Below are 60,431 nucleotides of genomic sequence, written 5' to 3'. Positions count from 1 at the left end.
AGCGTGTCACTCTACCCGGTTCCATTGGTGTAGATCCTATCCTGCTGAAGACACCCGCAACCCGTTAACGACCGGAGAAGCCCAAACGAGCAATATATCGTTTGTCTCACTTACTTGCCAGGTTTACTAATCTTAACAAGGATAGAATTAACCTAACCATATTTCGAAATAGAAACAAATCGCTATCCTACGAGTGTGCATAACAGATACTTGGATAATAGAGTAATTACTACATATATGTAATTAAAAAATAATATTTTACATCCGCCTATGTGAATCACGAGTAAGCCTGGCTCGTTTTTAACTCGTTGACATTCCCTGTTTGTAATTATGATGGCTATAAGCGTCGATATTCTGATGTTTTTTCCATTCTCAATCAAATTTAGGTGCTTAAAGGTTGCTTAGTAAACTTTATTTTGATTATTATCTTTTAATATGCTATTGCGAGTAGTACGGAGGAAGCTAGTTCGAGTCATGCAACAGGACTTATGGGCGTTAACCTTACGAGCTTGCTATTAACGGCATAAGCCTTACGTCTCTTTTCACGGGTACGGTAGCGAAAGCATACAACTTCAGTGGCCGAAAAAAGATAAGAAGCTTAAAACTCCTCATTATTCGTCCTACCCCCCCCCCCCCCCCCGCGCGCAACGATAATTTTGTGCAAACTCCATCATAGCTGCTCCCGTAAAGCACCGCTGCGACGTTTTAAGTAGCTACCCCACGAGACGCGAACCAGTTCAGTTAGCTACGAAGCGTCGTCCTTTTTTAACTTTTGTATGTCTCGATCTCTCACAGCTGCTCTTTGCAGCCGACTTCATCGCAAGGATCGTTTAGCTTCGATCGAAGACCTTAAGCAGTGAAGCAGATTGCCCAATCTATATAGATTCCGCGGCCGAAGTAATCTTCACAGTTCGCCTTCTGTCTAGTCTACGAGCGAACAAGGCTGTTCGTTACACGCTGTGCTGAGTTTGGGGCAATGGTATGTTTTACAGAAATTATGGGTTGATTTAGCTCGCCGCAGCTAAACCCTACAAAAGACGATTTTTCGCGATCTGCTGAGATCGCCTTTGTTCTATGCTGCTTTGGCATGCAGCGGCTAATATGAAGACATTGTGTTTCTATCCAGATGAAAATCTATAAGCAAAAATGGTCTAGTCATATGATAATCTTGGTTTGATCTGAGCCACTTTGCTACCCAAGACTACCACCATCCGCTGACCTAATGTCATTGGACATAAATTTGTACACATATTTGGCCAGAAGCTAAAAAGGATAGATAGTTAGATTTCAGTACTGGACTACTACTCCAAATAGGTATTAGGCCGGTGCTAAGGACAGGCCTCACGGAACAGCTTTGTGGTAGCAGGTCCTTCATTGAGCAGTGGGAGTGCAACATTTTCATACAGATATCCTATCCATCATTCACGTATTCAACGTGCATGAACTGCATTTAGCTGGTACAAAAACAGAAGATTCTCCGGAAGGAACTTTGATTTAAAGCGGGCTTCAAAAAAGTTGTGCTGGATACGAAGGTACACTTACGGTTCCGGCGTCAATTCAAGGATAACTGGTTAAGCATTATTTTTAACAATAGGCTAATCCTGACTGGATGTATGCACATGCCTACTTTCTCTTGGGACAGTTATACTGCTCTCAATCAATTTTAAATAAAACGATTCGTGTTGGAACCAACTTATTTCAATTGTGGTCGGACTGGATTGGATCTGCGGTACAAGCCGGGCCTAACGGCTTACGTTTGCCTATTTGTTTAGCTATGGCTATCGAGTGAAAAGAGTTATTAGAAGCGGTTATTTCTAAGAAGACAAGCGAGAACAAACTTGCCTCCCACTGCGATGCGAGATTTACTGCTTATAACAGTACAGCGATCTCGATAAGAAACCAGCGACACCCGACCGAGCGAGAGCTTCACATGCCCGTACTACAACAGCGAGAAAACATTCTAGATCTGATGAGATCCGCCTATTTGAACATTTAGAGGAGTCAGCTATAAGTTTGCCTTATATTTCACGATCTGTGCGCGCTTTGCATACACATGTTAATCCATATAAAAGGTATGCAAGCGTTATCCGAGTATAATCAGCACTTATGTGGTTACATGAGGTATTTTATTAGGTCACAAGATGCTGGTGCACATACTATTGTATTTTACTTTGATCTCAGTACCATTGGCGTACCGTTCCCAGTGTGAGATACTGATGAAAAACTTCTAGAGGTATTGACGGGTATGAATAAGTTGTTAATTTTTACTAGATTGTAGAATTGTTATTGTGTTAATTATCTACTAGTTTGCAATAATAAAAAAACGATTCATGAACGATTAGTTTTCGGTGACGCAATTCACGCAAAATTCACACTCACTTCAATGTTGAACTTGAATCGCGTAAAGCCGTGCTAAAATCAAGCTATTTCTCTATCACTATTCCTTACACAAAAACACCCATGTACACAGTAGTGACCGCAGCTACTATCATTACCAGAAAGCACGAGCCAGATATAGTCAAGGTCTGCGGCACGAAGAGGCTACGATCTGTACCTATCATAACTGTTATGCTGCGACAACGTCCATACTTTGATCTTCCCATGAGGCTCCGATGGAAGTTGTGCAGGACGCACATGTGTACCAATGTTCTTTTAACCATGTGCGACGCGTATTCGATACAAACGTACGCACATACACATGTCACCATGCAAACATGTGTACAGGTTTACTCACACAGAGCTACACAGGAATGTATATATATATATTGATGGCGATGGTCGCATCATGTTGACAACGTTCGGCAATGCCGGCTTTAGCGGATTGTTTCTTGCATGTAAACAACAGCATGAACAGCAGCAGACACTCTCCGTCTTCCCCTCATTGACACAGACACACGTCGAGGCTCGGTTGCTATCCATGTGTGCATCACACCATCGTTTCAATGTATCGTATCCACCATCGTATACAATGGATGAACTATGCACATGGACAAGCTGTCCGTACGGGGTCAGTCGTACGCTCGCATTCATCACGCCATATAGATAGCTATTCTCTTCGATCGTCTACGGTGTGGAGTCCGTCGTAATTCCGACCCAACGAAGGTGCCTAGATTAGCAACTGCTGTCAATTTTCGTCCAGTGGCTTTGTACCGAGAGGGGCGCAACGATTGGGCCATACTGCTTTACAGAGGCTGTGACAACGATCACCCTCAAACAGAAGCAGCTGCTGTTGCCGCCCCCGCCGCTGCTGGGGGCGGGCTATGTTGTTACTGTATGCCACTGCTAGTTTTTACTACAAGTGGTTAGTCAGTTGGGCCATTGAGGCGACGAATGAAGGGAAATATGTTGCTTGTTTTTGTGTCGACTGCCGTTGCCGCAGCACGAACACTCGCGCGGTGGCGACGCTCAGTTGTGCCGTCGATATGGATACTGTTACTGCCATCTCCGCTATTGTCGGCCGCTTCTCGTAACATACGAGCTGGTAGTTGCCGCCGAAAATATCGGTAGTAGGCGTCGTTTTCGGGGTGTGATCAAAGACGCTTCCTTTTTTTCCTTGTTCTTTTCGTCCTTTCTCCCCACTCCATCCGTGGCCTGATCGGTTGTCATGCGCTTAGTGCTGGAAGTGGCGCTGCTGCCGATGTTACTGCCGTCGCTGTGTGTTTGTCTGACGGAGACAATGACGAAGTAGCGATCCGTCCACTGCCGAGATGGACTCGGTCTACACGTTCCCGACACTCAGACGAGTTAACTGCGGCAAATGGGCTTTCGCGCGGCTCGCTGCTTGTGTATTATTATATCGGCGGATGAACTCAGCTGGCTTCTGTTGGGCCACGTAGTCGGCACATGTAAAACGGCAGAAGCTCCTCATGGAAAGAGAAATAGTCCTCCGTCTGGCTCCACTCACAGCTCGGTCCTTCTCTACTTCCCTTTTTACTGAAGGGATTGATACCGATAACAGCGTGCGGGCTGTTCAAATTAAGCGCCGACAAACCTCCGACATTCGATAGTGAAGTACTCTCACTATTTGATCATTTCGCCCCTTTTCTTTCCATTTTCCTCCTTATACTTTCTTGTTACATTGACACTCATAGAGAAATTAGCGCCATGTTATGTTCCTGATGTTAGCCTGAGCCTAACTGTGTTGCTCCGGTTCATGTTGATATATGCGGATACAGACTGACGAGGTCGATGTTGTGGATTTATTTTGTTTGCTTGTTTCTGCGCATCGCTGGATATGTCTACGCAACTTTAAGCGAAAGCTCTGTGAGTGCATATATGCCGGCTATGAGTGTTGTTTGTCAGATGTGGGAAAATCATATATAGTGGTGGGCGTATAGCTAGGGTTCGACTTGTCGTTGAGCATGGCTCGCTTCTTCAGTAGACACTTAACTTATCGGAACCCGTTCAAAGCATGTTGTCAACGTGACAACGGTAGCTATACAGTTAGAACAATCGCCTGCAGTCGAAGGTAGAGTAACAAAGTTGAGAGGTGAAAGGATTATGGCGAAACTTGTGATGATAAGCAGCGCAAGAGGTTGTTTACGCTTGATTTTGATAACGATAACTTACGTAGCTAAACGATGCAATAGTATGAGGGTCAGTTAGAACTTATCTGGTAGCCATGAAACCTGCTCAGCGTCGTTATAGCTACGGTACGCTCCGACCATTGACAGGAATGGATGACCTCTTTAAACGTTCACATTAGTAGCTGGTTTGTTTTACGAAGTACCCAACCATAAAGTAACATATAGTGTGACATTTTATAACAGTTACGTGCGAAGCTGCTGATATTGCTAATGAGTAGCGTGCGTACCTAATCGAATTTTGTTAGCGTTCTATTCAAGCTAGTCAGGCGACTGTGACATCTACATACAATGCACTATTTATAAATATTTGCATATATTCCTTCTTGGCTGTCGTATTTCTACTTTGATATTGAAGCTGTCATTTGGCAGCTGCTACTTGGAGCTCTTAGTGTTTTAAGTGCCGCAAAGGGTTTATTCAGATGTGCGGCATTTTACCCTGGATAGTTTCGAACGATTTATGTACACGCAGAGACTATCTAGACGAACTAATACCTTACTTAGAAACGCTACGTCCACATCCACATCGTAATTCGAAACTGTTCCTGCTAAGTAACGTTCTGCTGCGTTAATATATTGTGAGGTTATGAAGCACATTGGACCATCTTGACGCTGAACCCGCCCGCTCCACATAATCCACCCGACAGGCCTGTAGTGAACACGTCACATAGCCGCCAAAGATCGTTGGGGCGGTAACAGACCGGTTTCACTGATACGATAGACGATTGGTTATTTTCCCAGTTCACCCAGTTGACTCTGTAGCCGATACCTGTTTCGTACGTGAGAAACGGATTTTTCATTATTCTACATGCGATTAACGGACAAGTGCCAGCCTTTTGGGCCACCAAAGATGACAGCCCGCTCCCACCATACTTGGCAACGTTCGAGAAGGCGGTAGCATCTTCAAGCATCATCCAGAAGTGTGCGTAGATCTCGATCGTGAACGGCGGCCGCCAGCGAACGTTTCACAGTTGCACTGGTCGACGCTCATACACCCTCCTTGTATCTCATTCCGAGCACATCCACCCGTAAGGAAATTAGCTCGACAACAACTAATGCCGGAGTTATCGTTTCTCTACAGCACGTCGTGCCGTGACAGCGCTCCGTGTGTGACGCTCGTCTAACATGGTAGGTGCTGCCGGCGCCGCTATCCAATCAGGACATGCGAAGGTCGCGACCGAAATTGTCCACCTACTCGGCCGTTTTCAATACAGACAAAAGCAAAAGAGCAAAAAGTCGATCAGAGTCGAACTGGAAAACCAGGGTTCGTCCTGATAGAGAGTACGGGATCACACCGGCATTTCTCTCTTCATCCATAACAAGTGATTGTGTGCGCGTTCAAGGCCTCGGAAGACTCGAGCGCGACTATGAGATATTCTGTTGTATGGCGCTGGTATAATGGCGCTCAGTTGACTCTAGATGCTGCGGGGGCGGGCCCATTTCATATTATGACGGCTGAATAGTTGCGCCTCAATCGATGTATGTATGTATATATATACTGGAAGTGTTTGATGATTTTCCGACACTGTTAGCCAGCTGCCGTCCTTTCACTTGGGTGGTCCTTAAATCGATGTGGCGTCTGTACAGGCCAGTAAGCGTTGTTGTCGCTCTCACTGTTGGCAAGCTGCTTGAAGGCCTACTATACCAGTAACGAATGTACTCTGAAAGGAGAATTGTTTTCACTTTGTACATGGGAAACTATGCGTGACATGCGATGTACACAGAAGTTGGCTGATGCGTAAAGTTCAATAAGTTATATTGGAGGTAATTTCAACTATTATATTACATAGTATTGCATTGTTAGAAAAGAAAAAACATACTACTTGTCTCGTGTGTATGCTTAACGGAGCGTCGGCATCCTTAGGATTTGTAATTAATAGCCTCGACTTATTCGTTTGCTTTCATCACACGATACGGAGACTTTTTAAATATGATATACATATTGTTTTTTGCTAGATCAATCGTTCGATGTCAAGTCGGAGATTGTTTACCGCGCTGGAAAAAAAACACCAACTGAAAAGGCTACTGAGCATTTTCAGTGGGTAGTCGTGGCAAAATAATCCATAAAACTTTAGCATCATGACAATTCTCATCTGAACACCAGGTCCGCGCCCAACGACTGAAAAACGTTCAAGGCGTTTCTCAGGCTATACCAAACAGCCAAATAGCCTGCCCACAAACGTAAAAAGACATCTAATTACAAAAAAAAAAAGCTCAACAACTTCGAACGAATAACAGAAACGAAGGGATCTGAATACGTTCGAAGGCGAGTAAAGTGTTTACAATATTATAGTTCTGAAATACGAAATCACAGCAATAGTTTGGCGTTTAAAATTAATCACACAGTATTTTTTTCATTCGCATACTTCGAAGCCCCTCTGTATAAAGTTATTTCAGCTATTGGACTCATAGTATTCTACTTGCTTAGTCATTGATAGTTGATATACACACACTTCTTCTTGCTTGTCTTCGGCTAATTCTGGCTTATACCAAAGATCAATTAGATCGTCAAAATACTTTTCTCGCCCTCAGCGATAGAAGACATTCATCTTCAAGAAGAAGAGTGTACAACAGTACTTTGAACTGTTATCGTTTCTGGTCCTGCCGTTTGGGTCTGCGCCAGCCGTCGTTGCCCCGCGTTCGCGTATCCGGTATCCTGGTCGCTGGGGCGTGTGCGTCGAGCTGTCAGGGCCATTCATTTTTCGATAGAGGGCGTCCGTCCGTTAAACGTTCTTCATCCTTCGTTAATGTGCTGTATCCTTCTCGTCTCCCCAGAAGCAAGCCACACTGTCCCATGTTTTTTTCTTTTGGTTTGAAAGGATTTTTAGCCATAAAGCAATACTGCTCAGACCATGCCCTCAAGTCAAGCACTAAATCTATACTTTCTGCTCGAGATTATATTAAATACGCCAGTGAATGCGTCCATGTTAGAGGTGACCCTGTCGTGCGGTTTGAAATGCTTTCTGGAGTGAACATTTGAAAATATGTCGACCCATTGGAGCGAAAACTGTATTCCTATTTGGTTACGTTTCAGCTAGCTGCGAATCTCCCTTCCTTTAGTATCTAGTTGGCTGGCTTGAAAGAAAGCCGATCTTTCTTTTGTCGTCTTTCTTCTTCCGTGAAGGTGCCCATTGGATGCAACGTGTGCTACGGCATATTGACAATTGTAGAGAGGTCGGACCAACGCGTTGTTATTTCGGAAGAGGAACAAGAAACAGGACAAAAGCAGGAATGATTTCTGGAAAGCGCACAGGACGCATGAGCTCGCAGAGTTCGCAGACTGGCACAGACGCTGAGCTGAACGGCAGACCCCGTAGAACGTATGTATATAAATATGAGCAAACAACGTCAAGAACACGGAGCGGAACAAAACTCGACAATATGTCGTACTGCCAGCGGCTGCTGCGCATAAGGGTGGTACAAGGTCGGAAAACGCAGACGAGTGGAAAAAGAGCTGAGGTGGAATGCTACCTAGCAAACAGTTGATTGCCGCCAGGCCGCTCAGTAATCTGTCGGTAAAAAGGCCCCGTCATAGAGTAGTCATAGTATGCTTTGAAAAGTGACAAGATGAGCCCGTTTGTACTACTGTAGAACGAGAAACTGGAATGTAATGTGCCCTCGGAATACATAAATGTTTCAGATCAATAGCATCCGTTTAGTAAAAGGTTAGTGTTCTATTTTTAGTGAAAATCTCTAGGACCTTTCCCGCATCAAAGGTCAAGCATGGCGGTCTTCCATTCAGTGAAATAACAGTAGTAGATGATAATAATAGCCAATGTAATTATGCTCGGTGTGGTAGTTTATAATAGTACAAAATAGAAGTGGACGCTGTCATGATGTCGCTATATATGAAGCATATTATACGATGGACTAATAAATAGATCGCGTAACTTTCAATTGAAACACAGAGCATATATTGGCCGTATTTTCGACAAAACTGAAACTACCATAGAAGCAAACTCTGAAGCATTTTATTAGTAGAACTACGATGGTCTACGAATAGCCTAAAAGAATATTAAATCGAAAATATTCATCGCCTTATAGATTTTGAATTGTGATTTCTGAAAATTACCAGCAGAAGTCAGCTGATCGCTTTTTGGAAGGACCAGAAGGCAAATTAGTCAGCCGGAGCGATATTAGATGTTTTAACAAATAAACATCGTAGTATTTATTAAAAAAAAGTTACATATATATAACTACTGATTAGGTACGCCCCGCGATGACGGTTTAACGTTTACGGGGGGTGGGGGCAGGGGGGTCTGCGTCGTTGTTGGCGATTCTCAAATTTAATGAGCCAATGATTATTCTAGACTCAGTGCCAAGCCTTTCAGATGTAATAATAGATTTGTACGGTCCATTTAGTTGTCACAACCGTACAAGATAGTTAGGTAACTGGTTATCTATTCGTCGAACAACACATCCGCCACAGATGGCTGGCGGCACACCATTAACATGGCTAACTCCCGAATACTATGACAGCGGTGTGCTTTAACAAATACTTCGATGACCAATTGTTTTCCGGCCACGACGTTAGTAAATAACGATTCACTCTGAAGGTTCAGAAGCGTTCTCCGGGAGATTGGCCATAATCACAGGTCTCTAGAGCCTCTAGGCGAGTCGAATCGGTTGCCTTATAAAGCGAAAGGCTTTAGAGCCTTTTGATCATTTGCTTCGTTATAACATTGTCGTTTGCGAAGGCCCTAACTAATAACACTTGTAGTAAAAGGCACAATGAAATATGGTGCTTTCCGGACCATTAGGGCTATCAAACTTCAACAAATGATATGTGAGGACAAGTCCTTGACAAATGTCCCGAACAGTATTAGTTTCGTAAATTTAAAATACAATAACTTTTAAACGATAGCAAAAATATGATTCAGCAAACTCCAGCGCGGTTCCATCGTTAGATTCAGACGTTAAAGCTTTGCCATCAGAGAACGAACACTTCTTCTATTACTGCCTTAATGTTCTGTCATCGTTTCAACAGACGATGCTCAGCTAGAAAAAAAAGAACAAAACAAGTTCATTACTAGAAGTATAATTTCTTCAAAATGATGAGATGATCAACGAAATAAATCACATCTCACTTGTGCTTCGTTCAAATAGACGATACGTACGTATGAAAGGCATCGATGTATATTCTATATGAATTCCACCCACGTTTTGAATACTCGACCGATGTAGCAAGGTTAATGCTGAAAAGCAACTCTCCTATGGCGATAATATTATTATTATTATATAATTACTTAAATGTATAAAGTTAGCGAACGAGGTGTCTTAATTATTCCCTCGTACCCACGGACTGATTTCTTAGTGATTCTATATTGTTCGCCTCCTTGTGGCAACCTTTTTTCTATTTTGCCCTCAACAGGCGCCTACTCTAAGGAATGGCGACTCAAGGCGAACAGTAAAAAATGCTCCTGAACTATTTCTAACGAGTATGTCCATTTACCGGACCTATTCACTTAACGGACGATCTCTCGTTCTACGACCGTGTCACTGTCGACGTCATAATTGAACAATGCATACAGTGGCATACATAATCATCACTGCCGCTCAATGAATCGGTATTCATTTAATCTCGAAGAATGAATCAACTACACCCTTCTGTGTTTGCTTGCTATAATCGTGTCCTATTATTCCTGTGCTTTTATTCCACCATTCAATTCGATATAGTAAGAAGCCCTTAGATTTTACACGCTCGTAAAACTTCCTGCTACTGCTATTTGGGCTAGGCCGTGTCACAGACGTTCATCATCTCAAGCTCAGTAGCGCTTTGTTCCTCTGAATAGGTGCCCTTTTTTATATTGCGTTCGTTCACTGATAAAGGTAACAAGGGATACGATCTCCTTACTGGGCATCTGTTTAAGCCTGGATTTGGCAATACTCCCGATGCCCCTTATCGTTAGGACGATAGGTGTCAGTTCTTATCGCAGGACGTCAATTTAGGCTATCTTCTCTTGAGATCGCTTTCTGAGAGTCTCTTTGAGTCCCTTGAGATCACTCGTAGCAATTGCGTTGAACAACTTGATCTCTTGAGGAGGTCTCTTGTTCTGTCTTCCGACGCTAGCGCCCCGCTGCTACCGATTGCGTCTGAACATTATTGAAAGATGTCGCCTGCTAGTCCTTGGCACTGCAATGGACTCCCCTCAAGATGACAAGTCGGCGGAGAATTAAGCCACATGGACTGAAGCACTACTGAGTAACTGCAGTGCTCCATGGGGAAACTTACTGTCTTCGTAGCATAATAGTTCCTGCAAGCTATCTGATGGCGCTTGCGCCGTTTCGAACATTCGTTCTAATAGAACTTAAATCCAAAAACATAATTGGCGGTTGATCTTTTGTCGCAAATGTCTCACAACGTTTGTCCCTCTGGTCCTAAGAAGTGCGTAAGGTCCACACGCTCGGTTTGTCGGACGGAACCTGTATACGTGCGCGCTCGATTTTATTTCATTTTCTACTTATTGTTTGGATCGGTGCTTTTTTTAAAAAAGTATTCCCACATTTATCATGGCTGTTCAGATTTAAACCTGCGAATTATGCAAGCTATCAGTTACGCTTCCATGTTGGCCATCAACGGAACGGCGCAGCTTGCACTGGAAGAGACGCAAAACCACGACGCGATTGACTATATGAACCATATATTCAATGTTTTTTGTCTGTGTTTTATGTTTGACGAAGTCTTATGGGGTCGTTACGGAAATGTATGCATCACTGAGGTAATATGGCGACACCTCCCTTTAACATCGTCTTCTTTATATATCCAAATAAGTAATTTTCCATTCCGTAAACTCTTTCTTAGACATCGTTCTGGCATAGATGAAACTGGTCAATACCAACTTTTTTTTTCTTTTCTAAAGTTTAGCATATGTTCGATAGAATCAAAAATTATACTTAGTTAAATTAAATAGGCATTTGAAAAACTCCGGACCGCTATTCTTGGACCATGTGCGCTCAATAAACTGCTAATAGTTTAATAACTTAGAGAATAAACGTTTCGTTATTGTGAAAAAGAAGTGGCTTGCTTATATAGTCTATTATAATTATTATATTAGTATCTGCTTGCAATGGACATCCGTTAACCCTTTTTGGACAAAATGAAGAAACTTCTAATAATTACCTATTAAGTCCAATTGAGATTGTTAGCTTTATTACACACTTTTGTGATAGCTCTGTCCTTTATTGACTGCTGTACCTGAGATAGGATGCTATTACATACGCTTCGATTTCGTCTCTGACAAACCATTCGATAATATGCATTCATCACTATTGCTGTGGATACGCAAATATTATTGACCCAGACCCCGCCGATGGTGCCCCAGGTTTTCCGTTCGATACTGCCATTCGGCATTTAGACGGCTGACGCCTACCCGAAACATAGTGTTTCAACCTCCAGATTAGAAGCTAGGCCAGCCATCATTCGTACCTGTGTTTAGTAAACAAATATCCTACACCACTCACAGGACGCTAACTACACAATGGAAGGAATTTTACTTTTTTAGCGTTCTGTTTTAGACAGTGCCAGTCAAACGTTGGGATACGTTCGAAGTATGGCTATCCTGCTATTGGCACATCGATTGGTTCAATTAAATCGAACAATGACAGCTCCCACAATACAAAACAGGGATAGTGTCTAATAGGAGTGTACGCACATACGAATAGATGGGCATGCGGCTTCTATTATCACCCGACACAAGTAGTGGCGCTTTATTCGATTCGAACAAATGTTGTGTTGATGGTATTTAGCCGACGTCCTCAAAGTCGTTCAGGTCTTGGCGCTTCAACTAACGATGCATAGTCTAGCAGACGTACTGAAGCTCACGGCTTCACGAACCCGTATGGTTGGAGCTCTAATCCCTTCAAGGATGCCTGAATCTGTTCCCGACGACTTGGCTTCTACTCAAGCCTTCATTGGCGCAAGTGCTGCCTCGTAGCCACCATCGAGTCTTGCTCACTTGAGCAACCTCATCATTGTAAGCGGCCTACGCGGCAGTAGCGCCACTCCAGAAACAGCGGCCTTAAGTTTGAGATTGAGCGACTTCATTGGACGTCATGGTCTCTCGCTTCGGCTCATCGACGCCTCATTGTGGACGGACTTGATGGCTGCAGGATCGTCACCGTTTCCCTGAAGCAGAAGACTGTTGGCGACGAAGGTGTTAGCCAGCCTATTATTATTATTATAGTATAGCAATGTTAATGTCATGATAACTTAACTAGCCGTGGACGTCTATGCGACAGAGACAGGATTAAGCTGCCTGTGGTGTACTTCTAGAGGAGTATTCCGATCAACTACCCTGCAAGAACGAAATTAACTCGAGAACACCGTAATCGGTCCCAAGCGCTCGTAGGGTGTTGAGATTTCGAACCGTCACAAAGAGGATCTAAAGCATAACGAAACGCTATATGTCGCCTTATAGGAACCCTTGCCATAGGTCAATAATGTAATTAAGTCATAGGCACAGGCCTTCTGATTATTACGAGTAGAACTGTCAAGAAATTATGGCTTATATGTTGAGGTTAGGCGATGTATTTATACTCAAAAAGGGGTTATCATACAGTTATTGCACCGCACACAAAGAAACCCGTCTGGTTGTATCGTATTTTTTTTGCACGATACAGATTCCTCTCATGATAACATATTGCTTTATAAATATACACTAATGAGATACTTTTTTTCTTCGCAAACAAACTGTTTGCCAAAATGATGTCCAGTAATATGTCTAAATGTAGCCTTGTAGGTGCTATCCTCCGTCCGTGTCTCGCCAATCAGAATATACGTGGCAGAAACCAGTAGTCTCGTTTGTCAGTGGAGTTTTCAGCTATCTTTTAGCGACGACCACTCGGTAGTTTTCGTAGTCCCAAGGTTCGGAGATTTTGCGTTTTCCGCTGGGTAGGCGAATGGGAGATTTTTAGGCCTTGAGACTTCCTATGTAGCCTAACAGGCTTAACATAGCTTCCCACCCTAACACACATTGGCGTGTACATTCGCGCGCTTATGGGACAATGTCGAGAAGCCTTTGAGGTTTTGCCGCTGCCAGATTTATCCGCATGAGTGTACCATCGTAGTGTTCGTAAACATTTTAGTCGGCAAACATTGTACTAGCTAAATAACATGAATTGTCACCGCTGCCCACGTCACGAATATCTGATGAAACATTTAGCTAGATTCGAACGTCTAGCTTTGGCTGTACTCGTGACGAAAAAAAAAAAGAGATTTTCCATACTGTTATTTTGCAGTACTTTATTTACTTAATTATATACACAATTGTATGCTGCTTGTTTGGTCAGAGCCCGATATCTGATATAATGATCAGAATTACACGCTGGCTAGAAGAGCATCCCGCTCAGTGGCCATTCCAGCTGCACGACTGAGACAGGCAAACAAGGGGTGATTGATCTTTAATTTCTGATTTATTTATTTCTACAAATATCTGCCCTGACGAGAAACGGGCCTATCACAGCGAACGAGTGACCACTTATTTTTTTACAATCTTCCGTTGTTTCCTGCCAGCGCTTACAGGTAGATAGATTCAGCACTTTTAATTATTACGAGAGTCAAATAATTCCAGGCTATACACCTAATCCCGTTAGTAGTTCCAAGACATCACTCTTCTCTGTTATGATATCGTAACTTCAGAACGTTTGCCTACAGAACGCAAGCTGTTACCGCTAATTGCATCAAGGACAGGTATCTTGAGAGCTCGTCGCAACTCAACGCTAAAAACTGGCTACGCTCCGTATCCCCAAGGATACTAGATGCCACGCAAACATTACCGGCCTGTCGCACGGTCTACAGAACCCGCAGGCACCGAACGGTCCCGTTTGCCGTTCTTTGAGGTGGCCTATTGGCTTCCACTTTTATGATAGATTAGATGACACTAAAAATGCTTACTCTTCATGGACTCAAAGTATTATTAGAGTACCCTAAATCTAAGGATAAACACCTACTAATTATATTATTTACGTTCTTTTTCTAGACACTTAAATAGCCTGTCAGCCGTGTCTTTCCAATACCGACATTATTATCAGTTGATAATGTGGCTACGTTCGCTACCGTAATGCGCCAAAACAGGTGGTCTTCCGCGAAATCTACCTGTACCGTGTTGCACTGTTTCTTGAGAACTGCATAATTCGCTAGGCTGATGCCAAACTCGCTAAATTCGATAGACGACCGTTTCGCCAGCCCTCGGATCTCATCTAATCGGTGTCATTCAGCTTGCCGATGAAGGACGATAACCAAGACAAGATACGGCCTGATCAGGGCGTATGTATTATGCATGGTGTCTTCGTAAGTGGCGCGGGTAGTACAGCAGAATGAAGATGAGCCATTGCAGTGTCTTCATTGTCGGCGTATTCATCTTGTCCTCGTTATTCTTATCCTAAGTTGTTACCTACATATCGGCTCCTTTGAAGCAATTTAGCGCATCCTCTTTTGACGGACTTCGTTACATTGTCCTCGCTTAGCGAACTCTGCCTCCTTCCGCGTCTTCATTTCTCTGTGCGCCTCGTGCCCTCCCGGGATTCCACTTCACGACCTCATTTAGAGGTCCTCATCGATGGTTTCTTTCGTTGACGGTCGCCTTTCCTGTTGTCTGGTTGGATTGACTGCGGTTGTCTAGCCGGTTTAGTCTGAGCTGGTTTTGTGCGCATATGAGATACGGCATAAGTCGTCAGTGACGCTGCGAGCAATGTTGCGTATGTTGTGCAGTCAATCAGTACACGGCTAACTGCCTGATGTACTTAGTGTTCTCCGATGTATATATATAAATGAAGGTCATTGAAACCAGATAGAGTAGACTATATAGTCGCATTATGCCGCGAAGCAATCATTACAGAGGTGTACAGGCGGGCCTGGATGTGCTGATATAGAAGTGCTCATCCGTCCCGAGTACATCGGAAGAACCTTGCCCGGTCTGATTGTTCCGAGCCGAAGGCACCCAGGGCACCGAACGGCGACACGACAGCGACACGACACATCACAGGGGCCGACCGACTGATCGCCCACCGCCTCGCTAACATTGTTAGCACTGTGCTTAGTTGCCGAGAGGTACAGGCTTTTACAGGCCACCGACTGATGTGAATATCCTATTGTACGTTTCAATCTGCCTGAACTAAGAGTGAGCCAGTCGAGGAAGACTGGCAGTACATCATCCTTGCGCCTTGCACGATAGCCAATGAGGTATGAGATGGATTGATCAAAATTCGAAGCAATTCCTTCTGCTCGCCTCCCAAGTGAACCAGTTCTTTTCTCGCCAGCCAACTTCTACGAGACAAATCGTACAAACGTTTGGTGAGACCGCCAATGTAATTTGTTCATTGGCGCAAATGTAGTTAAGTTGTCTGTTATCTGTTGTCTCGTTTGTCGGTTTCGACTCTTCATCTTCGTCTCTCTTCGCGATTTTATCCAATTTCTCTTCCGATTTCCTCTACCTTCTAGTCAGAGTTCCATTCAAGAGCCGAGCTCTGCTTTGCCACAATAGTAAGTTCAACTTGTTATTGCGTTCGACCTGATGTCCATAGCATACACGTTCCGTATATAGGTGAGTGTCTTTAGCGAGACGATTCGATGTTTTGCCCCAGTCCGCCGAAGCGCACTCGGCCGTGACTTGCAAATGCCACCCTCCCTAACACTATCGGCAGCGGCAACAACAAACTTCTTCGCGCATCGAGGCCAGCAACAACCAAAAGGAACAAGGTTATGTCGGCAAACTAAAAAGCGTTAAAGCCTTTGAAGTTTGCGCACGACGACAAGTGGCAGCGTCGAAGTTGAGGAAACCACTTTGTGGCTGCAGTGATCTACGGCGGAAACAACGACGGATTTGTAGCTAGCAGCGATCCGCATACATTGAGCAGAGTGCACAGCGAACTATAAACTTTGATAGCAAGAAGCTGAGGGCTGGAGTTCATTTGCCTTATTATTGACAGAACTCCTCATCATCAGAGACATTATAACATTTCTATGTAAGAAATGACGATAACTTCACAGCAAATGTCGGTCTATGATCAGTCCGTGTGTTCACTATACTTTGTTTGTTGCATAGAGATTAATTCAAGTCGACATCAAACAGCACAAGTTAATATTGATTAATGCATGCAGATATAATGACTTTTAGAAGAGGACACCTCTCACCCCTCTGGTGTCTCCTCTATGTAGCATCAATCGCATGGAAGAGTGGTGGAAAGTTGTTAAAAAATTCAACAACGTTGATTTGCAAAAGCATCCCGTGAGCTTATGAGATCTTTCGTGCAAGTTGTTCAGGACTTGCTTTATTAGAACGACACGTTCGTTAGGTGCTCAAGTAGCTATAAGCTCTCCGTTTAAAATGACCTTATGTACCTTTTATTGACATCAATGTCATAGCCTAAAAGAGTGCATCACCTGAACGGTGCGGAGCACACGTTAAGGTAGGGTCCCCTCGTCCAGACGTGACGTACAACGCAAATTCGAACAACCTCACCGCAGCCATGTTCCATTTAGAAAGTAGCAGAAACAAACTTTACAGCATATCTATGTGCCTATAGTCTGTATATGTTTCAATTCTTCTCTCGTCATTGTCATATCATCCTTAAACCAATCGCGACTGTCTTCTGTCGCCGGCTAAGCAGCACATGCCCATACACACGAATCTCTTCTGTTGCTGTCTGAAGGACCTACGAAGGTTACTTCTTCCCCATCCAACGACCTGTGCATTGGCCACATTCAGACAAACGGGCTCATCTGTGGGCCAGGGTGCCATTAGCACGAACCAATTATAGCCGCTACAACCATAGATCTATGTAAGCTGTTGATACACACCGAAAGGCGTCTTATACTGGATACACTTACTAGCGGTCCCGACGATGTTCGCCATATTGCGCCACGAATCTTCCTAGCGTTGATGGGCTGCAACCTAGCTTACTTAAATGAGCCCAACTTGCGCTCCGTATTGCTTGAAATGTAAATATTTGCGAGAACTGATTTCACACTTCATGAAACATGGCCTAGAGGGAGAGAACGAGGAGTTTGATGGATTTACTCGAGGCGACGAGAAAACCGGAAACTTTCTGCAAGTTTTAGCAATGCTCGACTATTTACTCAAAATCGTCGTTCCCCCGCAGTTTCACTACGATATATTGACAAGGTACGGTCACCCTATACTACACTGGTACGAGGCCTTTTTGGACATTTTAATGAAACTCGATTAACAAACATGGGTCAAATGAAGCAAAGATTCATGATTCGTATATGCATTTGTGAAACGCACAGAATTATCCGTTTATCCAGACCTGACGTTCTTTTTGAGACTCTAGACAGCCTCTTTGTTTTAAAAAAGCAGGCAAAGACATTAGCAAATCAATGATGACGCAAGAAAAGCGATGACCTGTTGATAGCTTGTAAAAATAGCCCCACACAAACCCACTACTCTCCTCAGTAGATGTACAGGTTTTTGCTTTTCCGGCCATCTCGTCTCCCTATTTCACAGGCCAATGTATTTTTAACCGGCCTGCATGTTAGGCCGGTCGGTAACCAGTAGTACCACTATAACGGGCTTATATAGCTAGAACATATATATTGACACAAAACGCCTGAAATCGTATTACACATAGACACTGTGACTTGATTAAAACGCGATCAACGTGAGCGCTCAGACAAAGCGGTACGGACAATCCGATAACAACTCGTTGTACATGTTTAGTATTAGGACCAGCCACATTTACATTGGCAGCAAACACAAATTTCAGCCCCGCAAAGCTACGTGAGCGTGAAATGTTTGCAAATCTTTTTGCACAGATTGTGCTGTTCCTGTTCGTCAGGCTAGGCAGAAGCCCGCAGCGCGTACAGCCAAACCTAAACATGTGCATGCGAATGTGTACCTCTGTATAAATATAAACAGGGAACACACACAACAGTTACTGCGTATGGCTTACTCTTATTAGAGCCGGGTGTTTGGCGGTATTGTCTAGGATGGATACATATTGTATCAAAGGCCGACTATCCATCTATTGGCTAGTAATAATTGGCAGTGCGCTAGGGCTGCTTTGTCTGGCCACACCGACACCGTCATTGTGCTGCCTATACCTGAGTCCAACCTGGAGGAAATGCACATAGCAAAGAGGAAGGATCCAGCGTATAGATTAAACTGTAACAGCAGATGGGTTGGTGAACGCTTTTTGAACCTACTTATCTATATCGATGTTTGGCTAATTTTGATGAAATCACCTAGCCCATTTACTTGGGCGCGCAGTACAAACAAATCGTAAGGTCTCGATCTACTTTTTCAATAGGTCAACAATACCTTAATGTGACTGGCGCTCTAGTCGCGATCAAGGCGACGTCCCGATAATCATATTACTAGAAAAACAATTATGACGGGGTATTTTTTTACCATGCGAAGGCTTCGGGCGAGTCTCGAATTTAGTGAATATCTTAGAACAGAGTTACAATTCAACGTTCGCAACAGGTTAATGGCGGTTTCATATATAAAAATCGACCGCGCGAAGTACTTGAGACCTACGCAGGATGCCAAGCAATGTACTTAGTTACGACTGTGGCCTGATGGAACCTATTCAACAACTAAATATCGACCAAAAATGAGATTACTTCGTCTAGACTATAGGCAAATTTTCTATATAGAATGGGAAAGCCAGGAAATGAATACGCGATTTGAATGGAACTCTTCCGATGTTGGCCCGTCCTTAAACATACATAGCTCGTTCACGAACCCATCTTAATGTCACTTATTAAGGAAACTTCTAAATTCCTTCAACTCTACAAGAAATTCGCTACCGAAGGGTGCGTGAAATAATTAACAGGATGACTGGCAAAGCGGCGCTGTTGAGAACACTGAAACAAAAACGAGCCAATATTGCCTGGTTTCCTTGCGGTGACAAACTGAAGAAAACACTCAACGAGAGCAGATCTCGTTGGATTCATCGAACAAAAAGAGTCTGCTCATTGAAATAGAAACCGGTGAAGTGGAGGCCTTCCTCAAACGAACAACAATTGACCTTTTTTCCCTCGGCTATCCTTGTCGTCCTCAATCCACCTCACGTACTCGTCGTATTCGGACAGCTTTATTCAAAACCTCAACGTTTTAACAATGAAAAACTAAGTGCTTAAGTGCACAACATTGTCGAAATAGTGCTACCGCTACATTCAATTGTCTGGCATTGGGTCTTAAGCAATCTTTGTTGTTGCCAGAGGAGAGTCCACCATCGAGCGGGTTTTTTCAACACTGGCACTGGGCCACATGATTTGATTGGAGCAGCATGCAAGTCCGATATGGGTTTAAGGGAAAGGTGATTCCGAAGCCAAACATATACAAACCAACAAGGTAGACTAGCTTCAATCTGTCATAGATTCTATATTATAGTAGCTGTTATGAGATTACCAAACTTATATCACTCTACTGAATCGGGATCTATTGAATTAATAAAAGTACTAACTGACTTCAGCGCCTTTTAAAGAGGGCTCAAAATGCTTTAAACCATAAACATCTGAGGCATTTTCGACCTGAAGCAGTTTAAGGACCTATTTGCTTTCTTCCTAAAATTGTTATATGTTCACTGCGTTATTGTCGCTTAAGATAAATGTAAACATATCATACATAAAACAATCAGCTCAACTTAGCTCAAAAAATATGCGAAAAAATTCGTAGGCCCAGCATACTCCAATTTAACCCAATTAATAGCCGACAGGCTTCGCCAGAAGGCTATGCAAGTATTTAAGCCTGGTAAGCTGGATAATGTTATGTTAATGATGCCTGCCGTGCAGTCATAAACTAAATAAATTCGAACAAATAAGTGAGTCCCTTCTCCCTGTCACTGGGTCTTCCCGGGCACGACGATCAACGCACTGTACCACGTCGATAACTAGCCACAAGTATCATATTGGCAGAGAAACCCATAGCGGCTCCAGCCAACAAGTTTCGCCTGAACTTTTCACACAGTTCCTTCTACTCTGTGTGCTGGCTGCGGGCAAGCGACCCCATCTAAGCCTCGTAGTCACTCGGATGTAATTTTGCTGTTGTTATGAGTCTGACTCGGTCAGTCTGATCGACGAGGCCATAACAGACGTAGTCGCTGCTTATGCGATGCGCTGAGCTGGAAGTGCCTGATGCTAAATGTACTGCTCTTATTTGATACTTGCGATCGTCTTGACAAAGCTGGTCAGAGGCTAGACGAATCAGTGAGAAAAGATGAGAAGGAGGTAGGGAGAAGGAAAGGGTCCGTTTCAAGCCTCCAAAGCAGCAACGACACTAATGGCAGCCACGTTCATTTGTTGGAGTACACCTTGGTTTCTAGCTGTCCATGGAGAAGGATCGATCACGCGGGAGAGTCCTGGCGCTCAGAACACAACAGAACGATTGTTTGGCTCTGCGCGTTGATGTCGAGGGATTGCGGAAGTTTTACACGAAACAACGCGAGAGAGCTACCAGAGAAACATACCAAAGACGACGACGATGATCTGACAAAAGGCCGTGAGCTGTTAAGGACACAAAGGGGGCATAAGTCGACATTAGACAAAAACAAATTGTTACGACATAAGCAACTGATCAGCCGGCGCTATTTAAGACCGTAATAACTTAAAAGAAAAAACAATCGCTGGAACAGAACATGGAACCATTAAGGTTGTACGCATAGACTGAATCGAGAACATAAACATCGAAGGTGAAACCGAGCGAAGTTAGAGCTGAAAGTAGTCTGGGGTCGCCAAGTTGCAATAGCGATATTTTAGATGTGCTATAGAAAATAATAGATAAAATGTAACTTTCTCAAGTTGTTGCAGTTAGATTCTTCTTTGACTCGTCATTAAATAAAGCGATTAAGATACAGCTTTCAACAAAGATGGAAGAGAACAAATCCAAGCTGACCAATGAACTTTCCATATTTTACTGATTCAGTTTTGACGTCACTTTACTTTGTCGCTGGAAGGTGTGATCCGTTAATGCTATCATAACGTATATTTAACGAGTTTTACGTCCAACGTTCCCGTTAAACGTTAAGTCAACCTCATAAAACTAGTTTCTATTTTACTGCTGTCGGTAGGCCTACAGCTACGAGGCTGTTTTTTCAAAAACATAATGGCTATTTCGGTACTAGCAAAAGAGAAAGACCATCTGGATTGAGTTCGTAGCAGAAATCGTCTTGTCTTGGTAGAACGGCGCCGATACTATTTGGTACCAGGTGATTAAACAAGTAACCGATGTACGAACATATCAAAGAAGATATACGAGCCAACGAGAAACGACATTAAGCGGTTTAAAGTTAAGTTAACCCGTACATTAAGTTCGGACAGATTGACCGGAAATAACTAGGAACATGTTAAGCGATCCAACGAGATATGTCCCGTTGGATCTGGCGTTACAAAAAGGATTTCGGTTAATACAATCCAGCTCGAATGGAGCTAATCCTACATAAGTAATCATAACAACACATACATCCCAATACACGTGGCGACCTCGCGAGCGGACAAGTTAGAGTCCTTCTTAAATATTGTAGTATGTGTTTATGCATAAATATCATTATATAAAAGATATTTCTATTAGTCGGAATATAAAGCGTCTCGTGCAGTTGCCGTATTCTCCTGTTTCGTTGCCTCCAACCAGGTTCCACGGTTTGTGCTGGGGCCTAGTATTTATGCTACAAGGGCATGCGGTTAATTGAGATCTCGTCAATGGCATCAAGAGCACACTTAATTAACAAACACAGACACCGGCAAATGGAAAAGGCGTGAACAAGTTTTCCAGCCGTAACCGTTCGCCCTGCCATATATGTTCGTACACACACTGCAGATCTGTTACAAGTGTTTATTATAGGAAAGGAGAGGGACACAGGAATCGAGACGAAACGACTGTCATTGTTACACTCACACGGTTACAGGTTCAGTTCAGCCTTCGCTGCGTGCTGAATGGCCATGTGTTACTTGTAAACTGGTAACGCTTCTTCGGCTACAGATAGAGAGAGGGGAGGGGGCTGGGGGCGTCTGTGCATGTGGTCGCAGAGGGAGAGGGCGAGTGATCCCTGTGGGAATCACAATCTGAAACAAATTCATTCATTCATTCAACAGAACCTATCTAGTATAGAAGGGCTTGACTCGACAGCTATTGCGATTGGTCATTAGTTACATGCTGTCGCGAATATGTGACTCATATAAAAGTGCCAACTCATGTGTTCGAGCTGCGGGGGATGACAAATGACAAGGCCGCAGAAAACAGGACAATACATTAAGGATAACCAAAGGAGAAAGGTAATCAATAGAAAAAAAGGACACGTCCAAACCTAAGTAGAAATAGAGAGAGATGGAATTCGCAGAAACAGTTGCAGAAGTAAATAAGCTAGAAGGAAAGGTAGCTATCAAAGGTTACATGTTCGGTCGGTTCTTTTGTTCATTGGCTTGGCTCCGTGAGAATTGCTAGTCGAATGTGTACTTCATTGATTATGGATAATTGTATGCGATATATCATAATTATGTGTGTATCGTCCATAAAATAAAGGACACTCCCGTACTAACAGCATATAAGGTCCATATGTCAGGACGCAAGATACAAATATGTGGGCCTTATTCCATAATGTTATACTAATGAATATAATACCCTTAGCAACAACTGCTATAAAGACGCAGCGAAACGGCTCCTAGTTCCTAGAACCTGCAGATTTTCCCCCAACACAAAACAGTTACGCACTGTGTATGCTCTATTCAGGCGAACGCATTATTTGACATTGGGCCTTTGAATTATACTTTGACACTGCCCGATTCCATATCGACGCAGCGACCTGCCCTTTTCACAGATTCTGATGGATCTTCCCATATGTGTTTGGTATGGGCGAATCCAATCAGGTTCCGACGGGAGCCAATTCTGACGAGAGGCAGTTTACGAATCAAAAGCTTTTAATGAATACTGATTAGCAATGGCCCAGCGACGTTCTTTTACTGCTATGTGATCTCCCTTTGTCACCGAATGTCCGACCGCTAAGTCGGCCGATTCATCGATCACCTGCTACAGCTGCGAGCTTTCTGCTGGTGGCGTTATCAGTTCAAATCCTTTCGGCAAACAAAACGCCTTTTAGGCCTTTTACTGATGAACAGGTGGCAGAGCTGTTCATCGAAGAAAAGTCGATTGGCTACTGGTACTGTTACGCTTCACAAAGAAAGTTGGCTTCCTACCGTATTATTCAATGGTGGCTAGATGCATGCTCAATGTGAGGTGATGGTAGATGAAGATGACGTGTGCTGCGATATAGGCGTGAAGTCTGTGATGTCACGACGATGTCGTCCATTCACTAGAAATGGCGGTCCTTTATTTTGAATAAGAGAGCCAATCCAAATTAATACACACGTAATATATTAGGAGCAAAAAAGAAGCACGAATCACTAGCGAAGCGTGGGCCTTTATTACGTCGCAATCCGTTAGTGACAGGTGGCGGTGAGCTGTGACCAAAAGCCGGGTCGGGCAATAATTTCGACCCATCGGAAGTTTAGACATACACGTATCTCAGAGTCATGAGACGAGCATCGTTCGTAAGCCGTAAACTTCGGTGAATTACCATAGTATGAAAAGTTACGACGTCTCGTACTTTGACAATCACTAGTCATTTGTGGGCCTGAAATAGCGACGCACGAACAATTTTGATTAAACGATCGTTTACCAAATTATTTTTAGAGCACATGAGCTTTCTCGTAGAAGACTTCCGCGAGGACAATTCGCTCTGATGTGGAAACGGTATATGATTTTTGACCCTTCGATTGCCATTTCCTTCTACCGCCACAAAGAATCCGTAGGAAACGGTAGAGCACCCCGTACGTCTCGTCACTTTTTGGTTATTTATTTCATTTTGTCGTTAGCATTTTACTATTTTTATTGATCATAAATACTCGCCCGAGGTACCAGTTCCTTATTCTTGTTACTGCTAACACACTGAATGAATGGGCTTTCAGCCTTCATTCCGTGGGACCCGAAGAGAAAGCGTACTCTCCTGCTAATCATGCGGAGTGGTGGTCACACACGCACACAAATCTTATCGAATTAGACACAGGTCTTTAGCGAATACGAAAGCAAAAGAGGAAGTTCTTAGTTTGACGTGAAGAAAGAAGATCGGACCTGCCTGTAGAAATTGTTTCGTTTGTTGCCACAATTATACGATATGGCTGTAACTATTCTCTAGCAGAGCCGATGAGTTCGGTTCCGTAATCGCGTCATGCATGTTTTGGCATCGAGCCTAGCTAAGAAGGCAAAAGGACGCGGACTAAATGCGTAAATGCAGAGAGATTCAGAGCTAAGCACGCTGCTTGCTTGAAAAGAAGACGTCTCTGTCTAGTTACAGGGTCGTTACTTAGCTGAGCCTGGAAGGAAACAAACGACCAACGAGGTCCGGAATGTTATCATCCTGTACTAGGTTCTAGGTAATAGGTGAGCTAAGCAGAGTTCGTTGAGCGTAGGGTCCTCTGGAAGGGCTCCATCCGTAAAGAGTGTTAATCGCCGTGTTTTCGTTTGCTTCTGGTGCTCGTGTACCCGTGCCGTAATAACAGCAGCAGCTGTAGTTGTAGTAGTAACTTGAACTCCGCGAGTAAGAAGGCGCCAACGACGACCAACTTCAGGTCGCTTTGGACTTATTCGGAGAACGGGCAGGTACAACACAAGAGAATACCACCCGACACCCTGCTAGTCTAATGACTAGTCAATGGTGAACCATTGCGATCGCTAGGTGTTGACTGTTCTAACTTAATGATAATTGATATCGTTTTTGCTTGACAGTTACGCTTTCGACGACGTACGTCGTACGATTCAGGCGAGGATCTTGCGCAGCGACTATTGAAGAGTTGTAGGATCATTACGCGTTACAGGTGTGCATATTATTCCATTCTCGGAAAAGGTATTACCGAGGGAATACATGTGGAAACTTATAAGGGCGCGCAAGTAACGGGCAGGTTACCTAAGGGCCATATTGGACAATACTACCGTGTCGGCTTGTAGCAGTGTTGAAACACTTACGTAACTTTGGAGATGCTTTTCGAAAGATTCTTTCAAAAAATATTACCACAAAATAAAAAACCACACCAAAAATGAAAGTATCGGCGAAACAAAGATGTCTACGGCTTCAGACTCCGTACGACCGCTCTTAACTGATTATTCTATTGCTTAACCTTGCTAAGTTGTTGCGCCCACTGAGTACGGCAATCCGATTTCTGTGCGACGGTAATTGCAACCAGCAGACCCCGGAAAAACGGCCTATGAACGCGCTCTGATCTATTGAAACTGGACATAGTTTTTAATAGCTTTGAGAATTTTTTATGTACATTAGGAAGCACTTTAAAAATATACTATAACCTAAAACAATATAATTTCGTGCCTTAGATACCCTCGGTGACAACAGACATAACCTTCTCAGCTTATAAATAGTCAAAACCATATTTATTGGTCTAAAACAAACATTGGATTTCGACTAATTCCAATGGGTACTTGTAGAGATAATCTTCCTGGGCAAGTTTTTACGCGGACTCCTGCAGTCAGAGCAAACTATGAAGGCCTATCTTAAGGGTAAAACGTATGTATCATATAAGTCTTATTCACATGTGGCGTAACAATACACATACGATATTGGAAAAGTGCTTATTTTTTCTAAATAGGTCCCTACCGATATTCTACGGACTCTTAGTCATGACGGATCACTAAATTCTGGTATGAGTTACGGACATAATTTCTCATCCGCCCCCTGCGAAACCGTCTGTATTAATAATGGTCGCTTTTATGGAGCTGAATGAGCTCCATAAGTACGTATCTTGACGTCGGCCTAGTCCTATCGTACAACAGACATTGACTATTGTGTTTGACAAAAAGATATTGTATCTGTGAGTTCGAGACCGTGCGTATTGTGTCACGTATATATATATATCCATGTATCCAACTGACTGCGCACATACTGAAAAAATACAATAGAACTTATTTGTTAGAGTAGAATTTCCTTTATTAGCGCGCTTGAGAAAAGATTGTGCCTTCCCTTGAATCGGCGTCGTTGGAAATCGATAACCACGATTTCCCTTACCGACCTGACTAGGCTGGGTTGAAGGTCGAGCTACGGTGAAGACACGCAGTCTGGATAGATCACCATTCCAGGAATAACACAGCGTTGCTTGGTGAAACGCCAGAAGAGGCAGGTAGTACGTGTTCGATATAAGATAACATGCAAATGGGAATTTCCAGAAGCTAGATTGAGTGGATTGGACCAAAACTCCGGGAAGCAGTCAACCACGTCGTACATAGCGAGTTTAGGTTGTGCGATCATTATCTTCGTCACTGGCAAATAAGAACGAATTGTCACTGTTATTGGCTTATGGTCGTTTGGATAGGTATATAGAGAAATTCGCTTGTTCGCTTGAGGAAGTACAAGTTAAGCTTCTTCAAGGGGTGATAATTGCCGGCAGGAATGCTAGTCTATTTCTGGAATGAAACGACTTTTTAGTGTTATTGAAACAGAAAAGGATGACAGGGTAAAGATCGTGTTTCCGAGTCTGCGTCTCTCACCTATATTGACGCCATCGGCCGAAGAGGCAACTCCTAGAATCAGGCAACGAACACTTACAAGTGCAAGTTGGGCGCGTGTTCCGGGAGCCCACTTTTCCCTAAACTTGAACGGCGGCTGGCCAGTGCCACTGATAAAGCATGAAGGTGATAGACCCAGATTCGTTTAAATTTTTACGTTATGTTAAACGGCTATTGGCGTTTGCAGTACAGCCGTTCCAACTAATGTTAATGTCAAACTATGGCTAAGCGTTAAACTTATATCGCTTTTGATATGCGTTTATCTATAAATCAATCTATAACCGTACTACAGCGCGGAGTGTATCATAGAATATGTTTTCGTGTTAGGTAGGCAATATTAACCTACCATAATCTGTAGCGTATTTTACTGAATATATGTCCAGACGTTTACAAACATCTGTGTTGTATACGTATATTTGCAGGGTAGTATTGCGGAAAAGTCACTGACTTGCATCAAAGTGGTGTGCGTTGCAGTCTATGCAGCGCACTTCTTTTTTCAAGTTAAGGCATGCTCTACAAGTTCCCTACCGGACAAGATCGTTTGAGGTAGTTCCGATTAAGTTAAGGGTACCGAAATCCACAAAAGTATCGCATTTCAAAAATGTTCTCTTCCACCGTTGCACATTTAACATCACTATTTGTGTTAAAATATCATATCCGTAATACGATAAAGAAGGTATTGGTATTATCACTGACTGTTCTAACGCTCTATGTGCTATGTGTGTATGTTACAGCCGAAATAATGAAGCAATTTGACATCAATGGATGGGAAGAGACACCACTTCACGGAGTACCTATATTTCACTCTTTACACGACTGACCTTATTCGTAACTCTAAACGTATAGGGATGCAGTGACGCGCCTACTTTCGCTGTTCCTGCCGCCTCCGAGGCAGCATTCCAACTCATTAGCGTTCTCCCACGGCCACCCTTATGGAAACTTATGGGTGTCGTCAAGCTTTACTCGCTTGCTTGATTAAGATGTACGCACTACGTTTGACCTAGCCCGGAGAGATGGCGACGATCAGGACGTCTGGTTCTTCTGTTCCTTCCAACAACTATGATTTGTCGTATAGGCCACACAGTGTACACTACACTAGATAGATTGTTTGAAGAAATGATAATACCATGAGTTTTTTAGCCTTTAATGGCGCAACAAATAAGCCAATGGCGACATTTTCGCATAACGGCTCAATGACAGAGTGGCATTTGTACTCGAGGGATGAAATATCGAAAATGCTATTTTTTGTCATCTGCCAGTTACAGCGGCGTGTCTCTAAAGAAACATAGCACTCTCGAAAAAAAGTCTTTGAATAAAGCGACAGAAAGGTGGGCGAGAAGAGGTCTGGATTGGTTTGGAAGAAGGGAGAACGGAAAAGCTCGACGGCAAACGGCTACCTAACCGAAAGCAGGACGAAAAAGATGATCGTGCTATATCAGCAAGCCCTGCGTCATTGGGTGACTGCCTTTGAAAAGCCCGCTCTCAGCGTAGCGGATGAGTTCATTAATAATGATCTTAACTGTATAGGTCAGTTGATTCCTGGTTCGGTTCATTGGCAAGCATCAATCGGTCACCTAGTAGTATCGAAATGACATTGAGATATATGGAATAGAATTTTATTTACATTGTATCAATGACCCAGCTAGAATAGTCTTTCTAAAGCAAATCCGATAAAAGGATTTTAGACATCTTGGCTTTTAAGAATTTTCATCAAAGGTTTATAACTAAAAGTCATTTTAAATATTGCCAGAATCTCGTGTAGCGAAGCTGCCGCTGAGAGGAGCAGCTATCGCCGGGGTGGACTGTGAGGCTAGGGTCGTCCTACGAACAAAACGTTTTCTCTTCAAGTGGGCGCCATAGTTCTTTCTTATTATTACCATTATTGCTGCGGCGCCGACAACGATCAGTAAATCATCGCCATAAGCATATGATTGCTCGCGGCGGACAGAAGGGGGCGCGAAAAAAGTAAAGTATATCGGAAATTAGCGTCTTTGCCGAAGCAAACATTTGAACAACGGAAAATTGAGCGGCGGTGACTGGCTGAAAAGTTAGATGAAGCTGTTCCTTTGATTATCGGACGAGTGACACGACGCTGAGTCCACTTGAATATATCTGATTCATGCTGTCTACGATGGTACCTAGGCGTGCAGGGAACTAGGTATATCAATAATATACGACGACTTTGTCAAAAACACAAAGTGTATATCCTTGATATTTTTAGTTAGCTTGCATGCTAGCAGTTAGCATTTGCTAATAGGTAGTGACTGATACAAGAACATTTCCTCTGACGTATTTCTCTATGCTCCCGGATGGGGCCATTTCATCGTGTAAACCTAATTTAGCGTAAAGATAAAAACAGCTTAAAAAGCTAAAAGGTTCTTGCTAGCAGCCACCGCTGCCTCCCCATGACCACGTAGAGTACCTGCCCTGACCTACAAACTGCAATTATCACGCATTTTTACGTTCAACTGGCTAATTGTCGCATGCGCACTAGTTTTCCCTTGAAATCTGAGCTTCGGGACGGCGTGAGAAGACCTATTTATCCACAGAACGCGATGTCCTTCGGCCATTGACAAGGCAAACTATTTCTAGGAGACCCAAACACCCACTTCGATAATGACACAGCATAGACTGTCTACCACTACTCTGGGAGACCCAGCTATCCGCTGTTCGGTAGTTGCTCAACGATTCAACTCTGTCCTGACAGTTTTGCTCGTAGTGCCCGTTCGGTGGCCATAAACAGCGCCATGGAGATACCCTCACTATAGAGTAATGTTTGCTTAAAATGGTGCCAGTGAATAATAATAACAATAATGTACCTTCTATAAAACTGTTGCAAATAGCCGAATTGGACTATACGTTGCTCTGTATGGGCTGGCTCACGCACGACTGAACACTCTGTCCGCACTCTTCCACACGCCCCCGTCGAATGGCCACTGGTCGCAGTAACAGCCATTAAGCTCTAGACTACGCAAAGAACATTAAGCGGACTTAACGAATGTACCGAACTCCTAATATCTGAACCGGCCTCTTCAAACAAACATATATCTTGTCACAACGCGCCTAGGTCAGCGCATGTGCCTAGATCGGACTGCACTGGAACAGCGAGCTTTCTGCCGGCCACGAGAACTTGGTGTTCTTTTTGTATTTTTTTTTTTTTTTTGCTATTATGTACAGTTTCTATCTGTCTCGAAATGCTGGCTGCTGGTTTTCGTCAATCTAATTGGAATAGCTTATTGCAGTAAGCGCGCTGTCGATCGACCCAAACTCTCTGTGAACATACGTTGTTCAAAAAGACACACATAAATTTCAAAAGGACTGTACCACACATTTTATCTTGAGGAGCTACAGTCTTTAACCCAGCACACATCTACCGATTAGAAATAAAATGGATAATACGCGTTAACAGCAATACGTTCTCCTATATATATATAGCCGGTGAATATCTCCCAAGTGATTTTTCTCGGTTTTTCTCACGGAAAAATCCGCCTTCGGAGGCACCCACGACGACTTAACTCGGTATTCTATGGATTTTAATAGAACGTTTTCGACTGCAGCTCTTCAACTCAGTTCTCAACAAACTCTATGGGTAGGCTTGCACTTTATCGACCCAGCTAGCCGGAATATATTTGTGTGTATGCGTCAACTGAAGTAACAGGGAGCACACCACCGCCATAGCGTTATATAGCGATTTAATGTGACACATAGTGACCGTTATACATTGCCGCATTGCCCGACCGCCCAGCATTGACGAAAACACATGACTCTATAAGCTCTGAACGGTATTAGGCATCCACAGCCGGCGTTCCTGCAAGTCTTTATTACGAGTTTGATGGCGGAGCCGATCGCCCGCTGCTCGAGAAAACGGGGGATGCCGATGGTCGTGGGGATGACTCGACCCGGTCATCATCGCAAACGTTGTGATGACCATCTGTGTAATCATTGCTATCACAGTAGATAAATAGGTATTTACCTCAATACAAACGTGCTTATTTCCCCTTCCTTCGCTGTTACTGCTGGCCACAGCGGCAGTGCGCCTTCGATTAACCCACACCCGCGCACTTTTCTTTCAACCTTCAAATCAAGTAAAGTAAACAGGATGTGCTAGCCCCGGTAGAGGCTGATTGGTCACTTCTTCATCACAGGAGATCGCTCGCCATGTGTCTATCTATCTGCGTGTGTCTGGGCGTACAACGAATCACTTCAGATGAGCCGAACATGCGGCTCCTGGAAGGTGTGGCGTCTTGCGCGAACCAACTGCACTGCTTCCTGCATAGGAGTTAACATACGATCAGTAAACTTGCAAGGTCCTGTCATGCGATAGGCTAACACCGTCGCAACAAACCGATATTATCGCCAGCAGCAGCAGTACCAACGACAGTGGTCGAAGCCATATTACCATGGTCCGAGTAAGAGAATATTATCGACGGAGATTGTTTGGCTATAATCTAAGGTAGGCCTAAGCAATAAAGATTCGATCCTGGCCGTGTTTACCGCCTTCGATTCGGGCAGAAAGGCCGACATTACAAACAAGACGACGTGGCACAATTTATTAGTCCTAAGATCGAGAAAAATTGTCGCTGCATGTAGACAATGAGAAACAAATCATTCATTGAAACGTATATATATGACGGCTACATTAGACAAACGCAGTCGTCGTTCATATGGCAATATGTCGACAGACAAAGGAGCTTTACAGGCCGTTTGACATAATCATGCCTTTGCCCCCTGTTGTTTCAAAATATGTTGGGGGAATAATAGAATTGAAGTGTTCGCCCTTTGCAAGGCATCAAATACACACGACGGCTACATTTGAGTCAACAAGTTTTACTATATATATAGGAATGAAATAAAGTATAGAGAATGTCATATCTTCAGCTTTCTTACGATCAACACTACCAAATTTTTCGTTTCGCTAGCGATAGCATATTCTTTAACCCTACAATGATGAAGAACGTCTTCATTAGAGATTTTTCCCTTTTGTCCATTCTACATCGATCGCTGCATCGTACCCGCTGTACGTTAGTGGACCAATACCGTAACTCCCGTAGGTGTATTCCTCGCCAGCTAATAGGAAACAAATGAACTTACCAAGCCGACATAACAGTCTAGAAGCGTTCAATTTGTATGTAAAATATACGTTTTGCTAGTTTTGGTTAGCACTCTGTTAATCACTCTGACCGACGTTCTCTATTCGAAATGGCAACGTTTTAATGTCGGACCGATCATTAATCGCGGCCGTTGCCGGCGGCCGATGCACGCGGGTCGAATACACTATCAGATAGCTATAGTTGGTGCTGAGCACCGTTAGTCAAAATGTTTCCATAGCAATAATGTTACTTTGTTCGTCTGTTATTGCTGCGGTTGTTTTTGCTTCTGATGCCGCTGCTTATAGATACCACGCCATTTGAATACGATGACAGCTCATCTTCCAGTAGAGCTAGAACCAAATGACGACAAGAAGAAAAAGATAACACCTCAAAATACACACAGACCCAGAACATAATAAAAAGAATGACCAGGGCTCTAACAGCTAGCAGCCGTCGTCATTTGCCGTATGTTACTTTTATGTGTGTATCAGTGCGAACGGTCATATGTTTTGAGCGCGCGCGCTCGCGTCTGCTCTGCGAACTCCGTTACCCTTCATTCAGTTGCATCTGGAACACCAAGGCCAGCCCCAGTCGTGTTCGATGCTCCCGCTCGTATCACTGTCCTCCGATACGGCGATAGTTACATTTCTATACATCGAACTTCTGCCATTGGAGAGACGAACCAACGCTCGAAGTGGCGAAAGATCTAGCGTGTGTATGTGTTAGTGATGTGTGGCTGGCTTGTGGTTTTGAGCATTTGGATGAAACAACATCCGAGATAACAAAAACGGGACGAGATCACGTCGTTGTATCTGAAAGGACCGGATAGCCCTAGGAGGAAAGCATCAGCAGCAGGGCTCGTTCACAGGATGACTGAAGAGCAGACGCGTTCAGCGATGACAGGCCGATGAGTCGATGCTGGCGTACGGCGGGGAACGCGAAAGCGAATTGTCAATATTCGACGAATTTCGTGCAAAAACGGTGCGTCAGAAAAAGGAATAGAGAGGAAAAGACAGGAATAGTAAGGAAGATACCTCATAATGACTAACAATAATGGGTTTCGTTAGAACAACAGGAACCGTTAATGCGAATGTTGATGGGGTGCGCAAGGGAAAGAGAAGAATATGATAGAAGTCACATGTAGTTTGTTTTTGATTTTCAGATGGCAAAACACTCTTTATGCGCCGTTCTTACATTTATCTTTAGCGCGAATACGGGTCCGCGGGGTAGAGCCAGCAACTGGGTACCAAAAAGTCTTCACTTCTAATCTGGTTGGGCACCTACAGACTGATGTGGTCTCGTGATTATAAATTTGTTGATAGAATAAACTATTACTTAAAAGATAACAACAAATAAAACATAACCGCATTATTCGTAGAGTATTACACATCCCTAGAGTATATTGCAGCGTATGTAGAACGTCGAGATTTCACGGTCATATGAAATGGGGTAACTCAGATAGCTAGGAATATAATATTCGAATTAGTGAGCTAATTTATGGGGAGACTGACGACAACAAACCTGTTGTGGACCATATTTTTCAAATAACCTTTCGTCAATATTATGAAATCGGACCCACTCATCGGCACCTGACAGCCAATATAGGAAGCCCAGAAAAATGGTGTCGCATATACAGCTGTCATTCGTACATTTACGTATCTATAATGCTTTCTATATTTCAGGCAAGACCGCCCATAGGACCAGGACTAATCGAAGCATCAAGGCCCGTCACGTGACCATTACAATCGGAAGTACAGTGGCAACCGCCAAGAACTCGGAAACGAGGCCACCCAAAACATCTCTCTTTCAGAACGCCAAAACGTCTCTCTCATTCAGGCCATACAGCATGCAAGGCCTCCCAGGCGTTCTATGAAAGCTCTTGTTTCAAATAGGTGTAGGCCAGAAGCAGCTGCCTAGAATTCCTTCACCTGCCCCCCTTCTGCAATGGCCGCCGCCGCCGCCGCCGCCTCCTCCAATCAAGACTATCTGGATCACCTGTGCCGTTTACCCTACGCTTTCGCCGCACGAACGACTAGCCTTCACCCAACTGCGCGGCCGATTGGTACACAACATGCCGTATGCTGTGTAGTCACAGCGATACCTCAAGTCGACGGCAACAGCGGCTTTTCGAAACTTCCATCCATCTGTCAAAAACGTTTCATCTGCCTTTCGGCCTATATTCGCCTGGCTGTTTCTGTTTGAAATCATATTTAGCCTCGATTCAAAATACGATCAAAAGTGTGTATATATATGGGTCGGCCAACGCCTTTGATCTTCACGCCTGATTTCGGAGCATCGACAGACTTCGAACAGAGTTTAGCAGCACAACAATTCAACGAATTCCTCAACGGTACTCTACTGAGTAAAGTGAGTGTCGCCCACGACGCTGCTATGGCTATATATATCCACTTGCAAATACTATCAAAAGCAATACACCCTGGATAGCTTAGTCGGTAACGGCATCATTTTATCAATCTTCATTTTGTACGTATATTTACACGATGGCCTGGGTGAGAGCGCGTAGAATGGTGTACTTCATCGACACGTCACTATGGCAGGTAGATGCGTTACTGTTCCTGCCCGCAGCGTTTGGCCTCGCGCAGATATTTCTATGGGAGCATTACGAGTGTATCATTCAGTGATGACTAATGTTTGTTTTTAGGTGTTTATTTTAAATCACACTTAAGAACAAACGTGGAGTAGCAGTAGAAAACCACTGCTGCTATTGAAACATTGGACTTATAATAAATAGCCGTTATTCGCAATTAGCAATAAAAAGGAAAGGGTTCTATTATTTTTTTAGCAGTGTGTACCTTGTAAGTCTATCCATTGTTTCATTGATTGCCTAAATTACAGTAGACGATGTATCGATCTATTTGCATACTACGATAAAAATTACAAAAAATACATTAAAAAAATCGAATGAGTAATTGTTGTACTCATGTACTGTCCTTGAGAAAACGTTCTTCTGGAACGTTTTATTCAACTTCTACATACAAAAATGATCATCAACTTTTATTTGATTTTTGCCCGTTTTGTTCGTAACCTTCTTTTTTGTATGCATCTTTCGTTCGTATTAAACTCAAAAGAGCTTAACGCGTGGAAATCCGCTCGAGGGCATGTCACGCCTGTTTTGCAACGGGCGACGTTTGCCTTCCTGCGTTCTCCATATGTGTATCATAAGTAAATACATACTAAGCACTGCACACAGTTGCCGCTGCATAGGTGTAGCAGGTCATACCTGGCTAGAAAACGCGCTCACAGTCCATAACAGGAAACAACGACAGTAGACCGCAGTCGCGCGCGGATCATATGGACGGGTGGGCACGTGTCTCCTTGAACTCCTCTTGGCAGCTTGAATTGGTTTCCTTTAGCAGAACCAGGCCACTAGCTTTCTTCGCAGGTACTCGCTTCGATGGCTTATAGGAACGAGTTGCTTCCAAGTTGTGACCAAGATGGCGCGACAGGGCCGGCCAGGTTGGCGACGGCAGTTGACGCTAATCTCTTTAACAGCCGCAAAACTCGCACATACGACGGCACAAACCCGAAAGCGCACACATATTGGATTCCAGTTAGATAGCGGCGCAGCGCCGGAGAAATGCAAGCGTGACAATGGTGAAAGATTAAGATCACCTCCGGGTCGCCTAATCACCGCCCGGTCGGCCGAGATGACTGAAGCATCTGAGGCAGTTGCCGGCCTCCACAGTTTCCGAAATAAGGCTGCTCTGCGCACTCTTCTTCTTAACTGCCAGTGCAATAATGAAAATGAAAAAGATCTCCCTGGGAAGATTAAATACAGCAGTGGCTGTTGCAGCAACTTTAAGCAAATCTCGAACATTCGCGCAGCATCCCCTGGCCCCTGGGGGTCTCCTGTCTGAACTAAAACACCTTGCAGCCATAAACGGAGAGACAACTAGGCCAGCACGAAAAGAAGCGAATATGAAATTAATTGCGGTCAATATATATATATATATATGTGTGTGCGAATGTGTGTGTACGAGGTTTTGTTCTATGATGGTCGTCATGATGTTCCTCATTTTGCATTATATAGCAGTCTACAGTGGAATAGGGCGATGATGGCCTCAAGTGGTTGTTTGCCGGAGCGGGTTCTTACTACTTAGGTGTACGATGTCTAGTCAATTCGTAAGCGGCAATATCTCATGCATATGTATGAAATGCAGGGAGTCGCGAACTAGAGAGAGAATTAGAGGCAACGAAGGCGAGATAGGAATTGATATTCCAAATCGTCGAAGCCAGGTTAGAAGAACGGCGTCCATTTCACTTTGCTGCGGACACCTGTACGAGTTATCCGGTGCAAGCAGTAGTATTTCGTAGACCACCCAACATATTCGGTAGAATAGGCCACATGGCTAGATCAGCCATCGTATCATACAACAGCTAGCACCTCAAAAACTGTACGTCCGTATACTGTAATAGATAGTAATGGCAATGAAAGCGCTGATCTCCGTTCTCACAACAATCATACGCCCAAAGCTCGTCTTCTTCAATTCAAGTGCAACTGCTTTGTCAACAGATCTCGTCTTCCTCTAGGAGGAGAAGGCCACACGTTAGCCTATACTTGAATGCAGGGACCCGCCTGTCACTAATCTACTCAAAAAAAGTTTAGTCCATTATCCTCACCCTTTTGAGGCCTGAATATTGAAAGTATATGAGCCCATCTATTGCTTGTGGCTGCACACTGCCGAGCCATCGGGATGCTAGAACTGAGGATGGAGTCATATTAGGTTAGATGTAGGCAAACCGGCAGTGGGAAAAATCGCAGACCCCAGACTGGGGTAAGGGTAGATTCGTGTATGGGCGTAGCGAGGTAACAGCAAGCTCCGCTTTGAGTCAAAAGCAGACGGTCAGTTGGTTCCAGTTAAAACAGATTTCAGATCAGTTATTTTTTAGTTGTTGCTTGTTCTGTAACTGCGGAGCGACGTCTTTCAAACCTACACGTGAATCTATTTTGTACTGATTGCTGTGTAGCTGATATTGTTGACACGTAGAAGGTCCCTCAAGATGTCGTATATTACGTTAGAAGCAGAGATCGCTCAGGTAAGGTCAACGTGTCCAATTTATTCTAATTTATTCGCTCTTATGACCTGAATAAAGGATATTAAAACTTAGAATCCGAATAATAATTTCGAATGTCGCCATTTTTCATTCCATCACCTTATTTTATTTTATTTTTACACTTATTGAGAACCGTTTCAGTGTTAGATAAGCAATAAATTTAGCTAGCAAATTATTATTGCTTAGAAGTGTTATCATTCCAAGGTAATAAAAACTATGAATAAAATTTGTGAGTACAGCGGGAGCGTGCTGGGAGCCATACGCGTTACTATGATGTTGTAGACTCACAGAGTGAGTGGCGCTGACAAAGAAAGAGTCTTGTCTTTGTTGTCCGCTATAGATAATGGGCCTTCAATACAGAATACGCTGCAACTTCCCACTCCCCGTCCCGAAACTGAATCTGAGGGGTTGAAGGGAATCATCACAATGTGATCTTCACTGCGCAAACAACAGTGGCAGTAGTAACAATTACTGCCACAGTAGCTGAATCACGATAGCGACTGTTACAGTCACAGTGGACCCTCGAGGACAAATCATTCACGACGAATGAAATTGGGGGTTCGAGAGTATGCGAGGGTAGCGACAATGAAAGCTCTCGTATTTGTAGTTGATAAGCCTGTCTGATTTTGGGTGGTCTATGAAAGTGGATACTTCACGGGAGATAACGATAGCTCGAAACAGGGCCATCAAGAAGAATAAGCTGCTTGATCGGCTCGACATCGGGCGATGAAAGTAAGATTTGACACAACTGCACCTTATCATGATAAGTTTTTTGTTATCCCGACAGATTGTGTTGTACGAACAAGATTCTAAAAAAATCAAAACCGAAAAACAATGACAGAATAAGATTTGCAAGGTAAAGTAATTAGTTGACTGTGTTTTAAGAGCTGTTATTTTTGGTAGAAGCGTTATGACGAAATAAAATCAAATTGTCCTACTCAGTAGGTCTGATTAGCAGGACGACAAGTAGGCCGTCCAACTCGCACGTGTTGTATTAGAAACGAGTAACATTCATTCGCTATACGTATTGACCTTGTTTGCTACCTTACATACGGTTGTAGCACTTAGCCACGACCATCTCTTTCCGACTCAGTTAATCATCGTTGTAAACATTGGCGAAGAATATAGCGAATAAATCTAAGATGACCTCTTGAGCATGCAGCAGAAATGATCATGAAATATTCTATTGAGAAGAGCATTTAAAATATTTTACAAGTTCCTACACAGCTTTCTTCACGGAGCTTCTCGAACTTTACTATCTTTTCGCTAACTTGTAAGCAGTCTCTTTGCTTAGCCCTATTAAGGCTAGTATCTTTCAAATGAAACAGAACAGTACCAGAGAAAACCGTATGTCTCACTCAAAATACGACAGAGTACGTTAAAAGCAAATTTAAAGATGCAGAGTACATTCAATATCTCTTCGACGTGTAAGAAATGTAAGAAATTGAATATTCAGTAGACGAAAAAATACTTTCATTATGAGAAAAAAAAACCGGTCCTGGATTATTAAACTGTTTGAGGCTATACACTGCGTTTGTGAATAGTTAATATGCTACGATAAGGTAGGTTCCTTTTGCATGTTCAGCCGGATTTGGACACATGTTCACTACAAGCTAAAACCGAGACATTTAGAATGACGCAACAAATATAAAATCCAACATTCTACAGTTACAGGTGTATGTTTTAATAGTACATGAGTCTTGCCGATGGCTATTAGTCTCATTAATGGTGGAATAGACGCAGTCCAGTGTGTATGAGGGTGATATTGTGCTCGTTACAAGCTTGGATCACACCATCATCATTAGTAGAACCACCAGGAGACGCAATGTAGTCAACGCCAGACTGTTTTGCTCTGTAAACATTTACATCGATAGTAAATGAAAAAAAACAATACAAATTAATTTCTGACTAAGCTCGAAAGCTGTCTGAAAGGTTAGTGATACTAATTAAATAATTATTCAAGGGTAATAATGATAAAATAGAGGATACTGACCTGTCAATGTTGTCGCGGAAGGGGAAAAACGCATCAGATGAGATAGTCACCTGGCTGAGCTTGGAAATCCAGTCACGTTTTTCTGCATCAGTCAGTTGCTTGGGAGCGTTCTCTAGGGAGTTCTGGTAAACGTCAGCGGGCATGTCAACGCCAATGACGCCGGATACGAACACATCGATGATGTTCGATTGTTCCGCGCGCTTCACTCCTTTCTTAAACGCCATGTTTTTGACAACGGGATGCTGGCGGAGCCACCAATTGTTGACCTTCTCGCCGGCTAAACGAGTACAGTGAATTCGAGATTGCTGACCCGCTCCAATGCCGACGATTTGTCCGTCTTTAGCGTAACAGACTGAATTTGATTGTGTGTACTTGAGCGCGATTGTCGCCACGATTAGATCCCGAATAGCGGACTCAGGCAGATTCTTGTTCTTGGATACGATGTTTTTGAAGAGGTTTCGGTTGATAACGGCGTCGTTGCGCCTCTGCTCCAAGGTAAGACCGAACAGAGTACGCATTTCCATTACACCTAATAGTTGCAGAAGCAATTAGATCGAGTACATGGGAATATATACTTATCGATACTAATAACATTAATGTAACCGCTACTATTTACGAAATATAAACACGCTCTTGCCTTCGTTGCGCCACAACTTACCACATATGACGTATTTGGAGAAATAGTTACATCAATATGGCCTTGATTGAGCAGACTATGAACAAAGTTATAATCAATTCTGTACGTAAGCAACTAACCAGGCTCATAGTTCGGGTCCATCTGAAGCAAACAGTAAGCTCCACCCTTCTTCTTACGCAAGATCTCAATAGCTTCGGGAGTGTATCCGGGAGCGATAATTCCGTCAGACACTTCTCGCGAAATGATACGTGCTGTAGTGCCATCACAAGGATCTGAGAGTGCAATGAAATCTCCGAACGATGACATTCGGTCGGCACCCCGTGCGCGTGCGTAAGCCGACGAAATTGGCGTAAGGTCTTTGTACAGGTCATCGACCATGCAAAGGCGGGCATCATCGTGACTGAGGGGTAACCCTACAGCAGCACCGGCAGGACTAACATGCTTAAATGATGTAGCCGCAGGCATGCCGAGTGCCGCTTTCAACTCACGAACGAGTTGCCATCCGTTCAGGGCATCGCAAAGATTGATAAAACCAGGTGCTCCGTTGACCACTACGAGGGGCAGTTCGTTTGCCGACGTGGCTAGCTGCGCGGGCTTCTGGTGAGGGTTCATGCCATAACGCAACGGCAGGTGTTGAACTCCGGCCATGTATTCTTTGCGGAAGTAGTCCGAAATGTTGGCGTCGTATTGTGCGGTGTGGAGGAAGGCCTTAACAGCAAGCCGCTTACGCGTTTCCAGAGAGGTCGCTTTTGATGGTGATCGCGAGATTTCATTAGCAACGGCCGTATAATCCGCTGGATCGCAAACAATAGTTACCCGCTCATGGTTCTTCGCGGCCGCACGGAGCAGGGTCACCCCGCCAATATCCACCTAACATGCCAAATACAAATATCATGTATCGTGGATTTTTGCTATAACCATAACTATTTCGTCATCATCATAGAGAACGTTGAGAAGACAAGCCAGAAACCTTTATTTGAACTTTAAAATGAACGAAAAATCGTGCCAAATCTCGAGATACGAAGCGTCAATCGTACTTGAAAATGCACCATTTTTCAAAATATTCAAGCATTTTTGTAGGCGTTTAGCTGTTACTATGCGAACTAAACACTGACGTTTCACTACCGAGGTATATGATGGACGAAACCTCTATGCGATTTTTATCTGTGACTGATAAGAAGGAACAGTATGCAGTACGGCTCATTCTTTATCAGCAGCGGCGCGGCATGGCATCACTCCTTGGACTGTCGATGGTCAGATGACCTGGTTAGCCTTTTTGCAAGTATTGCATCATATACGCAGGTTATGTATTCAATATAAATGTATCTTGGGTTTTACATTACAATAAAACAGATTCTCTGTACAATAACTACAATCCGTAGCTCAAAGTGATTTGCATAGAACATTTTGATCGACAGAACATGTTGTAACAATAGAACGTGTCTGTCTTCTTATACCAATAGATTCTGTTTGGTTTCGTTTTCGATTTGTCTTACCTCTTCAACGGCTTTGGCAATGGTGACGTCCGGCTTTGAGATTGCTTCAACGAATGGATACAAATTACACACAACAACAGAGACGAACTCATAATTCTGATGCCGCATGTCAGCAATATCTGATTCGATTTTTCTCGAAAGAATCCCTCCGTGAACGGCTGGATGAAGTGTTTTCACCTAAGCAGTGTTATCGTATTGATAAAGGTTCCCACAAAAACACAGCTAAATGTGTATTATCCATTAATTAGCTTAATATGAGCAGCTTGTATCCGAGATTTTTTCTTAGCTATGTCTAGAAACGATTTACATACCCGTCCTCCGAGTATTTCTGGATGACCAGTGATCTGCGAGATGTCCCTGATTTCCATACCGGCATCTCGGATGGCCTTGGCAGTTCCCCCGGATCCTGCGAGCTTATAACCTGACTGGGCCAATGCCCGAGCAAGGTCCAACAGGCCGGTCTTATCAGACACAGACAAAATAGCGATTTCGCCCGTCATCCTGGCTGCAGTGTGGACAACACGTCGAAGTACGGTTAACTTGCTAAGCATCTACCATCAGTGCACCACGGCATTGATCGCTAACTAAAAAAGAACGGATACATTGCTCTACTGGGTAAAACGCTTACTTTGAATTACTTGTTTGATTCTACCTCTTCGGTGATAACACTCGTCTTTCTCACAACCAGTCTGTTTTTTTGTTATTAGAGAGAAAGTGATTATGGAAGGCTGCGGAAGAAGCGAAGAGCCCTTGGCTGGACACGTTCGTACCCCGCGGACTGATCCTTGATGCTCATATTCAGCACAAACAAATAAACCCATGACATGACATCGTTCACTCGTTTGCAATTGACTCGACTCCTCATTGGCTTGTAGAGGTAGAAATAACAACGACAATCGGTCGGCCGTGACATGTTTACAGAGAAGCCACTGGCCGTACGCGATAGCTGAGTTGAACGTATCAGATCGGTAATATAAGATAACTTTTTCACTAAGAGAAACTCTGTATTACGTACATAGTACGCATCTACAGCTCGCTAGGAAGACGCCAGAATCTTAACAATATAACAGTACTGTTAAACGGATACTAAACCAAATTAGTGAACTTACTTTCGAGTGATCGAAATAAATCTGAGAACGTGTAATTCTATATTCCGGTTCATTATCGTTATCTTTACGCATAGAAATTCAGTCTGAAATCGTTTTATCCAAACAACGGTAACCACAGGGTGGTTCCTGGCTGTCTGAGAATAGAAACGACTGATAACGGATTACAAATGGCCGCCACTGATCGCCAAAGCTGGAGCACCAGACCGTTGAGTATAGAAGGGTCCTGTACACAACCAGATCAGTAATTAATCGTCACTGAAACCTAGAGGTATGTCAATGAATACTGTTGTTAGTTGTCGTTACCACTGCAAGCAACAGACTGAGACTAGAGAATGAAACTTAGATTGTTTTACCTAGACTTTTCAACGATACCAGGAGTCGGTCCGCTTTGGCGCCATTTTGTTATTGCTCCAAGTTTGCCCGAATCGAGGCTTGTTTGTAAAATAGGCAACAAATTGGATTCTGTTAACGGCAAAGCGTCGGTAAGTACAGCGGCAGCAGCTGTAGTAAATAACTCCGAAAAAATCACGTTACTGTAAAATCGCACTTGAAACTGACATTGAAAGTAAATGATTTTTAATTGATTCGTCGCTAAACGTCCAAATGCTTATAGCAGATACAAAGCGGAAAGGGTACCCACGATGCACTGTAGTATCTCCTTGTTTTCTGCAAATGTTTTTTCTCACGGAAGAGGTGTAGCACCGTGGCAGTGGGGCAAAGAAGAAGCGACGTTGCCTACCGCGCCAAAATGATCTTCGCGCAGCGCTTAACGACGGCCAGTCGGTAAGAAGGATCTGACAAGGATACACCGGTGAACGAATGTTTCTTGCACTTAAAATGGTTGCCTGGTTAGCTCTCAGCGTGAGACGTGTCGTCGCTGCGAGGAGGTGTTAATACGAAGAGCAAACAACACAGCTTAGAAAGTGGAATGGTCACAGTGGACTGATTGGCCAGCCGGCTGGCATTATAGTAGACATCATAATCATAGAGACACGCAGGCCTGCAACTGAGCTTGATGCTAACCGCAGTCGCCTTTGCCGTACCCGACGTCATTGTTCGGCCAACGAATACAGGAAAATTGCGCTCGCGCTAAGGAAGAGAGCTTGCAAAAATGTCTTCTTGCTAGATAGAGCAATTACTGCTGTTGTCGTAGCTATCACGATAGAAATCTACCCCGATTAACGGCTCGACCACAGCCACAAAATAGGAGCCTATGGCGAGTCATGGAGTTCCAGTTTTTGGTTGACAACGTCGTCGTCGTCGTCGGTGTGAGCGCTAAGCGTTCCGCTGTTTCTCTTTAACACGTATTTGGTGCATGTTTTTGTGTGTGTTGACGCGCTTCGCGGATAGACGGTAGATAGAACGTATACGTTGTCTCAATCGGCAGTTACAGATCTGTGCGCAGCTAACTGAACTGTTTATGCATATGGCGACTTTTGGGGGGAGGAAAGAGCTCGCCAGTTTTTACGACCGTTGCCGTCTTGCGCAGCGGGAACAATTGGAACCTACACACGAGCGCGCAGAGAGACCACCACTTAGCTTCCCGGCGCTCGAGTGGAGGAAGTTCTAGAGATTATCTCATGATCGCACAGAGAGATTAGTTCTCTACCGAAAAACCGTTGCACTACTGATAACACTACTATCTAGGCAGATCAGGGTAATGACAGATAGGGTAGGCAATGATGGATGTGAGTCATCCAGAAACGTGGACGGTAACAAACGGCTGATTTGATGACGTTGCTAGGTTAAGATTATATGTCTTTAGGATCGTTATGAAAGATGAGCGTTTAGATAATACTGATATCCGATCAAAATACTAATAATAATAACAGAGATATACGCATAGATAGATAACCTTGCAATTGAAATTGCCTGTGTTATTGTTCTTAAAGCCATTATGGAAGATAAACAAACATAACTAGTTGCATTGTTCGGCGGCTAAATTTTTAACATCCTATGAAACATGTAGAATCATTTTATGTGAAATGGAGTATGTAAATCACATATTTTCGTATTACTTCGAAGAAAAACAAACGTTATAGACAACGGGGAAGTATTGAGTGGTGCTGAACAAAATGTTGTTCTCAATTGACACACCTATAACAAAGTCAGTAATCGTAAATACAAAGCTCCGTTGCTAGCAGCAGCGTGCTCTTATCGTGCTTCTTTTATGCATTATAATATAATAAATAGTGTTCTGTGTATTTCGTTTGTGATTAAATTATTTGCTCACGGGCAAATACGTTAACTCAAATGTATCGAGTTGTGTGGTTTGCCATGCAAATTTGGTAGCTCTATAACAATGATATTCACGTCGCCTTTGTATCTACTTCGTCAGCCAGGCTGAATGTATGATCTTCCTGATGAAGCGAAGAGAAGAACCTATCTAGAATGCGTTCAATAATCTAAAATTCATTGTATCTTTGACTACATTTACTTTCTGACGATATTTCCAGCTAGCAGCAGCTTTCCTTTCCGAAGAAGGAAATGACCTACCTGTATCGATGGGAGTGAACACAAACCGATGAAGATTTTAATTAGCTGTACAATCAGCCTTTCGTGGCAGCGGCACCAAGAGCAGCAATCGCCGACTATATTCTATGGAGGCCATCGGCACCAAGAAATTGTGCACGGTTATAGAAATAGACTTCAGCGTTTTGCGCCTAACACTTTACATATGATGTCGATTGGCCCGGGGCAGTCGATTGTTGGGGGCTTGACAATATGGCTCTATACACATAGAAACAAGCTCATGCACACATGAATGTAATAGGCAGCTTTCGGTTCGGTCGAAACCAGATTCGGTTGAAGGCAAGCGACTTCGAAATCCTCGATCCCGGCGTTGTCAGGCCCTAGCCCTAGCCAAAGGCATAAATGGTAGCCAAGGACAGAGAAAACCTCCTCCAATTTATTCTGGGTCTAAAGTAGCACCAGCGAACAGCAATGGAGGGAAACTAAGTGAAAGAGGGAAGGTGGGGACCCAAGAATCGAGGGGAAAATTCTCCGAGGGGTTTTGTCGTATCCGAGGGGAGTCAAGCGTTTCCGCCTGAATATCGAATTGTGTTGACTCGGAAGGAAAAGGAAGTCCACTCTTGACAAATGAACATGGACAGATAGGGAACGAACGCTTTATTGAGAAGAGATCTCAGCTACAACATCGAGCTAACATCGGGACAGCTACGAAGCCAGGTGGCCGCCGAGTCAAGAGGTCGCTGTTACCGATCGATAGAACAAAGAGTCGAGAAGGAATCCTTTTTCCTGTCTTTATATGCGTATAATTACATTCATAATCGATGAGTCTTCGAGTGGGCACGTTCAAATTACTTTCGTGTATATGCATTACATGGTGAAACTGCTGCACCCGCTACTAGTGTTATTATCACATGCGGATATTGGCGAACTCCATGTGTTAACAACTAAGTAGCATCATTATTTGTAACCTTACTACAACTAGGCTGCTTTATCGGGTGTTTTTTTTTTGTTTTCTTCACCAGCTTTATTCAGTCCTTAGCCGTCAGTTCGGTTAATTGCCCTGGCCTTTGTTTGATTGTTTATAGCATGGTCCCTTAGTATAAAAACCGTATTTTCGTAGAAGCTACCATTTAGGTGAAGGAGGCTAGTCCTGACAAAATGCTCGGCTGGAACATCGATCGTAAAAAGTCTTGCACTGGAATGGCCCATTGGTCGCTAGTGTATTCGGCAAACGCCTCGAGCTTAACGTAAAAACACGCAGTTCGTTAGAATAAAAGGCCCAAAATATCGGTCCAACAGCATTTGACGACCTACAGTTTGGTATAGGGTTACTTTGTGCCTACGTTTCGCTCAATGGCAAACCGATAAAGTCTAAATAGCTAGAGCGACTTATTTTGCCCTAACTGCTAAGATCAAATTAGTCAATAACATCTTCAAATGAAGAATATGAAGAGCATCAAGAAAGACAAGCAGGGTACCTTTAACCCGGTACAAGCATCGGTCCATAAGTTAAGTGCGAAGCCAGCAGTTCTAGGTAGATCAGGTCGCCAACATAATTGATCACGGTACTGAACGCAGCTGCTCCATCACAATATATTTATGTTTCCTACAGTTATTAAATGAAACAATCACGCTATCCGACAGAAAGCGATTAGAGCTACTCTTTCATGTAAAGAAAGCGCATGGTGTTTGTAATTGTTTATCGTCAACGGAATATTTGCAGTTGCTGTTTATACTACTATGACTATGGGCTGGGGAAAAACATACGGAGATACAATGTGTGCGTGCGCGGGCAGATGTGGGCGGGTGGCTGGCGTGGAAAGGCGTCGAATTGTTTACTTCGCTTTTTCGCTGACGAATTTTCCGCTCGATCTTGGCCGATCTTCAGGATGCCCTCAACGAACCCCTCGTCGATAGACTCACCTATTTTACGATTTATAATTTATGGAAGCACGGCGTTCACGGTCCATCTCTGCGGGTTCTCTAGCCCGCATCGGCTTGCGGTCTTTTCAGCAACGTTTTTTCTACTCTGCTGCTTCGCTGTGTTTTTTCTCTGTCAACAATGACCGACCATTCGGGCGAGCTGTAGCAGTCTAATCAGGTTGGCCATCGGCAACACGTTTCTATGCTCAGCTTAACTCTCAGCACGTTATCAACACTAATCTGCTGCTGTTGGTAAGACGTCTACCACCATTGCACCCAGTAGTTTCTGTACGGGGCAAACGCACCTCATTTTTAAGGTGGTTTAATGGTTTTTGTTGGTCCATAGCGAAGATAAGGCCGATGGCGCTCCTTAATAGTACCAGCTGGTCACAACACTTGGCCTCATGAGCTGACATGGTTGTGTGTAAAAGAGGGATGCATAGAAATCGCGGCAGGAGTTTTCAATACGCTGTCTTGGATATTTCCCGTACCCCTTGTCTAACTCGATTAAGCTATTGTTTCGAAGTAAGACCGTGGTGCGGAATTCTATTTTATTGAAGAAGAAGACTTGCAGTTTTTGTAAATGTTCGCTACAAATGTATGGGTTGCCACATTCATCTGAGCAACTAACGCGTACGACGAAAACAAAGTATTGACAGAATGAAGAAGTGATATCGAGTGATTCTACTCAAATAATGCTCATTATCCTAAGGGCGTTCTATTTTCAAACTAACTATTGTTTTAGGCTAATCTAAATGGGGCAACGGTTTTCAGAACAGCGTACTTTGTTATCATCGTTTGTTTAGCAATGCAAGCCGCTCAAGTTAACCGGAAAAGTGCCTACTGGTAATTAGGAGAACGAGATGAAAATTTAAATTTCTATCCTCTACCCGCTATGCCACTCAACTTAGTCTTCATTCGACTTCTCGATTCGAGCAGTCCATATAGCCTCAGATCACAGTTAGACGGCGGCAGGTACATTCGTCATCGTCGGGCACAAACTAATAGTAATAATAATGGGCATTGTGAGCAAAGTCCCGCAAGACGAGGAAAGATTTGCAAAATTGAAGAAGCAGTTTATTCGCAATCTATTTCAAGTGTGGTCCTCGAGGTCATCGTCAGAACCTCCTAATACGTCTCAAGAGGTTCCAATCCTATTGCGGACTTTGAGTCGTGCTTCCGAGCTATGCGATGCTGACTCTGTCCAAACCTGGTTTACTGTCAAGCTTAGCCGTCTGCTGCCGTCGCGTCTATGGGGAGTTCTTTCAGAGTGGACGCAGAGAGTTGCATGATGTGCTGTCTCTAGCTAGCGTAGCAGATATGTTATTGATGGAGATATGTGTCGGTAGCCAGCAAAATGGAAATCCAATGCGAGAGCGGTAGATAACCAAGCTCCAGAGTATAACAACGGCGGCGGCGGCGGCTTGTACACGGTAGATACAGAACGTTAGCGAGGTGCCCGCCCATCGAGCAGCCGCTAGCTTAGTGTATAAATCTTGGTAAAGAGGATCGCACAAATTCGCTGCTGATCCCCCACAACAGCAAGTTTTTCCGGTCTAGGCTCAAAAAAGTGAGTCTAGACGTATATTCCGATACATGGAGGGAATCAAAGCACAAAGATAAAGAGCAGATCAAATGTACGGATGCAAGAGGGCTTCGAGAGGGCCCCTGTAATATAATTAACGGATACGTGTGGTAAGACTTTTGAGCTTCCGTGTGGTTTTAGATTAACTTACTTTCAACCTCCCTGCCGTATACGTATGATTCATATGGTTTTAGATTAACACCCGTAAGAAATTTCCGAAGATACTCAGACACGCACTAGACAGCTGACCAGCAAAAGCTTCACAAGACCTGAACGACAAAATAGTGATTGACTTTAGTGACAAGGTTGAAACACGTTATTGTTATGTAGATGGTTCTCACAGTGCTTCACTGCTATAACAGATACTCGATTTCAAAGCGTATTTTCTCTGCTGCTCCCACTAAAGAGCCCAGTATTACAACGGCACCGAGAAGCTTCGCTATGCAGTAGATTACGTGCAAGGCAAGCGCACTGCCGCTCAACGAGCCTATGCCCCTGTGGCAGAGATGTAATATTGGCCCCGACTTCCGTAAACGAGTTTAAGATTGAACATGTTACACGAATAATGCGACGATCCGAAACAAGCAGCCATGCCTTTCGACTAATGCTGAGCTGCGGGAGGAGCTGGCAAGATTTCTAGAGACGTCATGACAGTTAGATGGCAAGATGGCACCTCGGGGGATTCACTCTTCTCCGATTGTTTCGTGAAGAATATCATGCATCGAGTTACCTCATGTTGAATCGGCTAACTGTCTTCTTTCTGTAATCTTCTTCGGCTGTAGGCAATCAGGCGAATTACCTTACGAAGAACTATTGCGTGGCAATGCACCGTACCGTAGTTAACTAAACTGGCCAAATCAGATTGAAACAGAAATGATTCTATACCTAGGCTTGATATTCAAGAGGAGGGGAAGAGACGCGTACGAAACGAGGCTCTCGCTCTCATTGTATATTGTTGGTGTAAAGGTTTCGATAGGGATAATCCCGTCCAATAGCCCGCTCGTGTGATGTGACGTTTATCCGCTCGTAGTACAGAGCGACAACGGTGGAGTGTCACCGAATACACAGTTCTATATAATAATAATAATAATAGTAATACAAAGCGCATGTGGCAGGAGAGCAAGCGGCAGCAGTAGCAATCACGCGTCACCGTTCTAACATGTTGCATTCTATGTAGTCCACAGAAAGTAGACAAGGCTGCGAGTATATATTGTCATCACATCCACGCCGATGGGAAGGCTATGCGACGAGCAAGGTAGATCCACTATAGATGGAACGACTATCTGTCGTTTTAACGAGTACTGGTAAGCTCTATAGCAGTGCAAAAGGCTAGTTCAAACGGCTGAACCCATCTCAAGCTATGTCGATGCGGTTCACTTCAGAGCTGTACTAAATATTTGTACACAGAATAGATTGTGTGTGTATTGTGATCTATGCACCAACTAAAACGGAATACAGGTCGTAGGTAAGAGACATAATAAACTCTGGAGAGCTCAGAGGAGTGCCGGCCGATCAGCATCAACCAATCCTTCAGATCCTGTCACATCGAGACTGTCGCGCGTTTCGTTCAACTGCACAGAATTTTCTAGTTCGAATAATGGCGCTAGCTATTTAGGCTTAGCTACCTAGATACCTTTTTATCTAGATATATTTTGCGTATGGACGCGTAGATGATATTTAGTTGTCATCCATTTCTCTCTGAAAATACGCCGATGCTGGTGTATTGTAGAAGCTAGCAATGAAGACTTTGGCATGGACTGGCTAATATTGCAGGTGTTCATTGCTATGACAAGAAAAGACGCAAGTACTGCTCCTGATTGTAATAGCGTCTTTTAGGGGTTTTTTAACAAGCTTCCAGAATGACCTTGATAGACCTTCAACGAAAACACAGTTACGACTATAGCTAGAAATATCAAAAACAGCCTATAACAGGTTCACATATCTATACAGCACTTTCCCATCTCATTTATGCAGCACAAAAATTGTCTCATCTGGTATTACATAATACGATAGTCAATATGTTATGTAAAAAAGTCTACAGAGCAATAGACATCCCGTTGTTAACATTGAGAGTTCTTATATACTTCATTTTTAAAACTAAAGAATAATTATTTCCCTGTGTGAACGTCCTACACGTGAATCTATCGACCGCTGTTTTTAGAAATGAAAACCTGGTCTTATAGTTTTCAATAGCTTACTGCTTTACGTTTAGCCGAACCATTCTGTCATGTAGTGTCTAAGAATAACCGCAGCAGTTCTTTTACCCCTGAGGATTCCTCCTATGGGCTCAACTTTATCGTAAATGCCCTCAATATGCGAGACGTCGTCTCTCTCCCATTTCTCTGAGGGAAGAGCTTGAAGCCAAAAGTCTTACAAACAATACATGTCATTTATTTTCGGGCTAGAAAAGAGCATACGTTCTAGGATTGATCGACTATTAGCTGCTGAATTAAATTTATGTAGACCAGTTTTATAATACTACCTACACTGGGTTTATCCCACAGAACGAGTCCTCCTGTTCCCAACATCCATTTCCTCCAGCGTGATCTCTAATTATGACTATGCAATCAACGACATTGCTAATGAAACTCAGCCAGTTCTGCCAAAACTAGGACGCCAACGAGTGGCCTCTACAATGGCTATCTGTCACTTGAACAATCAACAGATCCCTCGACACCTCTTCAATTTCTTGACGACCTCATTTGCTATGCAATATCAGTGATGGCACGCCTGGTCGCCCGACGCCTCGGCCCGCAGATACTCGCCTGTTGAATGCTTTCCTGCTCATGTGCCAAGAATCGTCTGCCGCTAAACAAGCTGAGCCCGAAAGGCCTGATCGTTCAGACATCGCAGATGATGGCGTTCTGGTGCTTTAGGTTCAGGTATAGGCAAACAGAGTGATACGGATCCACTCCCTATCAATACCTACAAAGCAAATTAGTACTATTAACTGACGCTGTGCTAGTTCGTCCGCAGTCCGATAAGTCTAGCCGCTTGACCATTGCTTGCATGTCCCACCGGTGTTCTGATCAACTGAAGGGAACACGTCCAGAGAACACGAAACCAGAATGAAGGTGGGCGGCGATGGGTCCGGATGGATAGATCAATGCTGAAGGTCCGACGGGATGTATGCTGCCATACAACAATAATATCAGCTTTCGGCACGATATATATTTACATAAAGTACCAAGCCTGCTTACTGCCCGACCCAATCAAAAATATGTCCCAGTAACAGAGCTGGACTAGCGATTAACAGGCTTTGTTGTCAAGCTGTCATCGGACTGATAATATTAGCGCGACGAATTTGTGGACGACAAGAACACGATCTTCGATCTCACATTTCTGACAGATATTGAAACTCTGTTGGAACGATGAGGGGCGTACACGGTATTAGTGTTACTTTGGGCATAATATATATTATATAATAAATAAAAAATAAGCCATTGCCTGCTGTGATACTGCGTTGTAGGTAGACACCAGACCTATCTCATGTTTTGTAAACTGCTGCTTTCGTTAGTAATTCCAAAAGTTCAAAATGAGATAATAACAATAACAATCACCTCTGTACATTTAAATGTATATCTCTATAAAAAAAAATTAAGTTTGTTGATCATGTTGCCAATACTTCTACGATTCTTCTGATGCATTATGTAAGTGTTGGCTGAAAAAATTTCTATAAGCTTTAATGTCGGCTGGCGGGAAATACCTTTTCGGCACTTATCAAATCAATTATAAAACAGTAAAAGCTTAATTGCAGTTGGAGCACATAATCGCAGGACAGCTAAAACATGGCAGCGCATCACTGACATCAGGTTGATTGACGACAAGTCGCGGAATTTCGAACAATTTAGCAAAGTAACGAAAAAAGCATGGGGTTTACTGAAGTAAGCAGAAGAATTGTTTAAAAAAAAGCTGCAATGAAGCGTTCAAGATAACTGCAATGGTTTAACGATACTTCGAAGTTAAGATAACGAAGTTAAGTAAGAAAACTTGGATTCAAACACTTATGATACAGGTTTAGCGGTGGCAGACATTCGGTTCACATTGATGCAAACAATAGAAACCCACATTTGCATAGAATTATAAGGATGTCTAATCCTGATTGTTTATGCATTAATCTATGCTCCGGGATAATCCTAAATCTCGTAAACATATGATGCCTATTGTCCTACTGAATTTATTGTCTAAGCGATTTTTTAATACCTAAGTTTCTCACAACCTGCATGGTTAGAACTCTTTGACTTGCGCGCGCCATTCTTCCCGCCAAACTGACTTTGGACTAAACTCCGCCAGATGCATTCGCGTTTCTAAGTTGGCTCATTATGATTGCATCACTATTCAACTCGGTACGTTACGCATTCAATCTGCTAATTCGATTTTCTAGAAGTAGCTCAAGTCCTAAACGTAACAGAGAAACGGTAGCCAATAGTATAACTCACTATCTCCACTACCAGCTTCTGCCAACCTTATTTCAAACTTATAATACAGTAATAGAAATGCATTTGAGTTTCCTTCTGAGACCAGATGAAGATATCGAAACCACACTCTCTCAACACAATCGCTCTCTGTCGCTTCGTAGGGACGAAAACCTTCTCTGTTCATCATTTGTCCGCTGTGATTACGGATGGAGCGCGTGCTAGTGCCCGAGGCGGCGTAGGCGCCTTAGCACATCCAGGCCACCTCGTTCATCCTAGTCTGTTTGTCAGCACAGCCCCTGACAGCGTAGAGCCATGCGAGAGTACGACATTGCCATCGCCACTGAGGGTAGTGGAAGTAATGGCAGTAATGCCGAAACGCCGAAATCCAACCAACCGTATGTCCGACCAAGCAAGCGCGTCTCTACTAGCATTAGCACGCAGCAATATTAGTTCACCCCTTCTTCTCCCGTTGGAGGCTTGCCTATATGTGCTGCAACCCCATGGTACCTTGATGTATTTCCAAGCAGGCCACTCTCCCTTTGGCATAGCCGTATCCCGTCTGCTCGCTTGCCCTGTGCGGCAAGGCAAGTTTGGGTCTTGCCAGACGACTCGAACGATGCTATTTGGCTTTTAGCTGACGACAGCGAGAACGGATACGGAGAGATTCTTTCGCGACTGCTCGAACAGGATGACAAACACAGCTTGTCGGCGCCCATTGGTTGCCCAGAACTCCTAACAGCGGACTGCAGTCGGACAGAGGTCGCAGGTCACCCTGCCATTGTAGCATGCGTGCGAGTCCTGCCCGCTAGTAGCTGGAAGAGCTGTTAGGTTTGTAACTTTTCAGTACGCTGTTTGTAGCGTAGCTTTATGCATGAGAAACGCATACATTTATTACAAAAATAAGTTGTCGGATACAAAAAAATTGTATGTCCGACGAGTAGAAAGGATAAATACCCTAAAATCGTGCGAAAATAGACTATATGAAAGCATTGTATATATATATATATATATCATCTCTTTTGAAATAATATACACATGTTGTTGTAATGAAATACTCTGGTTTTACTATTAAAGAGTCTTCCATAATGTGAACGCGAAATGAAGTACTACATTTTTCTCTATTACCATTACTATTTTAAAGTACATTTTTATTATCACAGTGTGTTCACAAACTTCTCTATTGGCTAAAAGCAACCCCCAGATGTAGGACATTTACGACGTAAACCAATGACGCAGCAAATGAATTATAGTGATTCGCCTAAATTTCTTTGAGCGTGTCTGCGACTAGATTGGTACTAGCGTCTGACAACATGGAGTCGATTGTGTCGTAGAGGGTTAACCCTCCACGAATGATCATACCAAGAAGCACACGTAATCCGCGAAAAAAGGCGCGTAGAAGATCGGCAAATGAGGTCCCATTGAAACGGACCATACCTCGAAAGTAGAGGCCTAAAAGCATGGCTGTTAATATCACTAGAACTATGCGAAGTTCCTGCCACACCTGCAAAGTTAGTAAAAACGTAATCCACAAAGAATGAGATAATTTTAATATATCTCTTCTATCTCTAATTTGCTACCTTAACACTATGTCTACCTCTTGAGTGAATCCGCCATAAAATACTTTCAACTATTCCGATGTGCAACGTCTGCACACTGTGTGCTTATTGAAGAAGTTAAGCTGAGACCTAAGTAAGTATCATACCAACCTGCTTGGGTATCCCATCTAGAAGATCTTGCACCATAAGTTGGATCAGATGAAGAGCATTACTGAACACGATCCGCAGTTCCCGGACAACGTTGCGCCGTTCGCGCCGCGAGAGACCAGCCTCCCCTTCTTCGTCGCCGAATGGTGTTTCTTCCTGACCGTCAACTCGATTCGATGGCGCAGTTTCAGTTGGAAGAGGCGCTGGTTGTTGTACATCCGATTGGGACTCCTTGCCGTGACTTTTTATTTCTGCCTGAGCTATTCTCGGCTTCGTAAGCGACTCCTCGATCGATGGCGGTCGGTAAAGCGGGGCCCGAAGCTCCGGCGGAATTGCAGCTGCTTTTGTGGACAGTTTTCGAGTGAAACCTGATTTCGACGTGAGCTCGTGTGCGCTAAGTGCAGCGGTTGTTGTAGCTTCCTCTAAAAGGATACCGCGTTGCTCTTTATCAAAGAACTCTTCGTACATCGCACTGACATCATCGCTGGCCAACGAGGTCCGTCTGAAAACGGTCGTTTTGGCGTTAGCCCGGTCACGACAGCTACTGTACGGGGAATTCTGCGCTTCCAATGGCCACTCTGGCGGGCCAAATGTTTTTAACCCTGTCGCTTCTAAATCACCTTTATGAGCGTGTTCTGATGTCACTGCTGTATTGTCTAAAGGCGCTGACTTTGGCTGAAAAGGCGGGATTTCAGGCACATAGTATATCGAAGTTTTTGGCGGGCTCCTAATTTTTGCGGATTTTCCTCGCTCAGTTGTAGTTAAATCTTCGGTGCTCGGCGACCAGTCCCGAAAATCGATCACTGGTGGAGCACAGCTGTGTGTTCGGATTCTTGTCTGCTTCTCTTCCGAAAGCCTATTAATGAACACTTTTGCTAGCATACCTTGAGGAATATCCACTGGGCCCTGAAGGGCAGGCCCGACAATCTCTGAAGGTAGTGTATGCTTCTGTTTTTCGTCCTTTCTGTTAAAACTGAAAAATTGCCCAAATTTGGATTTTTTCGTTGGCGTTGTCGGTTCTCGCGCACTCAGCGACAGAGATATTTCAAGTTGATCTGACCGCCTACGCTCAGTGTTTTCGTTTGTCGGCTCCTCATCTGGCTTTTTTTTCTCAAAAAGCCCTTGTATCTTACGCATAATCTTCGATGGCTTACGTTTAATTGGCTGATCCTCATTATCTTCATTACATGGGTAATTTTCGTCGTCATACCAGTCTTTAAGAGACTCTGGAGAAATTGTGCCTAGATGCGATTCATCGAGGACCTCCCGGTGGACAATCGGAGCAGTAGCAGATGACGCTAGTCGCGAGGTATCGTGAGCATTCTCACCTTTCACTGCTGAATTAGAAGGAGTTTTGGGAGAGGGAATTCTATCCACACTTACATGCGGCGTAGGCAGACGATTTGGTGATTGCTGCTGTAAAAGTAGCGGCTGCTGTGACGACTGTTGCGCGGACTGTGACTTTTCAGCTTGCATATGGGGCGTTGCATTTGCCAACGGCATCGAAAACTGCAGTTTAAATGACTCTTGAAGCATCTGTGTTGGGGCCTGTTCCTCTTGCTGAGGCCACCCTTTTTCCTCACTGAGTATAGGCTCGACTGTTGTTGAATCAATCTTATTTATCTGCCGTTTTGCACTCGACTGCGATTGAGTCTTTACAACAGGCTGAGGCGATTTGTTCGGTGCCTTCGGGACAGCACTAAGCGGAACAGTGATTTGGGGGCCACTTGGGTTGACATAAGGAAGTGGTTCTGATGTAGATTTTTGCACAACGACCGGGAGCTCCACCACTGGAATAATCTCAGTCTTGGGTGATGATTTTCGTTGGGTTTCTATTGAATGTATAGGCGCGTCAACCGGCGTCATTAACAAAGGAACTCGATTGGGAGACGGTGTTCTAGATGGCTTTTGGGCGTTGACCACTTGAACGGACAGATGTTCGCGCGCTTGAGTAATAATGTTTTCGGTTTCTTTTTCCATGTCGACTAGCTTTATTCTACGAGGTTGGTCGTAGATTGGAATTTCGGTCCGTTGCATATTTCGCACAGTTTTGGCTTCCAGGACGGGCTCCGAGGGTGGCATACGATGATAGATAACCTTAGTATCAAAGATATCATGCTCAACGACAACGTCTAGTGACGGTTGAGTAGTTTGCACGGAACTCCTCAGGGGATCCTCTGATGTAGACACACTGGGCGATTCGCAGCCTGGTGTGCTTTCCTTGCTCCGAAGGGATCCGGGTCGAAGGCGCCTAACGGGAGGTGTAGGCCGCCCGACCAACGATCCTTGACGAGACCGTCGCCGTCTTACTGAAGGCTGGGGATAAAGTCTGGAATTCTGCGGGTCCTGAAATTCGTCCGACAATTACTCTCTTAAATAGTTTATATAAAAGAAGTTATCAGAATCTCGGGCATGTATGAACATTAGCAATACACTATCATTTAGCAAAGGTGAAGAATATACGTTAAAAACATGTGTACGAAGGCACCTCTGGACACCTCCGAGAACGCATATATTAACCTACCGCAAATTGACCTGAAACGTTGTATTTTAGGCGCAAATACTGCAACAAGTTCTCATGCAACAAAATATTGTTAGCCTGCTATAAAGCCGACAGACTGTCACGTATTACTTTTGATGAAGTATTACTTTTATCGTAAAAATCTCATAAACACACAAACTTATCATTCGAAAAGACATGGTGCAGTTACGTAATGAGATACTTGCTTACTGCGTACGTGGCAGCGTAAAACATCGATCAAGAAAAAATGATTTTGTACTTATTGGGCTGATTCGATGAATCTGAAAGCGACGAACACATGGAGCTGGCCAAGTCAATGAATAGGCCAACAAAAGTATTTTTTTGGTCTTCGGCCGTTCGTCTTCATTGATCTATTCGATTCGTTAGATGTATCTTAGTTGATCACTTAGTTGATTGTACGGAATAAAATACCACTATCAGTATCTACCTAATGAGCAATATCGCCGTCGGAGAAATACGATCCACCACTTTTAAACCCCCTGTAGCTGAGATGATTTATTCCTTCACATAGAAATATCATGAATAGTACTAACGCTATCCTGATCTTGTCATCGAGTTGCTTTTGCTGTGTTCGTTCTGCTCTACCTTCTTGAATACCAACATTCCCCTCATTCGCCGCCTTACCTCTAACCCCCTATTGAGCGCACCGAATTTGAAATCGAGGCCACTTGATTTACGAGCACCATCTTCCACCTGCATCTCTGTATTCAACAATGGTTTGAACAACCAAGTGTTCGTGTGTGTTATGTCATTCAATTGCGATTTGTCGTTTTCAACGACTCTTGCAAACGCCCTGCTACGAAGAGGTCGCAGTCCGTTAAAAGTAATCGAGCTCTTATCGAGATGACGAAATTGCGTTCCATTTTCGAGGCCGTCTCGTCAAAGTCCACGGGACGAGGGCATATTACGCATATAGTTACTCAGTCAGCACACAAAGAGCTATCATAACCACAGCTTTGTGTTATTATTGCTCTAAAAACGGCCATTGCGAAACACAGAGTGTCAGTGTTAACATAATTTACCAGAAAAGGTTTCGTTAAAGTATCTATAAAATCACTATCCACCATCATGTCAACAATACTCTGTAGTCTGTAATAAAAATTATCTGTAGTCAAAACTGGTGACATTCATTTATGGCTTATCGAATTCTGCATAAAAACATGGTTTGGAATAAAACACTATTTATTTTTATATTTGTGTCATATATTGTCCTATTTCTCGGAGTCTAATATAGTTTTTATCGGGAAACGTGTAGACAACTTTGCAACTTAAAGTGTGAACGATCACGCTATTATGACTCTTGATGCATATAAAAAAATCGTGTTTTGCGAAACCTGCTTAAAGCATAATTATAAACCAATCTTAGCGTACCTGAGTTTCAAGGACTTGAATCATGGAGGCCACTTTAACAGCTGCTTCAGGCTCGGCGCTAGAATCTCTGCGACGAGCCGGAGCCGGTTGATCCTGAAGGTAATGGTGCGGAACTCTCCTCTGGATAGGTACTTCGTGAGCTACGCTATCCACGAACATTAGGTCATAATATCTAATCATCGAATTAATAAGCCTTTATAGATTAGATAGAACTCGCTTATGCTATACACATGTCATTTTCTATTTTGTCCATGTACAGCTTTTAGACAGGACCTTATCGCCCATGTATAATAAATCTGACTTGTCAAGAATGTGTAATGTCCTACGGAGGAGGAAAAAAATTAGAGGCATACTTTCCGCTGCGTCCAGCGTAAACAGACGTCTTTAGACTTTCTGCATTTGCCGAAGCAAACCTTGACGGCTTACAGATTATCGGCGTATCCTGTGAAAAAGTTCCGATGTTAATTTAAAGCAGAAAACAGTACGACTTGGGTTAGCTTGCATTTAATTGTGAGGCACAAAATACAGCTCCGATTGTAGGACTTACATTGCGATCAGCGTATGATATCTGTCATGTAATGAATGCTGGTATACTAAACTAACGTTCATTAGAACTTACGATCATACGGATATACAATCACATTGATTTAACTTCAATTCAACACCATAAAGCTTGAAATAGAGCATAAGGTTCGATTTAAAAAGCTACCATAGGACTCGCTACCGAAAATGTATTCGAATTTGCCCCCACCTCGAGACACGCAATAGGTCACTATTGGAAATATAGGTACAAGGAAATTTCAGCCTTGGGGAATAGTTGCATATTATTAATAACTAATTCATCTCACAAACGGTCTCGTAGGCACTGTTTTGGGTAGATTTCGTATACGTTAAGAGATCATTTTTGTGTACGAGATCAACACGAATATCTCTCTTTATAAATACACACAACACCATTAGAAGAGATTATTGATTGCAAGGAAACATCTAGTTTAATTTGGGATTTTTGTCGCTATAAAAAACTTAGATAACCATCAATAAAGCAGCACTCATTATCTCGATTGACCTGGAAGTTTCTAGTTTCCATCTTTTTCCCCGTCCATCGTAGCAGACAAAAATCGGCTTATACAACGAAGCGAACAATTAAAGGAGATAGGGTTCCCCCGAGCACAATTGCTGATATTCCTGCAAGTATTTCTATCTAACCTAACCTAAATAAAAGAAAAAGTCGTTCACTTTTTAGATGCATTAAAGTATTAACTAAACCTTAAGATAGCTGCACGCGAGGTCTCAAGCCCGTGAAACGATTAAAAGCACTTCGACGATTGGATCCCTAAAACTGTAGATCTCTCTTTTCTGTTTTCTTAATTCGCACCGTCAAAATGTACTTATAGTTATTTTAAACTTTTTTACATGCTACACATTATCTCCTACTGAGTTCCTTATGCCAACAACTCTTCGTTACCATTGCGCAGCAGCAATAAGGTGCATAGGAAGAACAAAAATCGGAAACCTTTTGAAAAATTATTTCCTTTGATGATCACCCAGTCTCCGCCCCAGTGGCCACATCACTTTGTTACAAATACAACAACGCAAAAGACCAGCAGTATTCGATAGAAACACACTTCTAAATTAAGACACGCACATCAGAATCAAACGAAAATATCTATGGACAGCCTGCGTGGACGGCAACACCGTTCATCCCCTGTCGTCCTACCACGCATATGCTTTGGGCGACGCACATACATAGGCTTATTGGGAGATTACTATTGTTGATGCTGCGACCCTTTCCTCAACACGCATTCGGTTTCATACCGTCTTCCTACGCCTAACCACTTCGAAAACGACTGATTTCTTGTTTTATTCCGCCTTTTTACACACACATATGGTTATTAGAAGCACACAGACAGACA

At 43.5% G+C, this 60,431-nt stretch overlaps 2 protein-coding genes and 1 long non-coding RNA gene across 8 annotated transcripts; 1 reads left to right on the top strand and 2 right to left on the bottom strand.

Annotated features, from left to right (window-relative positions):
* Nucleotides 1-26,865: 26,865 nt before the first annotated feature.
* Nucleotides 26,866-37,807, top strand: LOC111272404 (uncharacterized). Its single transcript, XR_015315723.1, has 3 exons — nucleotides 26,866-33,174; nucleotides 33,356-33,464; nucleotides 33,876-37,807. It is a non-coding gene; the product is annotated as an uncharacterized LOC111272404 (long non-coding RNA).
* LOC111272403 (bifunctional purine biosynthesis protein ATIC) lies at nucleotides 37,349-43,336 on the bottom strand. 3 transcript variants are annotated; one of them, XM_022853839.2, is made up of 6 exons: nucleotides 43,145-43,336; nucleotides 41,707-41,979; nucleotides 41,396-41,572; nucleotides 40,019-40,769; nucleotides 39,263-39,791; nucleotides 37,349-39,121 (listed from the first exon to the last, which is right to left on the bottom strand). In XM_022853839.2, the coding sequence occupies exons 2-6, from the start codon at nucleotides 41,944-41,946 to the stop codon at nucleotides 38,992-38,994; spliced, it is 1,827 nt and encodes a 608-aa protein (XP_022709574.1). In that variant the 5' UTR covers nucleotides 41,947-41,979; nucleotides 43,145-43,336; the 3' UTR covers nucleotides 37,349-38,991. The 3 variants fall into 3 exon arrangements, with proteins under 3 accessions (XP_022709574.1, XP_022709575.1, XP_022709576.1); XM_022853840.2 differs by having other exon boundaries at nucleotides 41,707-41,900; nucleotides 43,145-43,335; XM_022853841.2 differs by lacking the exon at nucleotides 43,145-43,336 and adding an exon at nucleotides 42,858-42,941 and having other exon boundaries at nucleotides 41,707-41,900.
* Nucleotides 43,337-53,940: 10,604 nt separating this feature from the next.
* On the bottom strand, nucleotides 53,941-60,240 carry LOC111272405 (uncharacterized). 4 transcript variants are annotated; one of them, XM_086973261.1, is made up of 5 exons: nucleotides 59,785-60,240; nucleotides 58,872-58,960; nucleotides 58,519-58,690; nucleotides 54,609-56,951; nucleotides 53,941-54,403 (listed from the first exon to the last, which is right to left on the bottom strand). In XM_086973261.1, the coding sequence occupies exons 3-5, from the start codon at nucleotides 58,675-58,677 to the stop codon at nucleotides 54,161-54,163; spliced, it is 2,745 nt and encodes a 914-aa protein (XP_086829387.1). In that variant the 5' UTR covers nucleotides 58,678-58,690; nucleotides 58,872-58,960; nucleotides 59,785-60,240; the 3' UTR covers nucleotides 53,941-54,160. The 4 variants fall into 4 exon arrangements, with proteins under 4 accessions (XP_086829387.1, XP_022709577.1, XP_086829386.1 ...); XM_022853842.2 differs by having other exon boundaries at nucleotides 59,984-60,240; XM_086973260.1 differs by having other exon boundaries at nucleotides 60,032-60,240.
* Between the last annotated feature and the right edge of the window lie 191 nt (nucleotides 60,241-60,431).

Source organism: Varroa jacobsoni, unplaced genomic scaffold (assembly GCF_002532875.2).
Source record: "Varroa jacobsoni isolate VJ856 unplaced genomic scaffold, vjacob_1.0 contig02170, whole genome shotgun sequence".
In the NCBI taxonomy this organism is placed as follows: Eukaryota; Metazoa; Arthropoda; class Arachnida; order Mesostigmata; family Varroidae; genus Varroa; species Varroa jacobsoni.
This window is presented reverse-complemented; position numbering and strand designations above follow the sequence as displayed.

Bases quoted from the DNA above. Each gene is read 5' to 3' on its own strand.
- LOC111272403 (XM_022853839.2), bottom strand. From the start codon at position 41,946: ATGCTTAGCAAGTTAACCGTACTTCGACGTGTTGTCCACACTGCAGCC. The intron at 40,770-41,395 runs GTAAGACAAATC...TTGGCATGTTAG, and splicing joins TTGCCAAAGCCGTTGAAGAG to GTGGATATTGGCGGGGTGAC. The intron at 39,792-40,018 runs GTTAGTTGCTTA...TGCAACTATTAG, and splicing joins GGACCCGAACTATGAGCCTG to GTGTAATGGAAATGCGTACT.
- LOC111272405 (XM_022853842.2), bottom strand. The intron at 56,952-58,518 runs GTACGCTAAGAT...GACGAATTTCAG, and splicing joins TTCAAGTCCTTGAAACTCAG to GACCCGCAGAATTCCAGACT. The intron at 54,404-54,608 runs GTTGGTATGATA...CTAACTTTGCAG, and splicing joins TAGATGGGATACCCAAGCAG to GTGTGGCAGGAACTTCGCAT.